Source organism: Rhipicephalus sanguineus, unplaced genomic scaffold, assembly GCF_013339695.2.
Source record: "Rhipicephalus sanguineus isolate Rsan-2018 unplaced genomic scaffold, BIME_Rsan_1.4 Seq1063, whole genome shotgun sequence".
Classification (NCBI taxonomy): domain Eukaryota; kingdom Metazoa; phylum Arthropoda; class Arachnida; order Ixodida; family Ixodidae; genus Rhipicephalus; species Rhipicephalus sanguineus.
This window is the reverse complement of record NW_023614257.1, coordinates 8543-80631: the sequence shown is the minus strand read 5'-3', so window position 1 is coordinate 80631 and position 72089 is coordinate 8543. Positions and strand designations below refer to the sequence as shown.

The 72089-nt window shown below is 47.8% G+C and overlaps 2 protein-coding genes across 2 annotated transcripts; both read left to right on the top strand.

Annotated features, from left to right (window-relative positions):
• The first annotated feature begins 5458 nt into the window (after positions 1-5458).
• On the top strand, positions 5459-8255 carry LOC119375998 (uncharacterized). The gene is made up of 2 exons (XM_037645995.2): positions 5459-5671; positions 7833-8255. Exons 1-2 carry the CDS (start codon positions 5459-5461, stop codon positions 8163-8165), a joined length of 546 nt encoding a protein of 181 aa, XP_037501923.1. The 3' UTR covers positions 8166-8255.
• Positions 8256-43687: 35432 nt separating this feature from the next.
• On the top strand, positions 43688-61987 carry LOC125756497 (uncharacterized). Its single transcript, XM_049411343.1, has 3 exons — positions 43688-43823; positions 45764-45916; positions 61703-61987. The coding sequence occupies exons 1-3, from the start codon at positions 43701-43703 to the stop codon at positions 61985-61987; spliced, it is 561 nt and encodes a 186-aa protein (XP_049267300.1). The 5' UTR covers positions 43688-43700.
• Positions 61988-72089: the final 10102 nt, after the last annotated feature.

Here is a 72089-nt window from a genome sequence, read left to right as displayed (position 1 = left end):
TGTGGCCTGGGTGAAACTTTCGCGGCGTGCGCCGCATACAGACTTCTCATCGACAAGCGACTGCGCGAGCTTGATCTGGAAGACAACCATTTCACAACTGACGCTTTGTCCGACATGATAAGTACCCTGAAGGTAAGGCGGACGTTCTTAGGTTTATTAAGGCCTTAGATGCCTCATCAAACGCGAAAATTGACCGTCACCGTCAACACGAGGGATGCAATAATAGCGGTATGACGTCACCATATGACGTCATCGTGAGGTTACAGGTCGCCAGAATTTGTGAAGTCATTGTGACGTCACTGTGGCGTCACACTGCATGGCGTCACGTGTTGACGTCAGCGCGAAATGCGTGTTCATGTCAGGGTACAATGTGTTTCACTGCCCTGTAATTGGCGCTCCACTGCATAATCTTCATGAACCCACTGGCACATCTAACAACCCTTGTACATTACATTTCTGCTACACCGGGCTCAATTTCATCTCTCATGGCGTAGTGGGCTGTCGGCTTCCCTGTCCTGCAGTTTGCGCTGTTATGGCGTAATATCGTTGTTCGTTCTATCGCGCCCGCCGTGGTTCTTGGTTTCTTGCCAAGATTAATTGTTATACTCCCACTTTCCGCCCCGCGAGTTAGAACTTGTAGAACGCACTGATTTTACACTTTTAGCTTCAGGCGCAATGCTTAAATACCTGCCATGATTTGGGAATGTCGGCCGTGTGCGCTTCAGCGCCTCCTTATCCTCTCGTCGACTTCCTTTTCATGAGTGCACTGCACTGTTAGTGCTTGGCTTAGATCTAAACATTCTCGATTCTGATTCTAAAGGAGGTTTGTTTATTGTTTGATACTTTCTCAGCTCTGGTTTTCAAAACTTTTTTTTCTATTTGTTGCCATCGTTGCTCAAAAGTGCGATGTCATCTACCGACCGTAAGTTCTTTACCGAATCTTATTTAATATTATTTGCTATTTTTCCCAATGAACTAGCTTTTGCACTTTAGCTGAGTATGTGGTGAACATTATGGAAGTTATTCGATCAACCGGCCTGAGCCCTTTCTTATTCGCCAATATTTTCCTTTCCTTGTGGACGAAGAGTGGAAGCTTCGCAGTCATTGTTGATGTTGACTACGGTGTTCACACAGCCTCGAGTGGTTCTAGGTGGTTCAATGCCCCAAAACTGCCAGTACCTCTGCTGAGACCAATGTATCTTCGCAGTCTATTGGAGCCATGTAAAGGGGTTTGGTTCTCTTAGCAGATTTCTCAACTACGTGATGGATAGCAAAGCTACGATGCATTGCAGAATATTCTTGTCATCTAGCAAGCTTGCTCTTTAGGTTAAGATGACCTGTTCCATTATTCTATTCAAAATTACCTAAGTGAATAGTTTGCACAGAACTGAGAGTAGCACCATGTGTTCATCTCTACGACAAATTTGGTATGTTATACTATGTTGCCTTTTTCTAGTTAAGAGTATGTACTACATCTCAATGTTGATGTGGGCACGGTTCCGCGTTAAGGGCAACGAAGTTTCACTGCCGCGGTCCACCCCCCCCCCCTTTCCCAACCCCGCTGGTCGAGTCCGACAGAAAACAAGCCTTGCATTTAATGGAAAAGAAAAAATAAAGGGATGAAGTGCTGCTTACAACAGCCTGCCTTTGGTCCCAGGCATTTCGTGGACACAGGCGGGAAGTCAGCCCTTCCAATGCAACATCCGCTGTCCTTGGCTGCCGTGATCGTGAAAAACTAGCATGGCTATAACACTCCACTTTAACCAGAAACGGGACAGGTCCCACTAAGGTGTGGGGCCGACTTAGAGCCCTTCTTAAATGATTATGGTTTGGCGAGGGCAGCCGCCCTCCTGTTCACATACCTATGCATCTGATGCACTGAGTCTTTCTGTGTAAAGTGTCGCGATTTTCTTAATTCTAAAGTGACCTCCTTATTATTGATCAGGTCGACTGTTGTATTTCACATCGCCAATAGTCCAACTGTCGTCATTATACGGGGCTTTTTTGGGCGTTGCGGATATAGAAGTTTTCGGGGTCCAATGTTTGCAGGTGAATAAGACGCTAGAGGCGCTGGTGGTCAACATGACAGACCAACACCCTGCGGAAGAGGTCGCCTCGTTGTTTCGTAAGATCAACAGATGGATGCCTCTCCCGCATCAAGTTCACTGGGTCAACCCTCGAGCGTCGGACTTATTACACAGCATCCAGCATCCCATACGCCCTCCGTTTGCCTGAACTGGCGAGCGCGAAGACGCGCCTGAATGCTTACGGGCCATCGCCGACCATCGAAATCTCGACATGGTCTACCTTGAATTCGCAGAGCTTCCGCAAGGAACCGCGGTCCAAAGGCTGACCCACACTTTGGCTACGTCGAAGTCGCTGAGGAAAGTATCGCTCAGTTCTTCTGTTTGGAGTAGCTTAGGGCATGCATGTTCTTAATTTAACTTCTTCAAGAAATGTGAAGTGTCGACTGGTTAACTAATTATCTAAGGGATCTCACCTTCCCTTGGAAGAGTCGAAGTTTTAAGCACTGATTGAGAATTGGAAGGCTCGGATGTTCAATAAAAAAAGAAGCATTGCAACCAACAGAAGAAAAGATAGAACGAAAAACAGTAGTCATTAGCTGGTTTCCTTTTAACTGAAGTGAACATGAGATCTACAACAAATTGAAAGTCCAGGATTGTCAACGAGCCGCAGCAGCCACTGCGGTCCTGAACTGAGGGTCCTACCCAGAATTTCCGTTAAATTAGCCGCTTAATAAAGTTTCTCCTACCTTCTTTCTTTCCTTGCAAGGAAACGCAGGTTAGCCCTCTCTATGATGCGTTAGAGCTTTTTAAGCTTGTATGTCATTCCAAATTGCGCAAACGGGTTTACCGAATACCGGGTTACAGGTAAGGTACCCCTAGTTGCAGTACGATAGTATCGACATCATGTGCGCTTCGTGCAACCAAAGTTACATACACGCGTCTGTGTTTAATCTAGTGTTCCTGAGGGAGAAAAAAGATCAAAAATATAACCTTACCCGAGAACTATAACGCTCTAGCTTTATGCAGCAAAAATTCTGTGCTTTCTTGGGTCATCTCGGCACCTCCAGATGGCGACACCAAAGCAACCTCCCACGTTTACGGCTACGGTAAACCGTTCTAGTACTAGCGTAAAGGAGTTTACAGGCAAGCTAAAACTCTCCATTGATACAACCAACCGCACCTGATTCTGAAACTGTTTATTGATACGTTTTCCGGAAATGCGGAAGGCGCTATTGCGGCACATTGTGGTCGCGACGACAGCGCGAGTTGTGGGTTGACTTGACCATAATGCGACAAATTATGATCGCGGCACACTCTGCCGCTTGGTACAGCATGAGCTACGCCTAATGCGAATTAATTGGCGAATTCATTGGGCTCTATGGAGGCTCCGTTGGGGATTCATCGGATTTTTTTAACCGTGGTAGGCTTAAGAAGACCGCGTATTCACGATGTTCTACTGTAAAAATAGGAATGTACAGCACTCGGTAAGCCATTATTCGAATATTCAAGAGGGCACGAGTTTGCTTATTTCCCCTTTTGGAAAGATATTTAGCGCTAAGCTTCAAACACAAGCACACAGGAATACATGACGGGATGGCATGTCTTTCTCAGTGGAACATGCAAGATCTTTAGATGATGATCAGCCACGTTCATGAATCTACCCACCCATTGTCGCTCTTGCAAGATATGCAGAAACTGTGAGCCACGACTTCAGGGAATGAAAATTCCAGCTAAAAGTAAGGACAGATTAGCTCGCGAGTTTCCTAAAGCTTTTTTTTTTATCAAGCAAAAGGCTGATAAGGGCGTCAGCACCATTTCTGTCTCCTTGCGCGCAAGCGAATACACATTACTCGATAGGCCATTATAAGCAGCGTACGTTTTTTTCTTTTTTTTCAATCTTTTGCCCGGAATGGGCATACGCCCAGGATCTTCCGCGTCGTGCGCAGCATATGTCTATTTTTGATAAACTCTGTTGGAGTACATACAGCACCCGTCCCGTCACATCTTTCTGTGTGTTTGCGTTTGAAGTTTATAGCGCTGGATATCTTTCAAAAAGACAAATACGCATCACCAACTAGCCCCACAAGGTGTTTTGTTAAGAGTATTTGGCCCTTCAGGCGCATATTCAGCCGTGGCAGGTTATCCGGGACAGATATTCATACGCGCTTTTCGAATCAAGTTTCCTTCTTATATAAAAATATTTCATTCCCATTCCAACTTTCAAATATTTGCACATCCCCAGTAAGAAACTTGAGGGTCCCGATGATACTCCGATACGCTGACATTTGTAGTCAGCCAAATATTTAGTCGGGAACAACTCATATTATTTCAAATTGTACGTAGCATTCGTTACGACGAAATACTTGTGCTTCGAAGGAAAACCAGCAAACAACTCTCTTGCATAGGTTGACAGAAGAGCCGCACTTAAGGGCGGAGCTCGTGTGTATTCATAGGTTATTACCGCCTATTCCGACATGTAAGGCATAAAAGGATATTATAGACGTATGTTATCAATACTAAAATATACTAGACGATCACAGATGAGTTAGCGTGAAGTTTCCCGCTTGAAGCCTACGGTGTTCACTCGCGTATTGCCCGTACTGCGAGTTAACGTTGGCTAGCCGCTGTTACACAAGGGGCGTTCAAATGAAAGGTACGAAACGACACTGTGGGTATAAATGAAGACTTTGTTTAAAGCATATACTATGTGCCTGATCACAACGATCCCATTGATGAAAGAGCCGAAGGATTCGTTGCTCCCAGAATTCCTGTGGCCGTGACGAGACCCAGATCTTCACAGCGTCCTTGAGTTCGTCGTCCTAACTGAAGCGCTTCCCTTTCAGGTGTTCTTTAGGGGAACAAACGTGGAAATCCCAGGCGATGAATGGTGCCCGGTTTAATACCTTCCGCTGTCCGAAATCGGATAACGCCCTGCTGTCTATCGTCGAATTTCGCAATGTGAACGCCATCTTATCTTCACACGCGCTGCCACGTCAGTTGGACGGCGTTTTGATAAAGGCTCTGCTCTCTACTGCGCATGCGGGCGCCCCAGCATGCTCCGATACCCGGCACTGACTCCAATCGCATCCCTAGATGTCTCGCTACATTTTCCCATAGCGGCATAGGCATCTATGTAACGGTCATGTTGTTACCACGTTTCGTGCCTTTTGATTTGAACACCCCTTGTATCACAGTAATAAACGTAAACGTGTCTGCCTCAACAAACAAACAGTTTCGCGCACGACGGCAGTTACTCTTAAGGAATGTGGACGCCTCTTTCTTTCTCCCGCAGGCATTTGTCGCTGAGCGTCAGATTACCCGATGCCGACGTGGTCCTACTGTTTCGAGCCCTCGAAAGAACCGCACCATCTCTGTCATTGAATTCCGTTCCATCACCTTCCAGAAGAGAAACGGCCAGAGCGCTAGGACAAATGGTCGAGCGCAACCGAAAGATCATCTTTCTCACCGTCGTTGTAGCAGATAATGACCCTGTGGTCGACTGCACGGTGCAGGTCCGCAGCATCTGCCGCGAACTCAAGGAGGCGATCCTTCGGAACCGCTTTCTGATGAACGTAGTCGTGAGGATTGGGCTTTCTGAGCGCTCCAATGACCCCGTCATCAGGGATGCTCTAAGGAGCAACACGGTGAGCTTTCCATTTTAAATGAGTCGGGCTCTGACACGTGCATAGATGAACAGATCGACCGATGGAGTATCTAACCATGAGTGACGTCACAAACATACTCGTATACGTGCGGGAGCATGACTGCCGCCCTATATTTGTTATTTACGTGACGTGCGCAAAGTAGTACATTACCTGCCCTCACCTACGCCCTCCTTGAAATCTCATGACATCCCTAGAAAATTTGTTTGTCTACACACAAACAATTCACTTGGCCACCAATATATAGATTCACTTGGCCCACTCACATATTGATGCGCTCGGCCCACACACAAAATATTCGCTCGGCCAACCTAGAAAGAAATTCACTTGTTCCATACAGAAATAAATTTTTGTATGGACCAAGTCGCCGACCACGGAAGGAGTATGGAGTCACCAAGGAGTAGGACCAAGTCGCCGGATATTGTACCCAAGCAAAATGCGTGATCAAATCATCGTCGAACCAGTTCCAAAAAACATGCACCCGCTCTACAACAAAAAATTACACATCTCCCGCTAAAGGGGACCATGAGGCGATGCGAAGCCGGAGCACTTGCACGATCGCGTTCCGTTGGCGTTCGTTGGGCATGCTACCGACCTCGCGTCGTGGAACGCGAAGAGGGACGCTACGCGCGTCGTATCTTCCATCTAGCCTGGCCGTTAATTCTCACAGGGCGAGCGGGGAACGCGGTCGACAGGCGGGCGAGAGGGGGGCAGCGTAGGAGAGGAGAGAGAAGGGGAGGGGACGCGCATGCGCTCGAGCTCATCGCGGCGTTGCGCAGGACAGAATTTCGGCATGTCTAGCCCGCGTTTCAGAGGAAGAGTGGAAAGGGGTATGGGAGAGGGGTATGGGAGAGGAAAGTGGAGAGAAAGGGAGAGGGAATGTGGAGAGGGAATCTGGAGAGGGAAAGTGGAGAGGGAAAGTGGGGAGGGGAAGGGGAGAGGGAAGGTGGAGAGGGGAATGGGAGAGGGGAGTGGAGAGGAAGTGTGTGGAGAGGGTATCGCATGCGCAGTAAGGGTGGTCACGCCGCACACCACCACCACCACCACCGCCGGATTGAGCTCGACCTTAAGATACTTCGCATCTAAAAGCGCCGTCAAGAGCGAGCCCGAAAGCTCTTGCAGAGAAGTAGCGATCCAGACGCCTACATTACCGACGCCAGTCTTTATCCCGCGCCGCCACAAGGCTCCAGAAAACAAGCATATGCATTGGCAGTGACTAACAAAAGCAAAGTCGTGGCCTGCGCGTCCCTAGCCACCCGATCAAGTGCCACCGCAGAGGCAGCAGCCATAGCCTTGGCAATTAGAGAAGCCGAAAGAAGGAGGCGCCCAGCGTATATTTTGACAGACTCACAAGCTGCGTGTCGCTTATACCTTAGAGGCACACTTCCAAGATGCGTGACTGATATTTTGGGGCCCACGTTGATGGAGGCACATGGCGTCACTTGGTGCCCAGGGCATGAAGGCCTGAGGGGGAACGAGGAGGCAAACTGCGTAGCTCGCGCACTTACTGGCCGAGACGCAGGACTCTCCTCCGGACATCTCACAGGGCACCATGAAGAACAAAGTGTAACAAGCAGGCAGATATTGGAAAACCAACGCCTTACAAGACGCCAGTACGCCCCTCCACATCCCAACTTGAGCAGCCAAGAAGCCCGGGATTGGCGCCGCCTCCAAACGAACACATATCCCCACATATCAAAACTACACGCAATTTTTCCACAGGTACACACAACAGGGGTATGTCCCTGGTGTAGTGACCACACAGCCACACTTACACACAACACTTACCAATGTACCGAGCGGGCAGCCAGTGCGTATCTAGGTTGGTGCGCTCACTACAAATACACACAACGTGGTCTTGGGAGGCACGGCTTTCCGAGCTGGCACTGGGGAGCCAACTGGTGACCCTAGACCAGGCCCGGCGAGCCGCCGTGGCCAGTGGGGCTCTACAAGAGGGCTCCACCCGGGATTAGCCACGTACTCTAATTCTTCAATAAAGTTTATTCTCTGTCTCTCTGAGCAAAACTGAGCTATCGCTCAACAAACGGGGCTTAATCGCGTTCATCCACAACATATTTCTGTGACTGAAATTGGCGTCACGGCATGCTTCGCGAATAAATGTACGCCCTCTTCTGAAGCGCAGGTGCTCCTCAACCGAGCAGTCCGCTTCGTCAACGGCTCCATGGAAAAGGTGGACGCACTTGCCTTCGACACCCTGCAGCACTGCGAATCGGTGCCACTAAGGCTGGTCATGGATCTGGATATCTGCCGCGAGTCTGCGCTCGAGAAGGTCGCTGAGGCGCGCCAGAGGCTCGTTTTCAACTACTTCGTCCTCACAGGTGTCGTTCAAGCCGCAGTCGTGTGCGAACGGAATCGCAAAGCCAAGAAGAAAAAGACGACGCTAGACATGATCGGCCGACGCATGCAGGCGCGCATCTGCTCCTACCTTAGCTTGGCTGACGTCGTGGACTTTTGAGCGTCGACAGTTTTTTCTTCGAGCCGCAGTCCTCCCCCTACTGACAACGGCGCTGTTCCACGTCTGCCCGCGCGTTGTGTCGGTGCACGTGACAATCCCACCGTTGCACCTTATTTTTAATTGGCGGCACTTAAATCAAGTGATGCGTCTTAACTTTGAAATTCAGAAAAGTTTAACTGCTGTCGTATTTTCTCAGCTGATTGGTCGTTGCACGTTAATTTACTTGTGCATGCTATGCCGAAACGTCACTTTTCATTTGCGCAAATTTTTGCATGCCACTACAGTTAATTTTTTATTCACACATTTATTTTAACACCATTATAGGTGTCTATATCTTTGCTGCGTAACAAAGGAAAGTGAAGCTACCTCAATCGACGTACAGGAATCAACGCTTAGCAGAATAGAGTGAGTGAAATAACTTTATTTAAGATCCGGCAAGTGGAAAGCCCCGGCCTGGGGCCGGGTAGCAGAATAGAATCCTAATTACTTTTCACAACGGTTCTCCTTGAAGACAACATTAAGTTGCTTCTCAAAATGCGGTCACTGAATTTGTTAGAATGATTGTACTGGCAGCAATACCTCGATATGTCGAAGGTGTTAAATTGTTTCTTCCATGTTATGACACATACATTTGTTTTTAGCCGCGCTAACGCCTTCGAAAATTTATTACGTATCTTAAGACACAGCCTAATCATCTTGCTGTCCCATGTTTTAGTATAGTTGACACAGTTAGCATGAATGATTTTTGATGTGTTGATCTTGTGCTCATGCTCCCTCCCTGTATTGTGTTGGAGTCTGCTGCAGTGGCATGCCGAAACCAAGATATTGACATTTTTTTCTCGAGGAATGTCGCACTGACTGAACAATAACATAGATTTGCTGCTGAGTAATTCTTACATTGATGACTGTATCAGTAAAGTACTGTACAAGAAGCATTGTGCATGTATGGCTCGCTTAATTTTTGAACTTGTGGTCGGCCGAGTTTCTGACGCTGAAACCTGCACGGCGACTCGCACTTCCATTCGGATTTCACAGAGGCGAAGCTTCCCTTCCCTGTCGGCCTTGACTGCGACTTGCAATCACGAAGACATACAATACAATAATAGCATTAACCATGGCATGCGACGTCTGCACCACCATAGGAAAGCCCTTTCATTTAGTCACATGGTCCTGTACTTGTGTAATAGAAACAAACATTTTCTAACGTGCTGCGATGACTAGATGATTGGCGACGTGCTTTCAACAGCAGAGCTGTTCTAAGCTTGAGCTCCAGCCGTGCCCGGCAGCCGCTCAAAACTCGGCGCAGCTGTGCAAAGCTAATTGGAAGCATAGCCATGTATAGTATTGTTTGTATAGCAAAGGGGGAGAATGGGAAGTGAAGGTTAGGGTGAGTGATGTGAGCGTGAAGAGTGGAGGTGCTAAAGCATAGCACAACCATGTACAGAATAAGAGGTGTGAAAGGGTACTGAGGGTGAGGGGAGCTAAATGTATAGCATTATAGCCATGTATAGTATAGCAAGGAGCGTGAAAGGAAAATTATGGCCAGGAGGAGTGATGTGAGGAGCAGGGGCGATGATACAGCATGGCATAGCCACCTTTAGTCGGCGCACGGCCTTCTTGTCGGTGGGTGGCGGGAAAGCGGCGATGGCAGCTGTTTTCTGCGGGTCTGGGAGCACTCCAGTCTTGCTGATCACGTGACCCAAAAACAAGAGCTGCTCGTACGCAAAGCGGCACTTTTCTGGCTTCAGGGTGAGCCCGGAGTTCTTGATTGCTTGAAGTACGGATTGAAGTCGCTGGAGGTGTTCGTCGAAGTTCGAGGAATACACACGACGTCGTCCAAGAATACAAGGCAAGTCTGCCACTTCAAGCCAGCTAATACAGTATCCATGACTCGTTCGAAAGTCGCAGGTGCCGAGCAAAGACGAAGGGCATGACCTTGAACTCGAACAGGCCGTCCGGTGTTAAGGCGGTCTTTTCTCGGTCTCTCTCGTCGACTTCAATTTGCCAGTAGCCGGTCTTGAGGTCCATCGATGAAAAGTAATTCGCGTTGTGGAGTCGATCCAGGGTGTCGTCTATCCGTGGGAGAGGGTACACGTCCTTCTTTGTGATTTTGTTCAGGCGATGATAATCGACGCAGAAACGTAGGGTCCCATCCTTCTTCTTCACTAGCACCACGGGAGACGCCCACGGGCTGTTGGACGGCTGGATGATGTCGTCGCGTAGCATTTCATCGACTTGTTTTTTAACGGCCTGGCTGAAGTTCGTTAGCATCACGCTTCTTTTCCTTCATGCAACCGAGCAATGCCCCTTGCGACGCAAATGTCACGGTCTAGCAGCAAACGCTGATCGCTCTCGATGACACCTTCGATGTCTTCAGCTTTTTCGGTTCTGACGGAAATTATGACGATGGAGCGAGGCGGGATGGTAACTTGATCCTCGAGCACGTTCAGGGCATTTGACATGGACTCGCATCCGGCGGTGTCGTTTTGTCCGACGATAGCGTTATCGATTTGGTTCTAAGTCGATGACGGCGCCGTGATGGTTTAAGAAGTCCATGCCAAGTATGACGTCCCTGGAGCAGTGTTGCAAGATTACGAAACTCGCAGGATACGTGCAATTATTGATTGTGACTCTTGCTGTGCAGACTCCAGACGGCGTTATTAGATGGCCTCCAGCGGTGCGGATTTCGGGGCCTTCCCAAGCGGTCTTAACTTTCTTCAACTTCGTGGGGAAGGGCCCACTGATGACGCAATAGTCGGCTCCAGTATCGACGAGAGCGGTGACGTTGTGGCCGTCGATGAGAATGTCGAGGTCGCTAACTTGCGTTGCGGTTCGGTCTGGCGTCGGGTCACGGCTGCGTCGGTTTGTTCCGCTGCTTCCATGTTGCGTCGTCGGGTCATCTTCGGTCCGCAAGATCTCGTCGTCAGGGGCCTGTCTGGTTCGCGTCGTGTTCTGAAGGTTTCGTCGCGACGTCGTCGTCGTCGGCGGAGGATCTTCGGTAGTTCGTCGTACAGCAACCGCACCTCCATCGGTTGCTGCCCTTAGTTTTCCGGTTACGGGCTAGGCGACCGGCCCCGGTTTGGGTCAGTGTACGGCCGGCGGTGCGGTGACATGTAGCGGCCGGGCGACGGCGAGCGTGAAGGTCGTCGTTCTTGCCACTGTGTTCCGGTTAGGTAGTCGTCGATGTCGCGAGGCCGTTCGCCTGGCTCCGGGCGCGGCGCGTTGATGGAGAATCCGCGTAGTCCCATCTGTCGGTACTGGCAGCGGCGGTAGTGTGGCTGGCCTCCCCGCAGTGGTAGCAGAGAGCGGGCGGTTGTCAGGGGCGCGCCAAATGTCGGTCTTCCTCGGCGCGGATCGCTGGCCGGCTGGCGGGCGGTATGAAGTCGGTGGTGGCGGCGGCGGTGCCTGGCGGCGGAACTGCTGCGGCGGCGCGGCGTCTTGACGCGGGCGAGGAGGAGCGTTGCGGCGGACTGCAGCGGTGTAGCTGATCCCTTGTGGCTCAGGCTGCACTAGTTGAGGTGCTCCCAGGGATTGCTGCATTTCCTGGCGCACGACGTCAGTAATCGAGTCTACTTCAGGCTGCGAAGACGGCAACAGTTTTCGCAGCTCCTGCCGCACGATAGCTCTGATCGTGTCTTGCAGGTCGTCGGATTGCAGCGCTTGAACCTCCCCGTAGGTCGTCGTGGGAATCCGGCGGTTGTACTGCCTCGTACGCATTTCAAGCGCCTTTTCGATCGTTGTGGCTTCCGAGGCGAATTCCGCGACCGTCTTAGGTGGGTTACGAACAAGGCCGGCAAAGAGTTCCTGCTTGACTCCTCGCATTAGGAAGCGGATCTTCTTCTTCTCGGACATAGCGGGGTCAGCATGGCGAAAAAGGCGGACCATTTCTTCAATGTACATGCCGATGTTCTCGTTCGGCAGCTGTACACGAGTCTCTAGCAGAGTTTCGGCTCTTTCCTTCCGGACGACGCTCGTGAAGGTGTCCAGGAAAGCGGCGCGAAAAAGGTCCCAGGTTGTGAGCGTGGCCTCTCGGTTCTTGAACCATGTTCGAGCGGTGTCTTCCAAGGCGAAGTACACGTCCCGTAGCTTGTCGTTATCAGTCCAGTTGTTTAAAAAGGCGACGTGGTCGTACCTTTCAAGCCAACTTTCCGGGTCTTCGAGCGGTGACCCACGGAAGGTAGGCGGCTCCTTCGGATGATGTAGCAGCACAGGTGCAGGCGCCATGGGTGCTGTCGCCGCCGCTGATGTAGTGGGCATGGTCGGGGTCTTCCTGGTCTTTCGGTAGAGGCCCGTACTCCAGTGGGAGACCTTGCTGCCTGCGGCTGGCCCGCTGGTCGGTGTCTTCTTGACGGTGTGGGCTCGGCTCACGGCTGGAGGGGGGCCTTCGGTATATGGACCGGGAAGCACCTCCACCAGATGTCACGTGGTCGTGACGTCGACGAAGGCAGCAGCGAACACGTCCGAGATGAAACTCTTTATTTGGCCGAACTTGTGGCCGAGAAACTAAAAGTCAAACCAGAGCATACACTGATAGCGGCGGACAGAACGTCGACCGTCGATCAACTGACAAGCGGTCAAGCGCGTCGGCTTTTATACAGGCGCTATCGAACTTTCCAGCAATATCGCTGGTGGCGGCGTTATCTCTAGACAAAGCTGGAACATTCGCGTGCGGGGCGCAATCTTAACAAACCGATCTACTACAATCGCGACGCTTCTAGAACACTACTTCGCGGACAGCGTCGAGCGTTGATAACCGTCCCTGCCGGTCAAACCCGAATACATCAAAACAAGACAAGAAGTGGGCGTGGCCGTATAGTACAGCAAGGGGCGGAAAGGGCATGGAGTGTGAGGAGGAGTGACGTCAGAGTGCGGAGTGAAAAAAGAGAGGGAAAGGTGGAGGGGAGAGGGTAAAGCATAGCATAGCCATGTGTGGTATAGTGTAGCAGGGGGTGAGAAAAGATAGTGAGGGTGAGGGGGAAGGTATAGCATAGTTTAGCGGAGGGAAGTGGAGGAGAAGGCGAGTTGGAGGTTGGAGACAAGCAGGTAGTCAGCGGAGAGGAGAGCTTGAGCGGAAAGGAGCAGCAGCAGCAGCAGCAGCTGCGCAGGTGTTAGGGCGGCGTCAGGCGTGGGAGAAAGCAATGCCCAGCCGCGCTGAGCATAAGTGGTGTGGTGTTAGAGATGATAGCTTTCCATTATTTTGCACTCTATCTCTGAGCCTTCCCCTCAGCCCCTCTGTGTCTCGGTGTTTACGACGTGAAGTCAGTTAACGCCACGCACATTTCTGTTGCTCCATTTGGCTGCCTTAATTGTTCAATAACTGCTCTGCATTCTTATATCCTACATTTCAAAACGAACACGCTTACAAAGTCAGCATATACAGTAAATATGTAAAGCGAATACACGGCACCATATGTTTTTTTTTTATTTGGCAGAGGTGGATATATGATCTTTATTAAAGCGAAACGAGGTCCCCAACAAGACTCCCGGCCGTACAGAAACATTCCAAACAAGATGCGGTCAAATGCTTATGTGCTTAACTTTGGCAATAAAAAACCGAACTGGAAGTACCAAAAAAAAAATACTGAGCCTTCAACTATCTCTTAATCATAGTAGGCAGTTTGTCTTGGGACGTGAAGGACTCCACAATGGGACTACAGTGTCCCTGATTGTACATAATAATAGGGATTAAGGCACGCATTCCTCTAAAGGTTTAGAAGTTTTATTTCCATGAGGGGACACCAGCCAGACGGATGTCGGACGGTGGAAAAGCGAAAATCTAATATTAGTTAAAATTAAATAAACTTGCTTCAATTAGGAGAGCGAAAATTTGGAAGAAAATTATTGCATTATAATATTTCATATCATTTTTAATCACTGACAAAGCGGTACCTCAGTGTGGCTTGAAACATGGGACGTATAGGGGCCCCGGCTTACATGTGCCTTTAAGCTAGCTGTAATTTGTGCGGCCTACGGATTTGTGCAGTGCGGTCTACGCCAAAGCTTTCACCATCATATATGGGTATGTGCTACAAAAATTGGGTAAATCACACTACTCATCACTGGTCCACAAAAAAAATAATAAAAATCTTTCATCATCAAAAAGGCATGTGCCACCGGTGAGGCCTATCAAAAACTATCATCATCATAAACCGGTATGTACAGAATTTGGGTAAATCCCACTACTCACCACTGGTCCCCTAAAAGTAAAGAAGGCAAAGTTAGCCCAACATATGGCTGCGAAGCGACGGCGGCGAGCCGAAGACCTCGAGTACGTATAACGGAGAATACTATACGGGAACGGTAACGGCGGCTCCAAGAAGACCCCGAAGCGATGGACGGCCTACGCCAACGACGACGTGCCCGTAGACTATTAGAGTTGGGAACGCTTGGTTTCAGCTCGAGGTTCTGTCTCTAGAGTTTGGACACCTGTGTCGTGTCTGTGACTGTCTGTGGTTTACGTCGAACATATTTGCACTTAGAGTCTACGTAGAAACAACCTGCATCCCCTAGCTAAGGCCTAGAAACGACCTAGAAGCAACCAGATTAGTTTTCAGAATCGTCCAGTTTCGCTGTTTCAAGCCTTGCGCGGCTTAGTGTAAGCTTCGCCTGAACGACCGTAATGCCACCAGACGCTGTGAGCAATATGAGTTAATAAAGGAAATATTTTTTTTCTTTTTTCAGTGTATGCGCTTTTTAGTGAAGGCAAGCGCGGCTAATAGACGTCAGACTCTGCCCAGGCGGCGCTGCGAAAAACACCGCCACCAGCGCCCTATCGTAGCCCTGGCCCTAACTGGGTAGTGCAATGAGAGCCGCCCGCAAGCGAATGTGCATAGGCCGCAATAACCCTCCTCTTTCGTTGGTGTCGAGGCGCGGTTTCCTGAAAATCAAGGACCTGGAAAGCTTCTTCCGCCAATCCACGCTTCAGAAACAAAGGAAGCTGATCAAAGCGAACTGCGAGTACAACAAAATAAGTTTTAGTTATTCCCGCGCGCTGCAACTCGCAAGTACAAGCGAGCATCACACGACACCGAGTTCGAGGCAAGCCCTCCGACATCCGTTCTCTAGAGCCTAAATGCGTTAAAATCGGGTATATACGTATGCCACAGCGATAAAGTACCTACATACACGATCAATTTACTTAGCTATGCATCTTACGATCAGTGGTACAAAACTCGGTTCATCAGGGGAATGGCCCCGGCAATTTTCGCCTTTTCAGTTGCATTCTCCCTTAATTCATCTCTCGCTTCCTGTGCATTGGAGTGTTTTATACGCATCTTCAAATGGTCTCTTGATGTTGTACTGTTTGTATGTACTGCAAATGGGGATACGTGCGTGTCCACTTTCGCGGGGTACAACCAAAGGCAAAACCGTGGCCTCCGAGATAGCTACGGCAACCGCGGAGGACACGGGCGAAACAAACCTGAAGGGGGTCACGACCAACATTCTGCGATTTACTTGTATGACGCACGTGGTGTTAGCTAGTTAGAACCAGAACTCTGAGCCTTCAAAATGTACATACGTCTGCGATGCTGTGTTGTGACGACCAACTCGTCGCGGTGTGCGTATCACGCGTCTCCAATCTGCCTCTAGCTGCTCACTTCGTGTTACACGACAAGCACCGCGGTCAGAGCCTCTGCTGAGCTTCATAGTCAAGGTTACCACGGTTTTGCATCAGGGCTACGCAAAACAACAGCAGAGCCACACATTCATGCCACCGGCTGTGGAGAACGCGGGTACTTCGCTTACCGAACACGCTCGCAACGGCCCGTATCCAGCGCTCTCGCCTTTCTTTCTTCGTACGACAACTATGGAAATCGGTAAAACTGAACGTTGTTTTTCAGTCTTTTACGTCCGTGGCAATTCACAACGCAACAGTGCGTCTTTTGCGGAGTTTCTTCGTAGCGTGCGGAGGGCTCTCGTCTGCTGCTGTTTTCGCCGTCGTTCAGGCGAATTATCCAGCAAGCACTTCACGACGGTTCGGTGGCGCGTCCGACTAGCGGAGAGCAATTCACAGCTCTCGTTCTGAGTGCTAAATGCGCAAACACACGCGACATTAAGCTCAATCGTTGTTTCGCACTCGCTAGTTGCACCTGGTCCCATAGCAAACTATGCGAGAGAGTCAGTCTACGCACTACTCAATACTTCTCCGACAGGTGGCGCCACACATCTTGGAAACTCCAGAGTCTGACGTCTATAAAGCGTTGCCCGTAGCTGCAGCTCGCGTCGCCGGACCAGGAACTAAAGAGGAATGAAAACATAAAAAAAACGAAAAATTCCAAAAATGAAAAAATAACGAGCTTAATTCGAACCATTTATACATAATAAAAGACAAAAAATTACACCATTCCCGCTAAAGGGGACCATGAGTAGATGCGAAGCCGGAGCACTTGCACGATCGCGTTCCGTTGGCGTTCGTTGGGCATGCTACCGAGCTCGCGTCGTGGAACGCGAAGAGCGACGCTACGCGCGTCGTATCTTCCATCTAGCCTGGCCGTTAATTCTCACAGGGCGAGCGGGAACGCGGTCGACAGGCGGGCGAGAAGGGGGCAGCATAGGAGAGGAGAGAGGAGGGGAGGGGACGCGCATGCGCTCGAGCTCATCGCGGCGTTGCGCAGGAGAGAATTTCGCATGTCTAGCCCGCGTTTCAGAGGAAGAGTGGAAAGGGGGAGGGGAGAGGGGAATGGGAGAAGGGATGGGGAGAGGAGAAGGGAGAGGGTGAGCGGAGATGGGAGAGGGGTAGAGGACAGGGGAATGGTGAGGGGGAGTGGAAGGAGGTGTGTGGAGAGGCTATGGGCATGCACAGTAAGGGTGGTCATGCCGTACACCACCACCGGATTGAGCTCCGCCTTAAGATACTTCGCATCTAAAAAAGAGTGCTCTGCAAATGTACATACATATATGCACCTCAAATACTTTGCCTCAGACATCAATAGATCAAATGGCAAGTACACCTGCGCTCACATTTCGCATTAACGAGTACGACAATCCTCGGTATTCTTTGGCAGCGGACTGTTTAAGCCAGGCGCAATGTGTCTGCTGAATCCGAAAACGATCATCATCGTCAACCGGCACGCGCGCTCTTCTTCCTCTTCTTCGGTGCATGTGTCCTCTCCTAGAACACACGCGCACCGATTCGTCCGGCCGGGAATGCAATAACTCTGATAGAATGATCACACAGAGACAAAGAGAGAGAAAGAAAAGGAAAAACAGAGGAAAAGATACAGACGGAAAGAGATACAAAAAAGCATGCACTAAAAGATGGAAAAAAGGCAGCAAGCATAGCCATGTTTAATATAGTATCGTTTAGTATGGTATAGTATGGTACGTTTAGCAAAGGGGGGAAAGGGGAGTGAGGATGACGAGGAGAGAAAAGAGAAGGTGAGAAGGTAAAGTATAGCACAGTCTTGTATACTTTAGAAAGGGGTGGGAAAGGGAAGTGAGTTTGAGGAAGATTGAAAGGCGAGAGGGTAAAGCATTGCGCAATCTTCTATACTATACTACAGCAAGGGGTCGGAAAGAGAAGTGAGGAGGAGGGAAAGAGGGAGGGCAGCGACACAGCTCCGCTGCTTTCTCAGTCTTTGCAACATTAGAGCGTAGGTGCCCCAATTTTTTTAAGCCCGAATCACTGCCTACTATCCTACATGTCGATCCGTCGATCTGAGCAGCGTCCTTTAAGGTGCAGGCGCGGCGTAAAAAAGCATTCGAGGGAAGGTAAGTCTTTAGCACCAAATATTGTGCTCTAACGTTCTGCATTTTCGTCGGTGCGACTCGCATATGCCGAAAACCATGCATGCTCTTTCGCATGTACACCCTCCACAACCCCACGAAGAAGGCGATGGGAGTGGTATTCCTATCGGAAAACCCAGCGGCGCTGTCCCAGCGCCATACATATTATTGGACCAGTGTGGCGATGGGTACTGGGACGCTGGCACGCTGCACGCTGGGACACTCGTTAGGGGCCGAAATTGGGCTTTAAAATTTTTTTTTTAATGTGGACATTCCCAGATCGTAATTAGGGCTGAAACACGAGCACTGCGACAAAAAAACAAGCAACGTGCGGGCAGGAGTCGAACCCACCACCTTGAGGCACCGTACATTCTGAGTCTGACACGTTACCACTACACCAGACTTGGAAAACGAACGTCGATCTTTTTTTTTTCATGTTATAACTAATTCCGGTAGCCAGTATTTTCATTTTCTTGCTTGTAAACGCAGACTTCAGTCTCTTCGTGCTCGCGGCAACCTAACGGAAGATAGTTAATTTTTTGTTATGTGCTGCCTAAGATCAGAACGTCTATCTGGCACGTTTTGCCGCGAGACATTTATAGCGTAACCGCAGATGTGCTGCTGCAGTCGCACTGACACGCTAAGCGGTTAGTCATACCTATGTAGAAAAAAACGTGCATCTGAACTGCACACAGAACACTTTAGTTTTCCTCACCCACCTGGATATATTTTCCGTCCTTGTTTACGTTCCGCGTACTATACAGCCGCAGTAGTTCCCTCGAGCGGAACCGACCATTAGTCTTAGAGCTGTACTCCGTGCGCCACAATCGCTGTGAAGAACGTGGATATTACTACGAAGAATCTAATAACCGTTCAAATGTACTTTCTATCATAACTGACTCAAGCAAGGTCATATTTGCATCTTCTACTACACAAATCAGAAGCTAAAAACGCCGACATTGAGCGTTACAGCGGCTAACTGCTGGCGGTGATGTGCGGCTTTCAGCGGTACGGGCTCATATGGAAGGACTGACTGCAAGAGTCGCTTTATGTTGATTATCAGACTAATAATAATATCATATTGTGTTGCGAATAATAAGTGCTATCGATGCATTTATATGAACTACATTCAGGACACTCGATCACATACTTCAGTGAAAGCGCACGCGCGCTCGCTCGACAGATTAGTGTGTTTAGCGTATACGTACTGTCGGCCGCAAAAGTTTCCGGGATGTGCAGCGCGTGGCCGAGCGACGGAAAACTGCATTGCTACGTCACCTTCCGTGATGCGGCGGGTGTCGAGGCTATCGGCCTCGGCGATTAACGACGGCGCGTTAGGCAACGTGCCGTTGCCGTACCTAATCGCGGAGGCTGCGGCCGATAGCCTCAACACCCGCCGCATCACGGAAGGTGACGTAGCAGTGCAGTTTTCCGTCGCTCGGCCACGCGATGCACATCCCGCAAAATTTTGCGGCCGACAGTAGGTCCGTCGGCTAACTAAAACTAATGCTAGGTATGTGTAGGGCACAGGATAGAATAATATTCTGCAAATATTCTATAAATAGTTCTTTCGAAATCTCGCGAGCCAATAACAAATCTTATATGAAGTCGACCAAGCGCGCCTAGATTTTTTCCAAAGTGCCACCAGTGTTCCCAGTGCGCGATCAGACACTGTACAGCGTGGCTAGTGCGTCTCGGTGTGCTGTAAGACACTGGGCCACAGTGTAGAATAATCCTAGCGTCTTTCAGCGCTCTGGGTGGTACTAGCCACGCTGTACAGTCTGTCATGGTGCCTCCCAGCGCGTTGTAGTACACTGGGATACACTGTACAGCGTTTCTCGTGCCACCCAGTGCGCTGAAAAGCACTGGGACGCACTGGAAACGCTCGCTGTTTTTTTTTTCTTTGATAGAGATGGCTTCAAGGTCACGTAAGCATTACTTAGGTGCCTAGCGATGTTGCCGGTAAGAGCGGCCAAATTTTGTGAGCACGCTGTCGTAGTAATGCTTCACATCAAGCACATATGGTCGTTTAAGAAGTATGAAACTAGCACGCATACGTTCCATAAAACGCAGCTTTGCGTCCTTCCTAGTGGCCTTTTCACAACCATTTGACTTTTCGGCGGTGGTCTTATGTTCCTTTTGTAACCACCGATGGTGTTAGAAAAGCCCCACAAGACATGTCGCGAGAAAAATGGTTAGATATGATGGTATAAATGTCGTTCTCATGACAGAGGGAGGCGATCTTATATTTACGACATTTGCGACGCTCTACACACAACGCGGGAAGATGTCGAATGTGCCAGTCAGTCGGAAAAATGCCAACATTAAATTATTACACTTGAAGGAATACATAAAAATTTCGAAGAAAAACAAACCATCGGCTCTGTTCAGAATTGGGAAAAATATACCCCAAAGTAACGCAGTATATGGTGAGAGCGTTAGTGAGGTCAGGGAGGAGGTTCTATGGCTTCACTAAGGGTACCCTACGAAGGTCGCAGTCACATGATTGAGGAATCTCCTGAGCGCAACAAATCGCCCAGTATTGCTTCCAAAGGCTATATTAATAAGGCATGCGACTTAGCAGACACCCCTTCTTGTGCTGCCGTCTTAGATGTGAACGCATATCTCGAAAGCGAGTCACGACAAACCGTCTTCTGAATACTTAGGGTTCCCGCGTACTCTCACACGTATGCGTCAAGAGTACCGCTCTTCTAAAGTGTCCTGTACTGTCAAGGAGTGCGTTAAGGTATGTTGGAATTCCCTGCGGCGCCAGAATCCATTCATTAAGCCTCCTGGCTTAGAACCAGTGGAAGGGCTCAGGAAGGTCATCGCTAACACGCTTTTAATGCATGTAGATAAGGATAAAAAATCGCCAGGCCTGCGCAGAACACTCAGCACAGCCACAGCAAAAGCTGGGAGAGCGGCCTTTCCCGAGCTCGTTGTAGACTCTTTTGGGGCAACTAATGAAATTATACGTGCAAGGTTTGTACGGCGAAATTTGCACGCAATTTCAAATGGATTTCAACGAGAAATTCGTAAAGGATATGACACCTATCAATGTTTTGGAGGTACCTGAAACAAATGTGTTTCTGTAGTCATGCAAGTTTTTCATTCTAGAAGACTAGCAATCAGCTGATGTCTTCTTCTCCTGAGGGCACTGTCACAAAGCCCTTTTTTTATTGTGCCCATGTGGGGCATTTCCCAATATAGACAGCTTACGTAGTTACTACGCGAAGTACGAAATTCTCAGTCGAAAGAGCGCTTCTTGAAATTCTGCTCAGCTGGTGAGATGCATTTGGGTCACAAGGTTACGATCTATCGTTCATTTTTACCTTCCGGCTTCTGTTACAGCATGGATTCATGGTTCAAAGCAATGAGCTGATGATACCTGTGATAGAGAGGTACAGGAATTCACGGTGTGCATTTGCATATCGAGACAGTCGGAAGTCAACTTTGCGACGTGAACCCCTTGAGAAGCAGTAGTATCAGAGGCGTATCAATTGCTTAAAGGAATAATGGCTTAGTCAGCGTGCCGAGCGTTTAGCGACTTCGCATTTCCTTGAATGAAACATTGCCGAATATGTACTACTGCGCCCTTCAAGCTGGTTGAACCATGCCACGTGTTCGTATCTTACCTGAAGCCTTATCTGAAGCCAGTCAAACACAAGGACTAGGGTTGTACACAGTGGTACTACTACTGCAAAATGTGCATGATTTCTGCGTCCACTACTGGGTGTTTGATAGGTTGGCAATCGAATTTACTAGTCGCACAATTGGAGCATCGCCGCGTAGTGATCGGCCCGTACTATGACACTGGCATCAAACAGTCTGGCAGCTGTAGACTTTCTGGAAAGCGAAGGCCAATTTGTGTCAGAAAAAGAAAATTCCAGACGCGACAGTGCACACATTTGCTACAGTCACTGCTAAGCCGATTCTTTGCTATGGACTCGTTCTTGTGGTTTTCCCTGTGTGAGTGCATGAAATTGAGCATGCCGCAATGACGCCATCATGACATATACCTGCCTATCGGTTCAGACTGAATATATTTGTACGATATTTTTACGTTTGACTGGATAGTGCAATAAAATAAAAAAGCATCTCAATATGGCAGCGTCAGCTGCGCATGGCATTTGGCTATGATGTAAGAACGTGGTGTTGTGGCTGGTCTTGTGGGTACTAGTCATTATCGTGGTGAAGGCACCAAGGGGAAGATAATTGGTGAAGCCAGAGCTGATTATGCCTACAGCACTCGCTACGCAACACGCAGCCACCTTCTACGCGTAGGATAAGCGACAGCAGCTTTCTGCTCTCGCTTTGTGTCGACAACGCTAGTGGCATACGTTAGCGGCAGCCACGTCCCAGCACGGCTACGCGAACGTGAACAACAACGGTAAGCCTTCGTGTTCATCAGGTCACTCAATTTTCAATTCTTTGCATTGAGAAGTAGTACATGACAGGCAATTTTAGATCAGGGGAGCCAGAGCTCCGCCCACGACGTCGCCATAAATTGCCACAGCTGCATATGCGTCATAGGCCAATCAGAATTTCGGTTAGCATTCCGGCTCCTATTTTTTGACAATTCTGTGCGTACACATGCTGTCCCAAAAAGCTCATTTGCGTTGATCTCTTCGAGATCCAAGAGTAGGTCGTGGATTCGATGCCAGCCGCGGCGGTCGCATGTCGATGGAGCCGGAATGATAGAGCCCCGTGTACTGGGCGATGCATGTTCACGTTAAAAAACACCAGATGGTCGACATTTCCGGAGTCCTCCGCTACGGCGTCTCTCATAATCATATAGTGGTTTCGGGACGTAAAATCTCAGATATTTTTATCAAGATCCAAGACCGATTAACTTGCGTTTTGGTTTACTGCGGACCAACGTTGTTCCTAAACGCTTAAGCAAGTCGAACTAACCCAAGGCCTGGGTACCGAACTCTAAAGCTGTCCATTCCATGGCAAAAAAACGCAAAAAACCCGTGAACGGCGAGTATGCCTGCTGTGTGCTCCAGGAAAGGCTTAAATGGCAAACCCGTATCGCAACCGTCCAAGCGTTTGAGGCCCATTTCCTGCGATAACAAAACACCCAGGCGAAAGTGCATACTAATACCGATGTTTCACGGGCACCCTAACCTGGTTACGAGGAACATCCGTTCCCTTAAACCGTAGTCACAACCAGTTACGCCAATATCACGCAGACTGAAGACCATGGAGACGATAGTAGGACATTACTTAGCCCTAAATTGACTCGTCTCAATCATTGAGCACATTACAGCCGACCGGAAAAGTCTAGGAACCACGTGAGCTCGTGCTAAACTTCCTATGCACGCCCGCTAGCGGTGCGCCACCTCATATTGATTGCATCGCTAGGGCAGAAATTGATCTGCTTATTTTCACCTGGCATTTTAATTCGCTACGTCCGCGCTGCGCATTGCTACATCGTTGTTTTCACGCAAGACGCTCATCTGCAGTAAGGCCTCACAAAATTCCACATTGATAGCATAATCACAGGAATCCCAGTGTGCATCGACCAATGCGCCATTTCGTGGTTTGCGTGAAGGGCTGCGTCTGATAAGTCATACTGACATACTTCTCTCGAAGTACTAGCTTGAAGCCATGGCTGGCGATGAGCATGTCGTGTTAAAAAGAGAAAGGAGGAAATATTTGTGGTTACTGAAATCAGACAGGCCATCGATTAAGGAAGGAATGTTTCTTAAGCGTAGCGCTGCTGTCCATTGTCGTAGACGCAGCGGAAATGTCGCGAAGAGGCTGTTTTCAATGAGATATATGCTCCGTAAACTTCTGCGATTGACTGTACGCCCTATACGGCAAAAAATGTGGTTGTTTCGCGGGCTTTCCAAATTTAGTTCAACCACATGACATCCTTACTTCCTTCTTTAAAATATCCGTGTGCTTCGATGTAGACGTGCTTTTAAAAAATTCCAGGTGGTCTACTTCCGTTTGCCGTCACCCACTGTGGCACTCTAGCCCTTCTCGGATTCTGTCCTAAGGCGGCACGGCATCATAAAAATTTTGTTGCAAATGGTCCACTCGTATTATACCGTGGAATTATTACTGCAGTAAGACATTTGGGGTTTACAATGGCGAAAACACACTGTTGTGCTTGAAACTGCTGTGGGTGGCAGGTTTTAAAGCTGCGTCGCTTATTTACGGACACAAAAAGTATTCATAAAGCGCTCCAACGAAACAGCTTTGCTCGAGATTGTGCGTGCTCTTATATTGCTGCAAAGCGACACGAGCTTGTTTTTTGCGTGTGTGCAAACTTCGACGAGCGCAATGATCGTCATACGAGAAATATTTCGGACGATAACACAGATTTAACAACAGTTTAGTCACCATCAGCTGCCTTTTGCGCAACGTGTCACAGCCGTTTATCGGTGGGAGCGAAGGCTTTCACCAGTTAGAGTAAGATAACGTGAGCTCCTTTCAACTGTCTCCTTTCCGCCTGCTGTTTCAGGCCTGATTCCTTGCTTGTCTTCTTCCGCAGGCATGGCGTCGACATCGACGAAATGCGCAGATGTCAGTGTCCTGACTCCGGACTACATGGCCCTCTTGCAGAGCCTGTGCGCAATGAGCAAGCCCAGCGTTAACGATGTCACCGCCATCTTCAACGAATTCCGCCGTTCATTGGATACCAAAAAGCCCAAGTCCTCCTCCAGGCCATCCAAGTCGTTGTCGGCTTCCTCACGAGCTTCCAAACAATGCAGTGGCAAGTCCGGTAAGCATAGCCTGCCTCGTAATTCACATAAGCAATGGCGTTGTCAGAGCAATGCTGGGAACATTAAACGCTCGGCGAGCCCAGGTAGCACAAGACGGATAATTGACGTTTTATAAACGTTTTTCGAGACGATAAAAACGTTTAGAAAACGTCACGGAATAGAAGCTAAAGGTCTAGAAAACGTTTATATCTCGTCTAATGTCCGGCTATAATCCGTTTTTAAGACCATCTAGAAAACTTTTTTAAGACGATCTAGAAAATGTTTTAAAAACGTTTTAAAAATGTCGCAAAAAATCCCATTTTTAAAACAGATAAAACTATCCCATTGCAGCGTCTTTGAAAAGACGTTTTCTAAACGTTTTTAAGGCGTCATGCAGGATCTCTTTTCTTTTAGCTGTTTTGTTTTTGCGCATGCATTATAATAGTGCACGTTTTAGGAAGCCATCTCTCTTATAGTAATTACAGTTACTTTATTCTGTAATTACTGTTACAGAGTGAGAGCTCAGTCAATTCACAGACAAAAGTGGTCATGTCATAATTTATTATGTAAAACAGCAACGATTCCTGTACAGCATAGAAACGTAAAAACCACGAAATGAGATATAGCATGCGACTGCATAACAGTATTCAGAAGCGGCAAAAGAACGCAAAATATCGCGGTAATTAAAGTGCAGCTATATAGTATCCAACCTTCAAGAACACTTTTTGTTCCACGACTCATCATTCGCAATATTGTTGTCAAACAACTAACAGTGCAATATGACAAAATTTAGGATCTGGCACAGCCATTCTGCAATATGTAATCGTCGTCTCATTAGCTTTACTTAATCAAACGCAAGGAGGAAGTGAAGAGAAATTGTCGAAAAGGGAATGTCGCTGAAGCCAACAACTCGACAAGGGGACTAGTTTCCGTCAGGCAGGGGCGTAGCCAGAAACATTTTCGACATTTTCGCACGAACATACTTTATGTATGTTCGTGCGTGCGTTTGTATGTGTGCGTGTATATAAACGCGAGCAAAATTGAAAATTTTCGGGCGGGGGGGGGGTTGTACCCCCCCCCCCTTGGCTACGCCCCTGCCGTCAGGGCCCTGACGGAGACAAGCATTCATGATGAAAAGTCTCCTCAACGCTTCATCTTCCACTGAACTTTTTTCTTGTAGGAAGGAGAGAGAGAGAAGGAACAGAGGATAGGCAGGACTAGCGTCCAGTTTGCTACCCTACTGATGGAGGAGAATGGGGAGTATAAATAGAAAGAAAGAGACACATTTCACAACACACACACAGAGGAGTGTATCACAGGTGGTCATTCAATTTTGTTGCCTTGAAGTACTGCAGGAGAGCTCGTGTGGTTTTCTGGGCTGATGTGCTATGAAGACAGACTCCTATGATCTTTCCTTCGGGAAAAGGCCGACCGTCAAGTCTCCTGAAGGCACACTGGAGAGTCCGACGATGTGTTTGAAATAGCATACAGCGGCACAAATGATGATCGATAGTCTCTATGCAGTTGCAGTTATCGCACATTGATGAATCTGCCCTACCTATCCGATAGGTGAATGAGTTAGAAGATGCTATACCGAGCCACAGCCAACACAGCAACACAACAAAAAGACGTGGACAGTAGAAGTGGACAGGACAGCGCTTACTCCTGTCCACTTCTACTGTCCACGTTTTTTTTCAGTGTGGCTCAACCTAATTTTCCAAACATGAACGTAAACCCAGGCCCAACTCGCCATCTTGCTCCAACACAGCATTCTAAGCAGGAAAGGAGGCATGCATCAAGCACCTGGTGTGTGTCTCCCTTCGTTTCGAAACAATCGTTCAGTAGCGCTACTTAAGACCACAGTTAGTGGAAATCGACTCCAATGTGTTGAAATCACTAATAACAAAACAAAACTGCAAAATAATATTTGGCCCACCCAGCCAAGAATGCGTAATGAAAAAAGAACGTAAATTCCTTGCAAAATGACTGTTGCTGAAGTGTATTGCTCACAAAATGAAACTTTTAGGAACGTTCTTACAACGTGCCTCTGTTGGAACATTTCTCACTGAAAAAATGTTGGCGAAAAGCTCTGGCATCATTACAGAAGTAAGACTGGACGTTGGGAACAAAAGGCGCCATTTTAGACATTAGCTAAAAAATTTGTGTATGCAGCATCCGTGTTTCAAACGGCGCGCACTAAAGAAGTAACGGTTTCAGCCTTTGAAATGCAGCGTACAAAACTTATCACAGAAATCATGGTCTGAATTCCCTAGAGAGCACACAGTTAAGCATAAATGTGCCGTGGCTAGCAGAAAATGAACACTGTAAATTACAGCGACATATAACGAAAAGTACAACTAAACCACCTGTAACGCGAGAACAAAATGTATGAACAAGAAAACTAAACGAAACGACCACAAAAATTACAATGAATGAGCACTTACTAAAATGAATAAATAAAAATTAGGAATATGAAAATACCAGCCTGATAAAAAACATCTTTCTTTTATGATGCCCAGCATTAGAAAATGTCAGGCTAAAAGAACAAATATAATGATAAGACACATCAGCTAAAGAAATTGGGACTCTTCTCTATTTTTTCTCAAAAAGCACACAGCTGTAAACTCAGGATTGTCAGAGGCAGATCAGGGTATTGCACTTAATACATCACATTGCTCAGTGTCAAAATATCACAATGTGTGGCAAGTCAGTCCGAACACATGGCTTCATGACAGGTACTTGATGGAACTCACTAGGCACATCCGGAAGTCTGCAAAGAACACTACAAATAGCATACACACGAAAGTTGTTGTGTCATTAGCAGCATGGGGCAGCGTTACACATCAAAGATATTTTAGCACAATAGCCCTAGTGCGGCTTCTTGAATATGCCGACAAACACGCTCAAAAAGGTTAACTGCTTTACAAACTGTCACCTTTTGTTTTGAAAGTTTCCAAGGAAAGGTGAAAATGTCAATCTCTTGACATCCATCTTTTTTCGTACTAAAACCTGTCAGTCAGCCCATCAAAAAGAAGAAAGTAATAATTTAGTTGGTGTAGCCTTTGTTTCTAAACATCTAGGGCAGCTACCATCTGCAATATATAGGAGAAAAGATCATTTCAGTATTTGTTATTATACCTATAGGACGGTGTCAAAAGATAACCCGATAACACCATACGGCGACAGAGAGCGAGCCTGCTATATTTAACCAGGCACAAGAGACGCGCAAGAGAACCGCTTGGTTCTACTAAAAGCTGCAGGCTTTACCGAGAATGGAGAAGGTTAACGAGTAGGAGAAACAAATCACAAGTCCGAAAGCGCATCGAGATTGTCAAGGCAGCACTGAGAAAAAATGGCGAACTCCTCCCCGTGAAACGCGTCTTTGACTCTCATGCCCTCAGAAATTCGCAACAGAAAAGCGTGCCCAGCCTCTCGTTACATGCAGCTACTACTGTGGAAGAAACCATGAACCAGTACGCTGTCGCTGCAAAGATTCTCTCATCCACCAAACTTCAGTGACACAATCAAACAGATGATACATGCAGTAACTTCCAACAATGCAGTTTTAAAACTGGGTGCGCGAAGCTCTGCGTTCGTTCATCGCCATTGCACATGCATTATGCGCTACGTACGCAACTAACGCTATCTGCGTATCCCATTGTATAACTGGCTACTCCGCATGCGTCGTACGCCATCCTCTTGCGTACTCACGTTAAGTGGCGGAAATAGCATATGCGCCCAAGGAACGTTAGCTGCGTACCCTATTCTAAAATTGCTTCTTACGCGGCACACGTAGCTTAAGCTACTGTGTATCTTGAAACTGCCTCATCAAGCGGAGAAGAAAAGACAGTCATTTTACTGAAATTAGGTTAACAAATATAAATGCTTTTCCCTCATGTTCGTTCGAGCATGAACGGAAACCATGACGTGCATTTACGTTTAGACAGCTTTATCATGTATGCTGAATAAATTCCGCAGTGACGTACTGCTGAAACATGTCGCACATGCAGCCCGTGATGCAATGGAACACGCTTTTTCATTTGCCATAGTTCTCAAAAACTGAGCGCAAATGCAGTAAAAATGAACTTACCTTCAGAAATGACATGAGCCCGTGGTTTACAGTATCGGCAAATCCACAGAAAACTAATCGCACATCAAAGTAACCACGCCCGTCCCTCGAGCATAGAAGAAAGGAGGTTTCGAGAGCGTCCCGCGCGCAAGCTGATGATTGAAGTTTTCCGCAGAGAATCTTACGGGACTCTAACCGTCAGTTAGCGTAACAGTCGCTCGACAAAGACATACTTGCGTTCGGGTCTACAAGTTTAACACGCAGCGAAGTAGTTTCTTCACAGCTGCGTTTATGGGAGACCAGCGCTGGATAGGTGGCGCGCCGAAAAAGGGCGCCTGGCGGGGAGTCGCGACATAACTCAGCCGCTCGCATGGCCTCCGCGCCGCCGGCTAATCTCGGAGGCCATGCCGCTCGTGCTCAGACGACCGGCCGCACTGTACCGCGGTGAGCGCACGCGCGTGCTCTGTTCCCGTGCTTCATTTTGGCGCGAACAGCTCGAGCAAGCCATGCGCCAGATACTGCTCTAAGGTTAGAAAAAAAACAAGTTTGTCTAAAGGCTACTTTCCGGGGAAAGCACTGGAAAACGGAGGAGAGAGAGCCCGCGAAGCAGACTACGTCTGTGCACACGGCGTCGAAGAGACAGTGCTGTGCCGCGCCGTGGCGACTCAGTCGTCACCATTGGTCATTGTGTCTGGGCTTGTGGTCAAGCTAGTGCAGGCTCACAAGCCCCATGATAGTACGTGCTGCGTCGATACCAGCTGCACAATATTGCAGTAAAAAATAAATAAGAGGCAAGGGGTAGCTACGTCAACGTTTTTCTGCCGGGTATGTGCACAGCCCGCGCGTATGTATGCACGCGGACGTTGATCAAGCCAAACCCCCGGCTAGCATAGAATGTATGGTTGTCGCGCTGTAGCTTGAGGTCACGGGATAGATTCCGGACCACGGTGGCCGCATTTCAATGGGGTTGAAATACAAAGAAGACAGCGGTAGGAGATTATGGCACATTAAAGAAGAAACCCAAGCGGTCAAAATTAATCCTGATTCCACATACGGCGTTCCCATAATCATACCTTGTTTGGCCGTAAACGCCAGCATTGTCGATGTGATCAAACACGTTCATTCTAAGCAGACACAGGCAAGCGAAAAAACTAACACAGTGACGTTAGGCGAATTAAACGGCGAGGTAAAATCCAAGACATTTGACCCTTTCTAGCGAGGCATAAATTGCGATGTCACTTCGCCGCGGCAGCCAATGCGCAAAAGAAGCTTACCGCACGGCTGACTCCAGAAAGCTACGATTAGAGTAGTCCACTGCGTTGTTCGTGACAACTCTGTCTGTAGCACAAGTGAAGTTCAACGGAGGCATCCATCGCGTGCGTATTCCTCAAAACATTTCAGCGGCTTCGGCGAACGTGCCCCCCGTACGCACTCGTAGACAGACAGCTTTCTTTGCTAACTGTTTGCAATAATGTAGACTACCGCCTATCGTATCAATTTCACTGCACGCGGGGCATCAGAAGGATCTTGGTTGTGGTCGGATGAAAAGATTATTACATATGCCGCATGCTACAATATGTACGTTTTATTTACGACAAAAGACCGATTAAATTTGCTCTTTGGCCCGGTTTCCACTGGTGACCCTCACTGTCGAATAAAATCTAGCAGACACGCGCAATTCCGTTTAGGGAACCAGCCCGACGCCACTAAACAGGAGAGCAAGAGCAGAACATACTGTGCTCGCCTGACTGCTGAAATGCAACGCTACATCCGTTCCTATTATTAGTTTTAAAAGGAAAAATCATAGAAGGATAGCCCTCCTCACTAAGTATTGTGGTACTTGAATGCGCAACAGTACCACAGCATCCTTTAGTTTTGTTTCGGCGATACGCGCCCGCATCGCCTCAACCAGTCGCCACTCTCGTCCGCGGGAGCGGCTGGAGTATGCCCGCTTTGACCACCAGGGCGGCGCTGCCCACAACGCGGAAACTCCAGCACGGTTCCCTATAGCCTCCACGAACCACGACACAAGCACGAAATATAGCAAAAGAGTGCATGACCGGCCATGCGAAATCGGCGAGCTTAACTGACATTGCAGAAGGAACGACCGCGCTGATGGATACAGTCAGCGCTAAGGCCTTCGTGCGGAAGTTAGACTGCTATTGCTGCGAGTAAATTACAGTAAATTACGTAATGTTACTGGTTAACGAACTTTGAAGTCTTCATTATGCTGATGCAATGTGCACACCATACGCCTTATCCTTTTGCGCGTTATTTTTTATCGCATTGAGAGATGGCGTGCGCAGGCTCAAGTTCAAATTTCAATTCGCGGTGGTTCATGCATGCCCATGCATGCATGGGCCAAGTGGCGCGCGGTCCGCTGCTGGGAGACAAAACGTCTATCAAGTGCGTCTTCTAGACGTCACGAACAAGGCGTTTTTAAAATGTCGAAATTGGTTTAGGATCGAACAAACTTCTTGAAATATACGTTCTAGACCAAAATGGTCTTAAAAATACGTTTTGTGGACGTTATGAAAAACGGATATAATATGGATTTTCTGTGAGGTTTTTAAAACGTCGAAATTGGTTTAGAATCGAACAAACGTCTTCAAATAACGTTGCAGACCAAAATGGTCTTAACAAATGCGTTTTCTAGACGTTATCAAAAACGGATATAATACGGATTTCGTGGAGTTTTTAAAACGTCGAACTTGGTTTAGAATCGAACAAACATCTTCAAATATACGTTCCAGACCAAAATGGTCTCAAAAAATGCGTTTTCTAGACGTTATCAAAACTGATAATACGAATTTTCTATGATGTTTTTAAAACGTCGAAATTGGTTTAGAAACTGTTTTATCCGTTTCATGCCTAAAAAATCACAGCATATCCACGGAGTGAACGATGATGAGTGGCGAAGCTGCGGAGGTTCATCGGTAAACCGTGAATCTTCCGTGAAATCTGCCCAGTACATCATCATCGACGTGAGATCGGGCGCGTTTATACTAAAGGTTCGATGAGAGTTATGACAACTTGCAGCTCACTTTAATTTTACATGTACGCTGTGAATTTTCATTGTTTAGAAAACCATTGCTTTAGAAAACATCTGGCGTCTTTCGTTAAGCAGCTGGCGTCTTTTCGTTTTGCTTTAGAAACATCTGGCGTCTTTTTGTTTTCCTTTTAGAAAACATCTGGCGTCTTTCGTTGGTTTATTTCATCAATCAACGGCGTTTTGAACAAAATTTTTATTGTTTAATCACGCACAGGAGAAATCTCACCAGGCACTACCTTGGAGGTAAACAATGGCTGCTAATGGGAATGAGAGACAGAAGAAGTCGGCTTTTAGCTAACACTTACACTTCTACTTCTACTAACGTTCCTACTGAACATGCCAATGGCTGCTAATGGGAATGAGAAACAAGAATTCGGCTTTTAGTTAACGCGCACGCTGCGAATTTTTATTGTTCAACAACGCACAGGAGAAATCTCCCACCGGCACCACCTTGGAGGTCAAGATCTGGTACTAGCGTTAAGACTGGTTACGCACTACGACGGACGAACGGGTGTCGCTTTAAGGAGCTTCGCCCCTAAAAAACGTTTTCTAGACCATGCGTGCTACCTGGGAGGTGGTAGGATTGCAAGGCGACGTCAAGGAACACCCGAGTCATCTTTTCTCCTGAATGTCCTTCGCACTCATGTTGTCACGTTGTTGTGGTGGGGAAGTACGCATAGCACAAGCTGGTATAGGGCACAAGTTGGTATAACTTGTGCCCTATGTACAACCAATACAATACCAGTACAACGATGCCAGTACAAACCAGTACAATGATCGCGGCGGCCCCGCCACGGTGGTCTAGTGGTTATGGCGCTCGACTGCTGACCCGAAGGTCGCGGGAACTAATCCTGGCCGCGGCGGCTGCATTTTCAATGGAGGAGGAAATGTTTGAGGCCCGTGATTTTAGCTTTAGGTGCACGTTGAAGAACCAAAGGTGGTCGAAATTTCCGGAGCCCTCCACTACGGCATCCCTCTTAATCATATCGTGGTTTTGGGGCGTATTATTATTATCATAGCGGCGAGCACAGACGTTGGGCGTCGATCAATGATCGTTTGTGAAACGCGTCGGCGTTTATGCACGTCATTCGAAGGTTTCAGCGTTGCTTTGGTGACTACGTGAGTCCTAGAATAAGTAGCGTCGTGCGAGCAATCTTATCATAAAATTGTCAATCAATCTGGAAGGTTCCGGTGCCGCTTGCGCCTATGGTGGTTACACGTGTAACAAGAAAGAAGCCGGCGCGGCAATATTATTGCGACAGAGATCATATGGCCACCCTAGGCGGGTTTTGCCGTCGGCGCCGCCGTGTCGTTCCGTGTATCCATAACGCCCACAAGGAACGATAGTGCCCAGGAAAATTTTTCAGAAGCGCCAGACCGGGGATTCGAACCTGAGACCCTCTCTAGCGGTGCGTTAAGCAACTCTGCCACGAACGCATAATCATCCAACATACAAACGGCGAGCTGTTTATATGCACCATTTACCTGTGGTGGTTAGCACAGACCCCCGAGCTGCTTCAGCGTGGCAGAGGCTTGTTCACTTAGCAGCTGCGAGGTGGCTAAAGCGCAAAAAGAACGCCCTTCGAAGAGCGTCGGCCCACTCATCCTTTGCCAAGGTTGGACTGCACGCCTCCGGCTCTGTACTTTAAAACCTACAAAGCGTGGTCACCCGTTCTGGCGTGCTTATCTCTTAAGAAGGGTTCAACAGATGGCTCATAGCTTCGCATGTGTTGTGCTTTCATCGCACGAAGGTCACTTCGCTCGCTGCAGCATCGGTGTTTGCAGAAGGAGTGAGCTGATAGTCTTTCTACGCATTACATTCCAATTTGTTTCTATCGCATTCGTTGCTTCACCCTCGCGGCGTAACTGTGACTTAATATGTTCCAGTATAGTTGTACTATAGGGTAAACGTAAGCTGAACACCTGGCATGACAGGTTTATCTATAACACAACGATCATGATGACCTTTATTGGCAAACTCGGAGGAAACTGCGGCAGGCCTTTGCGTTGAATCGCAGCGATGGAGCAAATGCAATTCTAGCCTACGATAAGTTCAATAGCATCAGTTAATTGTTTGTCTGGAATAAAATGGCACATATAATTAGCTGCGAAACACGCTCGAACCCACGGCCTTGGCAAGGCAACCTCTTTTAAGGTGTGACTGTAAACAAAAAGCCAATTGAATTACTATGGGTTAATGCAAATAAATATTGTAAACAATGTACAGAAGTCTGAAAACTGTTGCCCTTGTACGGGATTGATGTCGTAGTGATTACAGAAACATGGCTTAACCCAAATAACCACGACTCGGAGACAGTGCCATCAGTTACTTCCTGTCAGTTTTTACTCGTCCGCAGCTTTCATATCCACCAATAACAGACAACGCAGACGTCAGACGTAAGGTTTGAAAATCCCCTGCCTTTAATCTGCATCTGTAACTCGAAGTTAAAAAGTAACATTACCCAGACAAAATTTAAAAGGTTTCATAAGCGCCATGCTGCTGTTGTGTCCTTTTTTTCTAAAGAAGATATGCGCTTTGTCGTTGGAAACACCAGTACTGAATTTTTTTCCTGCGGAGAGAAACAGCTCATACATTCAGACATCAGTATCATTACCATACACACAATGTAAGGTAATGGAGCGTAGCTGGGGAAACACAGCGCAAAAGAGGACGAGGACGAAGGAACACAGTAAAATGGCTCTTTCCCAAAAGCATGCGGGGATTACGCCAGCTCGTACGACTCGGCACGCAACAACCTTCGCCGGGAGCTGGTGCGCGAGCATCCTGACGCACGGGTCGCCTCCGGACACACCCCTCCTCCCATCCCAGCCACTGGTTTCACTCGCCGCGAGCGCGCGCTTCTTCTTGCCCTGAGGACCGGTTCTGTGTGGCCCGCAGAACGCAGGCATCGTCTTCGCGGCGCCGCTGCACCGAACTGCACCGATTGCGGCGAGATCGAAACCCTGTGCCACCTATTGTTTGACTGTCCTTCTCTCAACACTGCGCGGAAGCGGCTCGCCATGAAGTACCGCCTCGCCGGACTGCCGTGTGCGACCCGTACAGGACTTGCTCCATCCCACCGGCCACGTGCACCGTCGCCGATCAGCCCTTGCGGCCCTACTCGCTTTTCTCGAGGATGCCGGCCTAGTCGAACGAATTTTCTAGCCGCTCACCACGGTGACTCGGACGCCCGTTCTCCTGCCCCCCCCCCCCTCCTGTTTTCCACTCATACCTTTCTTTTTTCTTACCATACTCTTTTCACTCTCACTGTTCCTTTAATCCCCAATCCCCCGTGAGTGTATCGGTGAGGTGTCCTCACTTGAGAGACAGTTATCGTGAACTCCACACCCAATTTCCATTTTCATTTCCTTCTTCCTTTAAGCTCACCCCCCCCCCCCCCCGTGAGGAAAAGCCACCTTCTTGTGAGCGAAAGCGAACATTTTGGGGCGTACCACACTGTTTAATATTCGATATATAAAGCGTTCCGGCTGTTTTCATTGAAAGTAGCCGTAGATTATCCTATTCACTGACATTAAAGTATTGTCGCGTTCAAAAATAGTTCGATATAAAGGAAAATTTGATTTACCCGAGCTCGATATAGTCGGCTTTGACTGTACCGGCTATCTGTAATAAAGTGTTATAGGCCAAAGTGGCCGATGCATGAACTATCGGCTGAGAGAACGCTGCTATGGTTACTACAGATCAGTTTAGGGTCATCTTGGTGTGCACGGTCGCTACTGTAGATGCAAACCTTTTTTCGATTGATGCCAGATTTTATCTCGATGTAAGTCAACTCTACAAGGGAAATCATCGAGGCAGCCGCCACATCACGTCGGGTCAGAATTTCGTTAGCTTCCTACCGATAGCTTTGTGTGAAAAAGAGCTGACCCTCTAAGGCCCGTACTCACAAACCATCCTTATCCGCGTTTTACTTAACGGTGTTGTGCCTTTAATGCATTTGATCAACGATGTGGGATGTCTGCCGTGGCGGTGTAGCGTTTGCGGTGTTCGGCTGCTCACCCGAAGGTCGGGGGTACGATCCCAGCCGCGGTGGTCGCATTTTGATGGAGGCGAAATGCTAGAGGCCCGTGTACTGTGCGACGTCAGGGCACGTTAGATAACACCAGATGGTCGAAATTTCCGGAGCCCTCCACTACGGCGTCCCTCATAATCATGTAGCGGTCGTGGGACGTTAAACACCAGATATTATTATTATTGAACGTAGTGGGACGGCGTTCACAAACCAATCTTGTAGTTATCGTTTACCCTGTTACGCTTTTGTGCCCTGATTGCGCGTGCAGAGTGTACGGAAAGTTGAGGAAACCATGAGATAAGGATAAGATTGGTTTGTGAATACGGGCATTAGACAAGAATGCCAGGGCGATAGCGACATGACTACAAACGATGCGCAAATGCGATCTTCGTTCATTTTGTTAAGCCTTCAATATAAATAACCGTACACAGTCAAAATGAATGCTTTGTTGAAAGTCTGCGCTGCGTTTTTCTACTGCGAGTGCCTCTCTTTCTCCGCGTTTGTATCGGCACTGTCAGCTTTACGTTTTAGGAGTACAGTAAAAATGTGCTAGTAGGTACTTGTTACTTAAGTTACAGCGCAACAAGAGCTCTGTTCCGTTGTTTGTGTGACCTAGCTTTTTCATCGTTCTTTCATGCTGTAACATAATGAACGCTTTACTTGAACCAGCATGCTCTACTCAACTTATTCAACTATATCAACTTGTTTTCGTCACTCCGCTCCACTATGTGGCACCATCGATGGCAATTCCCATCCCGTGGCATCCATTGCGTTGTCTTAAGTGACCAGTGGTTCACTGTCCTAGGCATTACGTAAGCTGGCCAGGTCCGTTGTTTTTTTTTATTTTCTTAATGGCCAATATAATAACAGCTATGCCTGTGTGTTATCCCGCCAACTTGCTGCGCTTCTGCCTCGTCATGTTGCTCATCAGTTTCCTTTCAATAGAACACTGCTTGGATCTTCCATTATTTCCAGTTTTTTTTTTATTCTCGCAGTTTCCACTCTAAATGGTAGTACCGGCAAAATTCAATTATTAATTTTTATATTTAGTGACATCAGTGTACTGCCGGTGAATATTTGCGAATTACTGCTGTATGCGCTCTACCAGTTCTTATTCTTCGGCAAATTTTCTTTGCTTAAGTAGCCTCCCCTGTTACTTGTTAACCTTTAAGACAGTAGCGCTATGATTGGGGCGAGTTGGTTCATGATGGCTTGACGATGAGCTTGTGGTAGGGTAACACACACTATAAAAAAAAACTCGCAGGACAAAGTTTAACAGGACCAGTGCTCGTCCTGTTAAACTGTGTTCTGTCAGTTTTTCTGTAGTATGTTACCCTACAAGCGCATCGCTAAATGACATTTATGACAATTTTCTAACAGCAATTCGTGTGCAGTCTAAAGGTTACTTTCGGCTTGTGCTGTTGAAAGTACCTCCTTTTTTTATATACCAGCTTATTGACTGACGTATATTGTTTTTGCCTTTATACATTTTCGATGCTTGACGCTTCTATATTACCTTTAGCAGACCGGTATGCATAACCTCATCACTAGTCATCCCATCTGCAACTACACGGGCTGGATTCAGCAGTATTCAGAATTTTGATCGTCAATGAAATTATATCTGACTCTCTCGTGGCGCTTACGATAACAAAAAAAAACTTTCACTTATTGGCATCATCCCAGAATGCTCGTAGGTTTACTGCTTGCTTAGCTAGTTTCCTGAGAAACTTTATGCGTTATGTGCAAAGCCCAACTTGGCCTACTTTTTTAAATCCGCCGCGCTTGTCTAGCGGTAATGGTACTCGACTACTGATTCGAAGGCTGCGGGATCGAATCCCGACCGCGGCGGTCGCCTTTCGATGGAGGCAAAATGCTAGACCCGTGTGCTTAGCTTTAGGCGCACGATAAAGAAGCGCAGGTGGTTGAAATATCCAGAGCCGTTCATTACGGCGTTCCTCATAATCAGATCGTGATTTTGGGACGTGAAGCCCAAACAGCTGTTATATGAACACTTCCAGGTGCCCGCGCCAGTGCAGTGAGCAACGGTGTGGACGTCGACGGCTGTGAAAGTGCTGACAACAATTTGGGTTTCGAACGCTCCTGCACGTGGGAGCCCGGCGAGAAGCGATGCTGGATTGTTTCCGACTTCGACCTGTGGAACCGCATCCTTGCCCGAAACAACGTCAAAATTCGGAGTACCAGTGGGGCGAGATTTCGTCGAGAGCTACCAGTGGCCCGCAGGCAAACCTGATGTGCTGGACATGCTTCGTGCTTCTCTGCTCATCCATCTGCTGCTTCGACAACACAGGTATTTGTTGACTGTTCATGCGGTATATAGTTCTGCGAGATATAGCCAAAACCACCATTCGTCTTACTCTAGTTGTCACTACGTTTTACAGCGTTTTGTAGCTGCGTACGTAGGAAGAGGGAGAAAAAGAAACGACAGCAGATGTAACGTACAGCGAAATTTCATTCTGCAGGAAATTGTAGTATTTCTTGCTTGTTTTCCTTTTCATTTGACGGGTTTCGTAAAAGTCACGTTTTCGTAAAGGCTTTTAATGTGCGCTTGAACGCAACCAGTCTTCAGATATCGTTTCTTAAACAAGGCGAATTCACGAGTGCGCGGATTTTGCCGCCACTGAAAAAAAATCACATGGTCCCTTTGCATGTGCCTGAGACCACTCAAAGGCAAATAGCAATCATCCTGTTTTTCGTAAATCCTATGTATTGACCCTTCTGAAACCTTTCTGCAACTAACGTGCTTTTGAACTGCCTCCACGTTCGGAGGCATTGCCAGCTCTTTGCACCTCACGTGGTTTTGCGCTGCCTCACAGCATCGGTCCACCTCTGACCAAGCGACGATGACATGTGATGACAACATCATGTGATGTCACGTTATGACATCGTCACAACGTCATATAATGACGTGATTTTTTGCGTTCTTGTCAATGGCGCGGAAGGTTACTTGTCAGGGCATCTAGGCTTCTGTCTTTAAAACAGGCGACCCTTTTCGCCGCTACGGTCAGCTGAGCGTTGCCAACATGTTGGGATTTTTCGCTCCGTTCAGAGCAATCGCAGCTAATTTTGTTCGGACCCGTGGGAATAGCACCAAGCCGTCGAGATTACGCGGGTCGTGCTAGCGATGACAGTGGAAGATATTCCGTATCCGATACGTGCGATCAGTTGCGACGCGTCAATGGAGGAAATAAAAGCTTGTGCTTGAGGTTATATTCCCCCATTTGTATGTGTTTTTACAATTTGTGCCAAACGAAATACATCTTTATCGTGCACAACAGCTACAACACGCGAGCGTATTTAGATCATGAGCGAGACTACGCAAGACTATTGCGTGATGTTTATTAAACCTCACGGCAAGTCGTCAAATACTAGGATACACATAAATACAGTTTGGCACGCGTAAACCACAAAGAGGGCTGTAGCCACTGAACAACTGGAGCGAGTTTGTTTGTGATTTATGTGTGCCTCACTGCGTCCTTGTTTTTCAAGCGCGCCAAAAATACAGCGTGCTGTTCCGACTAGCCCAAGAAACAGCACTCCTAAAACTTACTTGCCTTCTCTTATCTCGCAAGTCCCTCCACCCCCACTCTCTGACGGGGTTTGATGTCCGTTACAAAGTTTCGTCGTCTGTCGTTGTGGACAGTCGTGGTCAGGCGTGCGTTGGCCGTAGTCGGCAGTTTCTGGGTGCTCGCTCACTATGTGCTTCTGCGCCGCGATATTTTACGACTCACGCCGTCCGCACATCATGCTTTGTTGCTCGAATATTTCAAGATTATTTCCAGCGCCGCGCGGCTTCTGTACCTCTTGCGGTCACGACGTACACCGTGTGCGCCGCCATCTTGAATTCCGCCCATCCGCAAGGACCGTAACAGAAGCGGCGCTTCGCGCTGGCGTCTGAATAAAGGCATCCAATGGCAGCCATGCAAAAGCAACACCCCTGCTGCTAAGTCCCGCCATAGATGGCGTACCGGTTGGGCCGCCTGTGCGTGCGCTTCCGCACAAGCGCCAGGCTGAGTCCAGTCATGCATTAGATATAGCTGAATGGCAGGCTGCAAAAACATGCAATGGAAAAGTTTCCTGCTGAGACACCATACCAAAGGGAGGCCAGATTAACACGTTATAGAGAAGCTTACCGAGAGCGGAAGTGTGAAAATATCAAATCTGCTGCAGCCGCCACCGGTGGGCACAGTCGTTGGAAAACCAAGCCAAACGTACCTTTCACACGTGATAAGTACGTTTAGAACAGTTAAACCTCTGCCAGTCTTTTAGCAGCGGAGCTGTCAAGGCTTGGAGTAACTGCACGTAGCCTAACACAAGAACTCGGGCGAGTATGCACCACGGAATTGGGCAAGCCCCGTTATCGAGTACAGCAGGTGCTAGGAAAAAGCGAAGATGCTGGAGCGAGGGAGCAGAGCGAAGGAAGTGAGGTATAGCGGTGGGGAAGGAGGTTGGAGCCTGAAGTGGGAGAGAGTAAAGTCTAGTAAAACGAGGAGTACATGCAGAGGCAAAGAGCAGGGAAGGGAGAGGGACGCGAGCGTTAAGTGAAAACCGCGAAGTGGAGAGGAGGCGGAGAAGATATTGAAACAAAATAAATATCTTGGCAAGGCGGGATTCGAACCGGGTACCCGCGGTCCGAAGGCGAGCGTCTTAACAACTCGGCTATCCAGGCACGGCAGCGGAGCAAGTATTTATGGGAACATATGATGATCTCACTGCAAGCGAGAGAGAGGTAGACAGAAAGAGAAAGACAAAGAAAGAGAAACAGAGACATGACATGAAAAAAGAGAGGGAGCACAAGAAAGAACCAGACATAAAGAAATATAGAAAGAAGAAAAATCATAGCGTATATATTCAGGTATAGTATAGTATAGTATATTGTGTATAGTATAGTATATTCATGTATGTATAGTATAGTAAAGGGAGGCGAGGTTGAGGAGGTGTGATGTGAGGGTGAAGCTGAAGGAAAGGAGGAGGAGAAGGCCACTAGCTCCGCTGTTTCCACAGTCATCACACCATTAGTGCGTAGCTGTCCAAAGTCCTTTGTTTTTTTCATGGCAATTGGGGAGCTCGGTCGATTCCTATTTCTTCCTTTATTTCGTACAGTTTGTAATTAGGGACGCTCATCTTGATCACGCGCAGGTGCGTGGTGTACATTTACTTCGATATTACAACATATATGGAGAAGCTCGTCGTTTGGCACGCCCTCAAGACTGGCGCCGTGGGTGTCAATCGACTGGAATGCAAGCTCTGGCTCCTCGATATTCCCGGCTCGGTGAGTATACTGGCAGAAGCCGCACTGTTTGTTGTCAATACTTTAATAGGATCTTTCTTGACGCTGGCTGGTACACACATGATGTATTTGCATTCATGTTAAAGTTCATCGACTATGCATTCATTTTGTCTTTGTTGTGTTATTTGTGTTTTTATTACTTTTTGCGCTGATTCAATGTATTCTGTGGAGTCTTCTTTCGAACTTTTCGCTTCCAACCAATGGCGTTTGTCATTTTTATCTACTTTGTGCATTTCAATACTTTCTTGTACTTTTTACGTGTAACTTTTATGTTTTTGTGTCTGTGCCTTCTCTGAAAACTGGTTTTGTGCATCACACCTGCTATGCTATTTTGGACACTGGAGTATCTAGAAATAAATATATAGTGATCGTAGGTAGCGCGTAAGTTTTTCCGAGTACAGCAAAACACTAAGATGACGAGCAGTTATTGTACTCGGTCTAGTCAAGCTCCATCTTTTCGTTTGCAGTGTAGCCGTACAGAAAACCTAATGGGCAACAAGCGGTTCCGTAGTGTAGACGAAAAATGGAGATATTGTCTGTAATTACTTTGCTTGCAGTGCCTTAAGCAGAGCTTAATAACTGTTGGGCTTTAACGTCCCAAAAGCACGATATGATTATGGGACCTGGGGTTTTTTAACGTGCACCTAAATCGAAGTACGTGGGCTCAAGCAATTTCGCTGCCTCATCGAAAATACGGCCGCCGGGGCCGTACGCAGAGCTGTAGTAAACTTTTTCCAGCAAACGCAGGAAAAAAAAGCATGCGACTGTAAATGCTTTTCCATTTTCCACCGCACGTTTCGCGAAACATTCGCGAAACTTATATCTATCTCCCTCATTTCTTATGTGAAATAATTGATGGCACTTTGAATAAATTGGAAATACAGTAAAAGCACGTTAATTCGCGCTCGGTTAATTTGAACTTACAGTTAAGTCAACAGACGCCCTGGGCCCGGCCCTGAGTATTTGAGGAAAGCTCCCGATAATTCGAACGCGTGGGTATCCCCAATAGTTAGTTCGAACTGGGAGCGCCTGGTTTTCATCGCTCCTCGCAGATATCGGCTCAGAGTGATCACAGTGTGTTGCAAAACCAAACCAAAACATATTTACTAGATATTTAAAACAAGGAAACCGCAGCATTTCTCAGCAGATGAGAATTCGGACGCTGCGCTGGAGCTCATGGGCAAGCTGCAGACAATGCTCATGGAGTGGTGACAGAAGAAACACAAGCAAGTGAACCCTTGACTGCGTTAATTCTGTCATGTAAATAAACGTGCTTTGCAGCATAACTATCGACATTATGGCTCTCTGCTCACATGAATGCATGTCGGTGCTTGTTTGTGGCGTATCACTGACATACCAAATAATTCTGTTCGCTGCTCCATGAACTCAATTTACGAAATCTCCTGCCACAAACTTGTAGTAGTGCTTAAATTGCGATAACGAGTCCAGAGGTGGCTTCTTTGGGTTCTACCCATGCAGTGTGGCGCGATTTACGTTCATTCTAGCGCCCTTCCGCGAATTCGAACTCCACTTAATTCTAACAATTTTGTAGTCCCCTTCGAGTTCGAATTAACAAGTTTTTACTGTATTTGTACAACAAATGTCGTTCACCATTTGTTGTTCGTGCACAGCATCATCCGTGTAACAAGCAACCACAGCAAATTGTTGATTGCCGTACTGAGTTATCATTTAGAGCTTTACAATTTATTGTATAGAGGCATGATCATTTCCTTGGAACTTTCCTGCACTTGTGATAATTTTGTTTGCCAAGTTGTCTATCTAGCCGGCGGTATGCAAACTTTGTGTGTCCTCCTTCCAATAATGGCTTCTGGTGCTGCAGGCACGTCACTGTTGCGAGTGTTTATGACTGGCTAGCGAAATACGTTAATCCTCTGCTAGATGTGAAGTAGGCGCGCCTACACTAGATTTAGTAAACCGAGATGAAGTGACATGTGGGCGCAGTCAATGGCGTTTCTGCGAATGCCTCTTGTAAGGTTATTTACAGCCGGCGCAGCCGGAATCTGCCATGTGCACTCTCCTTGTTATCTACATGACCCGCTTATGCGCACGGCTACCTTGCCTTATTTTATCACAATTATTGGGTCCATAATTAATATGATTTCACTATAATGAGATTCGCGTTAATGTGATTAATGTGAATTGCTGATTTCTCTGCCTAGCTTCGGTTTGTGACGAGAACTGCAAGTCTCTCATTAACATCATTAAGGAAAGTTCGAAAGTGCAGCAGAACAAAGTTAGTTTGAAAATGAAGCCTACGTTTCCATTCATTTGAAGAAGAATGTGCTCATCCACAGCGTCCGGTAAATTCTAACACAAATTGACAACCACAATTTGAAGTGTGGTGGGGAGTTCTCTTTCGATATTCATTTTCCTCTTTATGCCACCTGCCGAGTTTTGAGGCTCGCGCGAACAAAATATTCCTTCGTTACGGATGAAGCCGCGGCTCTTCTTTGACTCCGTGTTTTCGCGAAAATATTGTCAAGACGAATCTATTTCAACTAGGCCGATTCGCCGTAACACTTTTGCTCCTTTTTTTGCGTCCTTTTTGCTTTTTATCGCTTCAGATGATCGAGACCGAGAGGTCCGGTTTTTCCGACGCTCTCGCAACCATGAAGAACCTGACTTGGCTGACTCTTACGAACATCCTCTTTAACTATGATGTGGCGAGCAAGATCGGCGGCTACGTGGAGGAAACCACTGCTCTAACTATCCTGCAGTTCGATCAGGTCGTGGTGAGTATTGCGCAAACTCAGAAGCGTGTTTACTAATCACTGCTAGGCTGACTTTCAAGAAAAGTTCTTATATGGAAAGTAACGCATGGTTACAACAGAACCACTACCGGAACGCTCAGTGAGAGCGTCAAACTACAGCCCGTTCCATGACACCTTTTTGTCCGAATCGAGCACTCGATTAATGCACCAATTGACCAGGGCGCTTTCTGTCAAGGATATGGCGAGCCTCAGACTTCCTTTCTAACATAAGCTGCCTCAGGTTCGCAGATAATATCTCCGTACTATCAAGTCTACGAAGCGAATCAAGAGCCACCAAGGCTCGCAGCGCTTTGTCATTGCCGCGCTCTTGCGGTGGCTGCCCTTAATGCATCAGCCCTATGAATAGGCTTTTCCTCTGCAGTTAAATATGTTAGCTGTATATTTTCATAATCATTAAAAGAGCCACGCTAATCAAAGCATTAACATGTCAATCTCGTCGAATCTATCCAGACGTCTTTCTGCGCTGTTTTTTGTCATAGCTGCAAGCACATAAGGTAGTAGTGACAGTTCGGAGCTGCTTACTAGATAATCTCTTAGTTTCATGGTCCGTTAGGCTTAGTGAAAACAACGCTAGTGGCTGCAAACGGCCGCGGAGAACAGCGTAAGTGCTACTGCTTGAGCTATAACAGATTATGCAATGCCATGGTTGAGTTGTAAGACAGTTACCGTTTTTAGATAACCTGATGGACGATTTCTTACATTATTTCTATTACTACGCTTTAAAATGGAACAAGATTTGCGAGCGGACCAGGTGGTACTTCATAGTTGGTGTTCCAAGCTGCACCGGGCAGACGGACAGATGTTTTTATGTGCGTTTGCTTGAACACAGCCAAAATGTGCAAAAAGGCAGTGATGGTTCTGGGCACCTCACTGCTCGGGATACCGATTCGTGCCTTTGACAGAGCAGCAGTTATGGCCACTCAGCTTGAAGATAACGTAAGGATCATCTCTGAGGCTGCAGCAATCGCGAATGGAACCTTCGCCAGTAAGCCGTCCATCGCACACAGATATAGTGAGCTATCATACTTGAATTCAGATGCGCACGGTGTTGTTTTCGTAGTTTGGCTACAACTTCGGATGAGTTTGTTTTATCGCTCATTTGCTTGGACAGATGCAGATGTGATGTGTGCAGATATATATTTGTTTGTTGCTTTAGTAAGCAAGAAATGGAAGTCCGTGCTCATCCTTATCGCTTCTTTGCCTGCTGTGTACGTTTTGCGTGGAACCTCTTTAACATCTACACGATGTTTTTTTCTTTCTTGATATCTGCGATGTGCCGTAGAGGTTCTGACTTTTTTCGTTTGGACGCCTCTGGTACCAGGCAACAACTTGGCCCATGTCACTTAACGCGTTCTTTGCGCTTTTGTCCCCCCCCCCCCATGTTTGACCGCCTTTAACGATTGTGTTCCATCAAGGGCACTTATTTTACGTACGTCGGTGCATCTAATGCAATCCGCCTTTTTCATTTTCTTGTGCTGCCCTCTGCCGTCTTAGTAGGGTTTGGGCAGGGGCTGTGACTATAGGCGTGCGCAGGGTTCCACATCAGGGGGGGGGCAAAGGTTCATCGCAGCGCCCCCTCCACCCTACTAAGTCAATGCATGAGGCAGATTTTGCGCCCCCCCTCTCTTAGGTGACTAGAAGGGTCAATGTACGGAGCAAATTTTGCGCCCCCCTCTTAGGCGATTAGAGGGGGGTGGCCGCCCCCCCCCCCTCCGGCACCCCCTGTGCGCACGCCTATGGCTGGGACAACCGCTATCGACAGAAAGAAAGCCTCCGAGACCAAGGGGTGTTTCGCGACTCTTCCGCTAAGGTAAGGGCTCATGCGCTTAGGCATCGTGAAGGAAGTGGATTCTAACTGCCTAAGTCTCGACTTACATACTCTGTAAACTGGGGGGTTGCAGGCTGATGACACAAACGCAGGAGTGTTCCTGGACCACTTGGCTCGCAACCGGAGTGTGAAGAAACTGTGCGTAAACGAGCACCTAGTCGTCGCGCGCCATGGTCAGGCTCTCGCAGACGCCGTCCGAAACCACGTGACCCTGCAAGAAATTGAAGTAAGACGTGTCGTTTTATCCTGTTGCTAATCTCGAAAGCTGTACTAACCCTCACTTTCTTAGGATAATTCCAGAAGAAACTTTGGCGTTACTGAAAGAGGGCGATTTGGGCGAGTTGGTTTGTGCCAACAAGATCTGAGTGTGTGGCGCGAAACCAGAATAGGAATTACAGCTCACACATTTCTTTTCCTAAACTTCGATCCAGCGGCTTCATAAGGCTTGGTTGACATTAAACGCGTGTAATTTACGACAAAATATCGCGCGATAAGCGTGACAATCTGGATTTTTCACGGCCTACGCAAACGTACTGATTCTGAATGTACTGACTGCCGTCAAATGATACTATTTGCCTCAAAATATACTATTCGTCGGAGATATGGCAACGCTATCTTGCATCTACTACTTGTACCTGGTGTTAGCCACAGTTTCAAAGCCAGCAGAGCCATAGCGTCGCTCGTCTAAAATCACTTGGGAACGAAAGTGGCGGCATAGCCGAAATAAGGAGTCGTAGCCATGGCAGAGGCCCCCATGAATATGATTCGTGCGCTCCTAACTAGCATCCACACTCCGGTAGCTAAGAGTCCTCCTCAAATATTGGATACACTGAAACGATTCTGTCAAGTCTGGAGAAGCACCATGGCTCCTCCTCAGCAAACCTGCTGTAACGAAGTCAAAGAAGCATCAAATTTACAATGAAATGTTCTTGGCCTCAAACGCGCATTTCGGATGTTCAACCGTTTGTGTTCAAGAAGAAATGTCCCATTATCATTATTTGCGATCCACGCCTTCACAATGCAATATGGTTATCTGGTGCGAAGCCTTCAAGTCTGCTACCTGCAACGAGCAGACTACCGTCATCGTTTATATGAGATGCGAGCTTACCTATTTCGAGCACTCAGTCCTACCTGATGATAACGAGTACCTCTGTCTTATAGTAAAACGCAGGAACTTCACTTTCACGCTAGGAGCATATATTTAACCTTCAAGCCATTTTGACACTGCAAGACTAAGCGCACTACTACAGGCGCACTTTTACACGACGCTGTAGGCGCACTAAATTCCTTTACAACTTGAGGGGGGCAGAACGTCTGCAGAAGAATATTCAGCGTCGAATGAACTCACTCCAGTCTTTTAGGTGAAATTCTTTAATCGAGTAGCTTGATCCACAAAAGCCTCTATCGCAAATATGGAGGATTTTTCGCGGCCTACGAGCATCGCCACACCTAGAGTCACTGTATATGATATCTATAGGTAAGGTAGCATATACAGGAACTCTAGCCACACAGACATCGCCCCTTTAAATGCCTAGCTCTCTACCAAGTTCAGCACGAAATTGAAATAGCAGACGATATCTGCGTGAAGGTTGCCGGTTAGGGGTCCGCGTCCACCATGCGTTACCTAGGAAACGCGCCAGTTTCAAAAGATTCGACAACGGACAATCTGCTCTCTCTAGGGGAACTTCAGGCAGCCTTTACAGCATGCAAGCGATCTTCATCACCTGGACCTGATGGGGCCGCCTGCACGGCACTTTGCAACCGCTGTCAAGCAGCTCGGCGTGCCCTTCTAGCCGTTTGCAAAGACTCATGGTGCAGCGGATTTTTACCTTCTTCGTGGAAATGCAGCCGCCTCGTCCCTATGCTTAAGCCAGGTAAAACTTCTCTAGGCTTGACCTTTATCGCCCGGTCGCACTTGCCAGCTGTTTTGGAAAAGTGATTCAGAGGATGGTATTGACTCGCCTAGAGTGGTACCCTCAGGCTATGACCAGCATTCGACGTGGAAGGTCCTCCATAGATAACGTCATTGACCTCGTTTCATCTGTGCAACAGCGAAACAGCCGAAAAAGATTATCTGCGGCGATGTCCTTGGACGTGAAAGGCGTGCACGACAACGGCATGAAGCCGTTGTGGATTTTCGGAAACGTTCGACTTGGGGGCCATGTTTACCAATATTGGGAGCTGTTTGAAGGGCAGGACCTTCTTTGTATAGACCTAAGATGCCCCAACAACGCGCCACTACCTCTCGCGGTATGCCTCAAGATGTAGTTCTGTACCCCCACTTTTAACCTAGCACTCCTCGGCCTGGTTGAAGCACTTGCACGGTCTGTTCATCTATCAATATATGCAGATGACATCTGCATCTGGGCTCAGGGTGACGTGTCTCTCCGTACCTGCCAGGCTTCACAGAGCTGCTACACTGATGTCAAACACAATCAAGGATGGGACTTGAGCTGTCATCAGAGAATGCTCGCTTCTTCCCTTCACGCGCAAGGCGATGGGCCCGTATGTGAATAAAATCAACGGATACAATATCAGTTATGAGACAATTCTCCGCTTTCTGATCGTCATAATTGATCACGACTTGTCCTGGAGCCCTCGCATCGCCAGCATAAGAATCGCGCCATGTCCACGGAAAAGAGATGATGAGGTGGGCGAAGCTCGAGAGGGGAGATCATCGGTAAACCGTAACTCCTCCCGTGAAAGTTAGCCCATTACCATTAGAAAGACTTAAGACTGTGCGTATATTATGCAAAATCAACTTTTATTTTGTTCTTGTTCGTTTGTTGTTTCGTTTCATCGTTTGTTCTTTTCATTTCGTCGTTGTCATGGCGGCTGGATTGCGAGGTCCCTTCATTGTGACGGCTTTATGGTCCGTGAAATGAAGTGAGAGAGGTCCTTGTACTGGTTGCAGTGGGAAGTTTGCAAACACAAAGTCTATGCACGTCCGATCGTGTAGTCTGCTATGGATACATCTGAGTGCGTGTTTGGAAGCATGTGCTGCACGATCCAGTCATTGGCATGAGGTCCCACGTTGAAGTCCCCAACCAGCACAAACAGACGGTTCTTGTACTTGTTGTCGTAGTCACGTAACGCAGCGTCTCTAAACGACTTGACGTCCCCGATAGACAGCTTGGGTGCGAGGTACACGGTCCTGACGGCGACTAGCAGACGGCGACTGAATCGTGGACCGGTGTTTCGACGTGTGGTGGCGATCCCGGGCTCGATTGTCGGCTCCGCGATGGAGTACCAAGCATGAAGCTTACCCGCAATTCACCAGTGTAACGACGTGGATCGACGAGGCACAGAGCACGACACAACGCGCCTCATCGATCAGGAAAGAACTGCAACGTCTTCTTCATCCCTGCACTGGGAGAAGAACTTGTTTGTTTGTTTGTTTTGCCTTCTGTTCTATGGCACGTACCCACTCTGGGGGATCGGCCAAGAATATGTAGTTGAAGCTTAAAATCTTATTCGAAGAATGTAAAATGGTTAAAAAAAATTAAGAGTAGAATGGTAATAATAAATAAGACATCAAATTAATACTTCAAAAATTATGCTATTGCGCTCGTATTTCAGACAGCCGTATTAACCTGATCAGAGCAATTTGGTGAGATTAGATATATGAACCGCATTTTAATTAAGAGCGTTTTTTGAAGGAAGATTAAAATGGTACACGTTTAGTGGTTTGCATGAAATTACACACGGCATTGAAGGCATCCCTATGGCAGTATCCCAACCCTGAGGCTCCGAAGCTTAGTATAATTTCTTCAGTTAAGTTTAAGCCTATTTTTAACAGCGGAGTAATGAGCAGTCGTGATCTAATAATTGAATATCTTCGGCATGACAAAAAGAAATGTGCAATATTTTCTAGTTCTCCGCAGAATTGACATAGGGGCGATATCGTCAGACCAGCTCTGTGCAAGTATAGATTTAATGGGGGGACACGGCATCGAAATCTGGTGATCGTAACTTCAGATTGTCTAGATTGGCTCCAGTGAGACTTCCATGGGAATTGAGATGTTTGTATTCCGTCCACATTGTTATGTTTCCATCCTATCGGTGTGAATTGCCAATTTCTGTATCTGATTGCGGTGAAATATTCTACCACTGGAAGAACCTGGATTATTGGGAGATCTAGCGATGCGCGCGCTAAAGCATCAGCCATTTCATTTAATTTTAAGCCACAGTGACCTGGGACCCATACTAGTTTTAGGTGCTTCAGCTGAGACGGAACTAAAGATCGAAATGTCTTGAGGGCACGAGAGGTATGTGGAGCTGTAAGTGCTGTGCATACTGAGAGCGAATCAGTTATTATTATCGCCCTGATCTCGTCTGTCGGGAGTTTTCGCAGTGCCATGATGACGGCCATGAGTTCAGCTTCGAAAACCGGAGTAAAATCGGGTAACCTCACAGCGAATGACACTCGCGCTGCTTCGTTGCCATCACCACTGGCACATACGCGCGGCATAGACGGTCACGTACGAGCTAGGAGGCACAGAGCCATGGCTTTAGGAGCTTCGCCCCTAAAAGAAACTGACCATGATCACCCACGCTCTAAGGTTTCTTGGTGAAAAATCGCGGGGTGCATCTGTACGAGCGATGCTTCAACTTTACACCACTCTGCTCCTAGGTTTCATTCGCTACAGCTTACCTGTGATTTGCAAAACCCGAAGAACAAATGTATGTGTCCTCCAGTCGCTTCACGCTCAAGCACTGAGAATATGTCTTGCACTTCCGAGATGCGCATCTACAGCAGCGGCAGTCGTCATCGCGCGTGACCATCCAGTAACTGCATACATCCGCGTTGATGCTTTGAGAATGTCCATCAGGCATTTCGCTCGGATTCCATTACACTAGCTAGCCTCACTTCCTATTTCAAGGCCATACTCTGCGTTCAGCAGTACTAAAGAATCGCATTGCGTAGTGCTTACTTCAAACTGCACGCATCCAGCAAGACCGCCGTTACCATTGTGGCGCCTGCACCCACTCTAAGCCCTTCTAACCATTCCTAGAATCCAAAAGAAACACAGTCGTCCTATTCAGCCCTACAACAGGCCACTGCACCTGCATAAGAAAGACAGCCGACGGCTTCACATTCACACGGATGATTCGGTTACTTCTGCAAGCTCAGCAGGGGCAGTGCTTGTTCACGCAAAGTCCGTCGCCATAAAATTGAAGACATCGCAGTTAACATCATCGACAGCTGCAGAACTCGCCGCCAGCCGTGCAGCGCTAGAGTTTGTAGTTGAAGAACCTTCGCAAGCTTGCTCCATCTTCTGTGACTCCAAGGCAGCTTTTCAATGTCGCCATTTCGTTATGGACCTAATGAGCAGTTAGTTGCGGATATAAGGTTCCTTCATCATGATGCAATAGAGAAACAACGCAGCATAGCGTATCAGTAGATACCGCGTCGTAGTGGTATATTTGGTAACGACCGTGCAGGTGAGGCCGCCCGATCTGCACATGACAGTGCCCACTCAGCTTATACCGTTTTCTAGAACCAACGCAGCTACAAGGTTTAGTTCGCTGGCACGTGAACTCCCACTTGCACATTCGAACTCGGCGGAATTCAACAACGCTCGTCTACACAGCATGCATCCTGGTCTCCAGCTCCGTGTACCGTCAGGAATATCTCGAGCTGAGGAGACGTTTCTGTGCGTATGGCTTGGCGTGGCCTTTACGACTGCTTTGTCCTTTCTGATTGGAATCTCCGACAACTCTGCGGGCAATAACTGCAACTGGGAAGAAACGATCGCCCATCTTCTGTGTGAGTGTTCCCGTTTCAGTGCGCCAAGGAAAGAAATTTACGATGAGTTAGACTTTATAATCGCCCTTTGTCTGAACAATGGGTTCTGGGACACTGACTGTGTCTGTCCTCAGCAACAAAGGCTTTGAAAGCATTATTGCGTTTCTTGCGGACAACTGGTCTTAGAGACAGACTTTAAGCAGTGTCGTATTCTCCTTTTCTTTTTTCCTTTTCTTGCTGCTTTTTTCCATATTGTTTGGAAAAAAGCAGCAAACAATAAACAATATGGATAGAATAGTTGAGGTAGCGGAAGAGTTCTACAGAGATCTGTACAGCAGCCGAGACATTCAGGATGATAACGTAAGAAGGAGTAATAGCGCAGAGGAATCTGACATCCCACCAGTATTGACAGAAGTAAAGAAAGCCCTAAAGGGAATGCAAAGAGGCAAAGCAGCTGGTGAGGATCAAGTAACATCAGACCTGTTGAAAGACGGTGGAGAGATTATGTTAGAGAAACTGGCCACCCTGTATACGAAGTGCCTCTCGACGGGGAGGATACCAGAATCTTGGAAGAATGCCAACATCATCTTGATCCATAAGAAAGGGGACGTCAAGGACCTGAAAAATTACAGGCCCATAAGCTTACTGTCCGTTGTCTACAAGCTATTTACAAAAGTAATTGCTAACAGAATTAATACGACATTAGAGTACAATCAACCAAGGGACCAGGCAGGATTCGTACAGGCTTCTCAACAATAGACCATATTCATACTACCAATCAGGTGATACAGAAATGCGCGGAATACAACAAACCCCTATACATAGCCTTCATAGATTACGAGAAGGCATTTGATTCGGCGGAGACATCAGCAGTCATGCAGGCACTGCGGGATCAGGGCGTCGACGAAGCCTATATAAACATAATGGAAGAAATCTACAGCGGATCCACAGCCACTATAGTCCTCCATAAAGAAAGCGACAGAATCCCAATAAAGAAGGGCGTACGGCAGGGAGACCCGATCTCTCCAATGTTATTCACCGCATGTTTACAGGAAGTTTTCAGGGCCCTAGATTGGGAAGAGTTAGGGATAAGAGTTAATGGAGAGTATCTCAGTAACCTACGATTCGCTGATGACATTGCATTGAGAGTAACGCGGGAGACGAATTACAGCTCATGATTACTGAAATGGATACGGAAAGTGGAAGAGTAGGTCTGAAAATTAATATGCATAAAACTAAAGTAATGTGGAACAATCTTGGCAGAGAACAGCGCTTTGCGATAGGTGGCGAAACACTGGAAGTTTGTAAAGGAGTACGTTACTTAGGACAGGTAGTAACCGCGGAGCCGAACCATGAGAGTGAAATAACTAGAAGAATAAGGATAGGTTGGGGCTCATTCGGCAAGCATTATCAAATCATGAATGGAATCTACCACTATCCCTCAAGAGGAAGGATATAACAGCTGCATCTTACCGGTACTTACCTACGGAGCAGAAACATGGAGACTTACAAGAGGGTTCAACTTAAATTGAGGACGACGCAGCGAGCGATGGAAAGGAAACTGATAGGTGTAACCTTAAGAGACAGGAAGAGAGCAGAGGGTCAGGGAACAAACGGGGGTTAAGGACATCATAGTTGAAATCAAGAAGAAGAAATGGATATGGGCCGGGCACGTAGCACGTCGGCAGAAAACCGGTGGTCATTAAGGGTAACTGACTGGATTCCAAGAGATGGCAAACGCGTGAGGGGGAGACAGAAAATTAGGTGGGTAGATGAGATTAAGAAGTTTGCGGTATAATGTGGCAGCAGAAAGCACAGGACCGGGTTGATTGGCGGAACATGGGAGAGGCCTTTGCCCTGCAGTGGGCGTAGACAGGCTGATGATGATGCTGCTGATTTTTTTGTAACATCTCTTTTCTATCATCTTTTATCGCCCTTACCCCTTCCGCTACCACAGGGTAGCCAGCCGGTCTAAGAACTGGCTAACCTCCCTGTGCTTCCGCTTGTTTCTTTTTTCCTTCCTTCCTTTCTTCCATATTCTAAGAAATTGTGCTTCAGTATAAAAACCACTACTTTCGTCCCTAGTGGTGACATATAAGTGCGTCCAGGTACATATACTAGTGGATGACCTGTCTAGACATCCGATTGATTAGTGCAGTACCTGTAGTGCAGTACACGCGCTTCCCTGCCATTTGAAAACTAGGGCAGAGAGCAGTGCTCAAATTAAATCACAGGGGGAAAAGTCAGTTTTTCTCAGCGTTTAGCAGTTCGGCTCGCTTAAAAAATGCATGTTTAAAGGCAACCCGGTGGTGTCCTGACTAAGCTGTAAACTGCGTTTGAAGACTTTTCTACTGTATCTGCTTGTTGTCCAGTGGGCGCCTGCAAGCGGCCGTAACTGTGTGCCCAAAAGGCGCGTTATCTCTGCAGTGAGGGCAAAAGATAGCTGATAAAATAGCTCGAGAGAATTACTCTTGAATCTGGGCTGTATTGGTCCTTAAGAACGTCCTTATTAAACCGCATGAAAATTAGCCGCGGAATCGGGCTCACGGTTCTTGTTGCGCTCAATGTAAACACAACAGGTACAACTAGAGGCAATGGAAGCGCGCCGCTGAGCTTTGCCAAAACATACAATATGCGATCAGCCCCAACAACACGATTGTGTCGCAAAAAAAAACATAGTATGAGGTCCTAGTTGGACAGACAGGCCCGAGGACCGAGCAGCCAACAGGCACGGTTAGCCCACACTGATGATGATGATACACGAAGATGAGGATGCATAACCAAACTCATTATGATGATGATAATGTACAGATAAAGAAGATATATACAATGAATACCCACAATATATGCGCTTGACCGAAACAAACGGCCCAACACGTCGGGTTTCCTAACGGTGACAACAAAAGCGAGAGGCCGATACTGTGAATAACGGTTGAGCCGCTGCCTTCGTCAAGAACAAAAAAGTTCAGTAATCTCTGTTGCGTCACTGGAGCCACAAAACAGTAATGAACACTCCCACAGGAACGTCTAAAGCCGCATGCACGACAAGGCCCCCTCGCAACCCCACCACCGCGATTACCTCCACGTCGTCACTCTGTCTTGGACGTCCTATCTCCTACGCAGTGCTCGGCCAGCAGCATGCATTTGCGCTGTCATCCCACGCAAGCTGTAGGCCCAGATGGCGGCCACCATCAAAAATTCTGGTACTTCCTCATGGCCGCAGTCACGCTGCAGGCGACCTCGTTCAGCGAATGCGCGCTTGAGAGCAGCACCATAGCAGTACGCAAGCGCTCCATCGCAAGGCTTTTCGGAGCACTTTCGGGGCCCGGTCTGCCGTATACTGTCATAGTATGCTGTCCTTTCATGTGGTCCCCTGGCGTCGCGCAGGCATAACCACGTATAGCCATGTATAGCATACCCATATATACTATAGTATAGCAAGGAGCTGCGACAGAGAAGTTATGTGAGGAGGACGGTAAAGAGGAGGGTAGAGAATAAAGCACATCACAGCCATGTACATCACAGCTATATATATCATAGCCATGTTTAGTATAGTATAGCAAGGGGTGTGAAGAGGAAGTGAGGGTGCGGAGTGGTGTGAGGATGAACAGGAGGGAAAGAACGAGAGGAGGATAGCGCGTAGCATAGCCGTGTATAGCACTCTATAGCAACGGGGGAGTGAGGGTGAAGTGGAAAGGAAAGAGGGTGGGGAGGATAATTCATAGCATAGCCGTGTATAGTATATTATAGCAAGGTGGAAAGGGAAGTGCGGTTAAGAGGAGAGATGTGAGTGTGAGAACGCGGGAGGAAGGGTATGGCATAGCATAGCCATGCGTAGTACGATATAGCAAGAAGTGGTACAAGGAAGTGTGGGTTGAGGAAAACAGAAGGGAAGAGAGGCGGGTAAAGCATAACAAAGCTATCTGTGCTACAGTACAGCAAGGGGTAGAAAGCAGACGTGAGGGTGAGGAGGAAAGAAGAGAGGAAGGGGAGGCTAGAGCATACCATAGCCGTGTATAGTATTACTGCAAGGGGTGGAAAAGGGAAAAGGGGTGAGGGGAGATGTGAGGATGAGGAGAGGGAAAGGAGGAGGCAAGATTGCGCCACTTCTTCACAAAGGGAGGTTCCTTTCCAGCCATGGACGCCGAGCGGGCTGCACATTTCGAGCGCTAGCGCGCGCTTGCCCCTGAACGCGAGCGTCGCTGTAGCGCACGCGAATCACTGCTTTGCACAGCCTACAGCTTTCACGTTGAGTGCAACTGCATACTAACTTTTTTTTTTCATATGTCGTGGGCTTTCTTTGAAAAGTTGAAAAAAGCACGGCGTGAAATCTGTCTTACAGGAAGTAATTCATTCGCTGGTTTCTGAAGCAGTTCTACAACTCTTAGTCTTCAGCGTTGAGTCTTCATCCACTAATTAAAAAGTACGTTAATCACCCATAACTAAATAGTTCATAAAGGGAGCATAAAAGGTAGCCGGAGTATATATACATACTTTATGCAAATAGCATGTGATCTTCGATTTCCTTCCGACACGTCTTTCATATTGAGTCTTGACTGAAGATACGTGGGGCAGCATCTCTACCAAAATTTGCACTGGATTTCTTAATATTTATGGGGAACGTGACTGGTAATTCAAGACAAAAACACTATTAAATGCATGCTATCTGAATTAAAGTCTAGCCTTCTTCGTTTTTCTGCTGTCGTACTCGTTTCGATGATATTATTTACACCAATATTTGCAAGGTATGGTACGAATGCGACAAAAGTTAGCGCAGATTATGAAAAAAAATGCCCCCACCTCCCCGAAGGGAATCGCGAGGAAATGCGAATGCATTTCTTCCGCCGAGAGTACACGGCGTAGTAATTTTAATGGCGTAAAGCTGGACACATCGACGCGCTCAAGTGTCTCCCTTTTGGGCGCCTCTTTCAACGAACGCTTCCTACGTGCGTTCGTAATCATCTCAGGGATGTTGCCACCGCCTTCAATGCAGCGAAAACGCGTTTATAACGCGCTGTTTTCAGGCTGTGCCAAGGCAGCACAAACGCCACAAACGCGTTTCAAACGCACTGCGTTGAGGCGGTGGCGCAGGGAGGAGAGAGAGCGAACGGCGAGAGAAGCAGCGGCGAAGCACTGCACCTACCCTCTCCTACGCTCTCTCCCCACACGCGGGAGCTCCGCCGGGCTTCTGCGATGCGAGCGCCCTCACAAGCCAGAGCGCGCTCCTCCTCTCCACTCACTCTCAGCTACTCCGCCCGCACCACCTGCTCCGGTTGCTAGGGGCGACGATAAGCGGCGCGCCCGCAGCTGTTGCTATGGGAGAGGGAGTGAGAGCGGAGAGGCGCGCGGACAACGCCGGATGCCTGATAGCCGACTAAGAAATGCATTCATTTAAAATATCGCAGATGCATGTCCTGCAAAATATAATCTATCCGGCAACGTCTCTGTCCGCTTCGTTAATTCATAGATACCGAATGCTCCGTGACATGACGGAAGTGTATAAGGAACATTAGTTGTTGGTCATGACAAAAGTGTCGCGCGCATATTGCTCACGTAATCTGCACGTGACATTACGACATAACTGCCCAAAAACCATTGTGCTAAAGTAATGTTATTTTTATCTTGTTGTATACCGGTACGGGCATCACATGATTTGCACGCATGATAAACATGAACCGAAGGTGACGACATTACTGCCATGACATGCATGCAATCTAATATATCGCGATATCCTTTTCCAAACTCCTGCGCCGTTCCAGTACCCCTAGCATGATACCAGCGATATTTTTGGTACTGGATCGCAGTGGGAGCATTGGTACACGCTCGGATTCACCGGCACTTCCGTGAACGCACTGGGACGAGCTGGGTTGCACTGGTATGGAACTGGCTTCGCCGCTGTGACGCTGGCGCTCACTGCGAAGGGCTGGAAACGCTGCAATGTTCAGTGGAGGACGCTAGCGTATGCTGGAGCGCGTACTGTATCTGCCAGTGCTACGCGCTGCTTTCAATATTGAGGGCGGCGGAATGTTTCGGTATCGTTTAATATCGAATGTTTGATTCGAGTCCGATAGGTGCTATCCTAACAGGCTCTAAACATGCATCAATTTCTGTTTGGCAGAGTAACAGGATTTGCATAATGTACGTGGTGTGAAACCACTGTCACATTTAATGTTTCCCTTTGAATATCGAGAACAATATAGTAATAAACCAAAGCAGCAACGCTGATCATTTTACTTTCTAGCACTTTTGTTTTCACTCATGCAGTGTCAATAACGGCGTTACTTGCGGACCACAAAGCAGCAATGAATGCACATTTTGCGCATGGCTCGCACATATATCAGTTTCGCATCTGCGATGTGCTACTGTAATGTTTCCATATTGCAGTGCTTGTAAGTCTGAAGGCGTTGGTCTGAACAGACAAAGCGAATCGCTAGATCACCATGCAGTTGGAGAGAAATATGTGAGCTCCGACTTGACAACCTTTCCTAACGGAAGCCGGAAAAATAGTGTTGTCGGTCGATATCGCCAGATCGGAAACGCATCCCAGGCAATTCCTGCGCTTCCACTTACTTCAGCTGCACTTTAGGTAACAGTAAGACAGGTTGCGAAGCTAAAATGCAGAAACTTCAACCATCGAAACTCACCTGCGCCGAGATCAGTCCTACCCAGTGTGATTCCCAGCGACCGTTAAGCCTAGCGTGCTGGCCGAGTCTGTATGCATGCCACCGGCGCTTCTTGGTTTAAGTATGCGCAATTTCGACGTGTAAGAATGACTGTAGAGTACACTTGCGACATCGGTTAACCCAGACGAACCAGTTGTCCTTGTCTATGGTGTCCGCACAAGGAGCGATGACCACCGATGCGACGTGCTTTCGGCAGCGCACACAGGCTATCACTGAAAGCTGCTAGCGGCCCTCGCCGGTACTTCTCTGACTAGTTTGTCAGAACAAGTACTTGTGAATTGTTATGCATTAGTGAACTAACACTGGTATATTTTTTCAGGGCATTGTATTTGCTTTTGCCGAACAGTTTTAGTTGTAGTCAACGACGGAACGAAAAAAATCAGTACATTGGCACGCCCGCAGCACTGGCATATCGTCGCTTGCGTGAGAAAACTACTCAACATTAATTCACGTACGCGCGTATTTATCGAACGAGTCATCATAAAGTTTCTGCACATGTTTAGCACTGGCAATAGTGAGAAACAGCTAATAAAAATCAACAGTAACAAACCGCAAACTATACCCTGCTCCTCGGTCCATTTGATGTTTTTTTTTTTAATTAGTATGTGAATTCCTAAAGAAACTTAGCGCTCTAGCCATTTTCGGCATGTCATTCGATGCCGGCAGCCATTTATTTGTGTCTAATAAAGAAGCAAGCTTTACTTGGAAAGGAAGGTCGCGACTTTCTTGAGTATGCGACATGAAATGTGAAACCAAATGATGTCTTACTCTGTTGATTAGGACATTTACGGTTACGTCAACATGTTTCGGCGTGGCGCAGTGGTAGAGTACTCGGTTGGGACGAAAAGGTTCAATAAGGGCTCGACAGGAAATAGTTAGTATGGCATCGTTTTTTTTTTTTTTTCTGCGCTGTAATGAAACACCAGGACAAAAAGCTTGAAGACGGGACGCATATGTGCGCAAACTTGCAACAGTTTATTGCTAACAACGCACGACATATCTACATACACATGGAATGATGAGAGACAGAAAAAACATATAAAAGGAACATCTAAAAATAAACGAGTCCACTGTGAGAAGCTAGGATTCATGAAGACACGCGTGGATTGATATAATGGGCGTGTATGCAGTTAAAAGCTGGGTTTCCCAGCGCCACGGAAGAAGAGCTTACGTGGTTTGGCGTATCATTTTTTTTTAGCATGAAGTAGGCCTTCATGATTTATCGTTCCTTTTTTTTTTACTTACAACGACCCAAAACCTTCGTACCGCTAAACATAGTTTTACACCCACATCTTGCGCAGTGCGCCGCTAAATGTCCTGGACAATGTACCATTTCACTCGCGTATCTGTGTTCTCTTACTATGATTTTTAAACATCGTCCTGTGCGCCCTATATAAGATTTTGCGCACGGGATGGGAGTTTTGCAAATTACATTGTCTTCACAGTCCAAATGCCCGCTAGAATGCTTTATTCCACGGTTGTTGCTGCACAGTTTTTCTTTATCGGAATTAACTTTTTTCCAGAGCCCTATCATTTTAAAAGGGCTGAGAACATAACTTTCGTGCCACGCTTTTCAGAGAGCTGTCTTAGGCCATGCAAAATTTTGTGCGTGTACAGAGCAGTCGCCCTCTTCCGATCATCAGCGTTTTTGGCTGCAAACATTCTTTCGCTCAGGCTTCAGAATTCTTTCAGCCATAGACGCTATCATAGAAAGGCGGTAAGCACTGTGTCTGAGCTTATGATGCGTCAAGTTTCTAAGCTCAGAAATTTCGGTCAGTTCGACCGAATGGAGGGGAAGTAGTTAAGGTGGTACTATACACATTTATTATCGCAATATTAAGCAAAAGATAGCAATTCTTTTAGGGGCGAAGCACCTTAGGGTCGGCTTGTCGGCGTGTCTCGTGTCATGTCGTCGTCACGGTCTATCATAAACGAATATGCTCCACAAAATTCGATAAGTCCCACTACTTGCCGCCGGTTCATACTCTGCATATTATGAGTTAAAGGTTCGTCCCTACTACCTAAAACATTATGCGTGGCTTAGCAGCGGTTTGAGAATGCCCGATGAAATTTACCAAGGCGCTCAAGTTATCTAAAACCAGTGACACAAACGTGGATCTGTACGGTAAAGTCACCTACTTGAAACACCACTTCTTGAAACATATCTGCAAAGTAATGGTACTTTACTCGCCACCGGTCCACTAAAATCAAGAAGGCAACAGTTCGCCCAACAAATAGCCGACGACGTTTGTGGTGCGGAAAAACCCTTTTTTAAATGACGTAGGGAATTGAAACCGGGCATGTAGGGAAGAAGCACCTTAGGGTAAGTTGCATTCCGACGTAGTTTTCCGACGACTTTAGTGGAGCTGAAAACCCATCCCTACATTCCCGGTTTCACGCTTGGCACCAGTAGTGCCTCATCAAAAAAAAACTCTCTTAAAACAATATAGCGAATTATCTTGCCCAGGCCCTTCTTCTGTCTCTCATTGACAATTACCAGCGATTTTGCTGTGGGAAACACCGGCGCACACTGCATGCTTCGCCCCTCCCAGCTTTCACGTTAATGCACTTGAAACACCCTTTCCTACATGCTTCGCCCCTCCACAGTATTCTTCTACTACGGGTAATGTGCTAACCAGCTTAGCTCTGCGAACTCAACGCGGTGTTTTAGTTTGGCGAAGGCGGGTTGGCGCGGGATTGAGTTTTGAAATGGATGACATCTCTTCTCAGAGTGGTTCTGCTGACTGGCCTTCATATGGCTTGCAACGAGGCGCTGTGCTTTCTCAGGTATTCTTGTACCTGGCCTCAAGTTCAGTTTGTCTTTTGCAGGTTTGGTCCTCGATTTGACGCGAAAGCGGTGGTGGGAGGGGGCATGTTAGTTCACTGTGCTTCATCTTTCCATCCGTGTTATTTGCAGTCATACAGAAACCCAACATCTCTAATTCGTTCCATGATAACGGCTATAGCACCTTCTAGTGGTGCCAAGATGTTCCACTGGCGCTGTGCTTAAGAAACTAATGCATAATTGATAAACTGATTAATGAACTCATTCATCGCGGATCGAATAAATGGTTTACTTATCATAAAATTCGATGAGCGTGTCAAACAAGGACATCGGAGAACAGGTCGACACAACACAAACATCGAAACTTATCTAACCCAGGTCACGAATGGAACTTTAGGTAGTGTCTTGATGTCCTGCCTCCTCCCCCTTTTTGAATCCATAGGTTGAGTATGGGTGTTGACGATCCATATTCAGCTTTAGGTGTCACGCTACCCCTAAGCTGACCCCCTCAGAAAAATTCTGTATCCGCACCTGATCAAGTTCCTAGTCTGCGTTAGAATTGTCTCATTCTCTTTATCTGTGTCCATTTTCGCACACCTGCTCCTTTTATAATAATTTTCATCTACGGATGTAATTGTGGCGTCTGTTTTCTTTAAAAAGTCAAATTCAGAAAGCGAAACAAGGCTAATTTTCACGGCCGCGTAAAGCGCACCAAGTATGTTTCATTTGAGTGGCATCCCCTCCACCTCCCAGCAAGTGAATACTCATAGCGCCATGTCACATGATTTGCTGCAGGTGTACGGCAACATGGAATTCAGCCCATCTGCCTTACTAGCAGCGGCGGTACAGAGCCAGTCGTTGCGGTCACTCACTGTACACGAGTGCCATGTTCAAGCCGAGGACATCGAAGCTATGGCCTCCGCACTTAAGCGGCGGGAGCCGCCTCCCGCATTCGAGCCTCCTCCGCCAACGAGCCAGTATTGCAGTGCTAACGCTGAAGACATCTCAGCTGTGGCCGCCAAACATACGCCGACAGAGCCGCCTCCGGTTTTAATCTTCCCCCACCAACGAGCCCCATGATTGTGATCACGCCGAAGACGTCAGGCAATTGCTTCCGGCCTTACGTGTGCCGAGCCACCTCCCGGATTTCAGCCTCCTCCACCAACGAGCCCACGTTGTAGTGCTAACGCCGAAGGCATCGAAGCTGTGGCCCCCACACATACGCTGACCAAGGTGCCTCGCGGATTTCAGCCTCCTCCGCCAACGAGCCCGCATGATCGTGATCACGCCGAAGACATCAAGGCAATTGCTTCCGTCCTTAGGCGTGCCGAGCTACCTTCCGGATTTGAGCCTCCTCCACCGACGAGCCCGCATTGTAGCGCTAACGCCGAAGACATCGATGCTGTGGCCCCCGCAAATACGCTGACGAAGGAGCCTCCTCCTGCGCCAACGAGCCCGCATGATCGTGATCACGCCGAAGACATCAAGGCAATTGCTTCCGTCCTTACGCGTGCCAATCCACCTCCCGGATTTCAGCCTCCTCCTCCGACGAGCCCGCATTGTAGCGCTAACGCCGAAGACATCGATGCTGTGGCCCCCACAAATACGCTGACGAAGGAGCCTCCTCCTGCGCCAACGAGCCCGCATGATCGTGATCACGCCGAAGACATCAAGGCAATTGCTTCCGTCCTTACGCGTGCCGATCCATCTCCCGGATTTCAGCCTCCTCCTCCGACGAGCCCGCATTGTAGCGCTAACGCCGAAGACATCGATGCTGTGGCCCCCACAAATACGCTGACGAAGGAGCCTCCTCCTGCGCCAACGAGCCCGCATGATCGTGATCACGCCGAAGACATCAAGGCAATTGCTTCCGTCCTTAGGCGTGCCGATCCACCTCCCGGATTTGAGCCTCCTCCACCGACGAGCCCGCATTGTACGCTAACGCCGAAGACATCGATGCTGTGGCCCCCCAAATACGCTGACGAAGGAGCCTCCTCCTGCGCCAACGAGCCCGCATGATCGTGATCACGCCGAAGACACCAAGGCAATTCTTCCGTCCTTACGCGTGCCGATCCACCTCCCGGATTTCAGCCTCTCCTCCGACGAGCCCGCATTGTAGCGCTAACGCCGAAGACATCGATGCTGTGGCCCCCACAAATACGCTGACGAAGGAGCCTCCTCCTGCGCCAACGAGCCCGCATGATCGTGATCACGCCGAAGACATCAAGGCAATTGCTTCCGTCCTTACGCGTGCCGATCCATCTCCCGGATTTCAGCCTCCTCCACCGACGAGCCCGCATTGTACGCTAACGCCGAAGACATCGATCTGTGGCCCCCGACAATACGCTGACGAAGAGCCTCCTCCTGCGCCAACGAGCCCGCATGATCGTGATCACGCCGAAACATCAAGGCAATGCTTCCGTCCTAGGCGTGTCGACCCACCTCCCGGATTTGAGCCTCCTCCACCGACGAGCCCGCATTGTAGCACTAACGCCGAAGACATCGATGCTGTGGCCCCCCCAAATACGCTGACGAAGGAGCCTCTTCCTGCGCCAACGAGCCCGCATTATCGTGATCACGCGAAGACATCAAGGCAATTGCTTCCGTCCTTAGGCGTGCCGATCCCCTCCCGGATTTCAGCCTCCTCCACCAACGAGCCCGCATTGAGTGCTACGCCGAAGACATCGATGCTGTGGCCCCCACAAATAACGGTGACCAAGGTGCCTCCCGAAGTGAGCATCCTCCGCCAACGAGCCAGCATGGCCGTGGACCGCGCTGAAGACCCCGCAGCTGTGGCCTTCGCACTTGCGTGGGACGAGACGTTTCCCGATTTCTGCGTCCTCTGCCGACGAGCCCGCATGACCGTGCGATGCCGAAGACATCGAAGCTATGAGCTCCACACTTAGGCGGATCGAGCCAACTCCCGATTTGAGAACTCCCGCCAACGAGCCCGAATTGGCGTGATCGTGCCGAAGACATCGGATCTATGGCCTCCGCACTTGTGCGGACCGAGTACCTCCCGATCTGAGCCTCCTCCGCCAAAGAACCCGCATCACAGTGATCATGCCGATGACGAAGATACGGACTCCGCACTTACTCGGCACGATCCACCTCCCGGATTTGCGCCTCTTTCGCCAGCGATCCCGCACTGTAGTTCTAGCGCCGAAGACATCGAAGCTGTGGCCCAACACATACGCCGACCGAGCCGCTTCCCGGATTTCAGCCTTCTCTGCGAACGAACTCGCATGACCGTGGTGACGCCGAAGACATCGTAGCTACTGACTCTGCACCTATGCGGACCAAGGCGTTTCCCGTATTTGAGCCTCCTCCACCAACGAGCCCGCATCACAGTGATCATGCGATGCCGAAGCTATGACGCGCTTAAAATGTTCTTGTGGAATAGCTGGTTGAACGCTAGGGAACTGGCAGTGTATACCGGGTGAAACGGCGAAGACGAAAACAAAAGGGGCAAAAGAAGCGCTACGAACTCCGCACTTAAGCAGTGCGATTCGCCTGCCGTATTAGCGCCTCTTCCGACAACGAGCCCGCACTGCCGTGATCGTGCCAAACACTTCGAAGCTGTGGCCTCCGCGCTTACGCAGACCGAGCCACTCTCCAAGTTTGAGCTTCCTCCGCCAACGAGCCGACTTCAAACTCTCACGTTTATGAATTGTGGCCGTGTGATGTACCCCTGGAGTTGGCATACGCGAAACTTATTGGAGGCAAGTAGCGGCGTTCCTCTGACGGTGTCACTATTTTAGATGGATATTTCCAGCAATTATATCGCTAAATTAGGAGTAAAGCCTCACGTGTTACATAAGAAGGATCACGTTTCGAAAAGCCGTAATTCCATTGGCATAGCCGAAAACCCCAAAATTTTAAATTTTGCATGTATATTTTACGGGTACGGTTGAATTATGTTTATTTACAGGGCGAGGTTTATGGTCAGGTAATGATGGCGCCGGTAGGCTCAACCAGTTCACGTCCTCCTCCTCTTCCCCTCGCTCGGCTCATACCCGTTGCATTCCCCGGTTCCCGACGAAGCCCGCTGGGCAGTCCGAATCACTTAGAATGTGTAGGGTGAAACCGCTTAACACGGGCAACATGTACAGCTGGGTCCGGCTTGACCGACGGCCAGCTGACGTCAAGCGTGCCACCACGTACGTCAAATCGCTCAAACGATCAACGATGACGAAAGGCCCGTGTACTGGGTAAAAACTTTTCGCATAAGCCACGTTTACGTTGCGCGGTCCACAACCACACGAAGTCTCCTTTGCAGTACGAGACAGTCTGATGGTGGCTGTCATAGCGTTCTTTCGATCGCTGCTGCGATGCCACAGTACGAAGGCGAGCAATCCGCCGGGCTTCTTCGGCAAGACACAGCGTTCTGGCGACAGAGTAGTCGCTATGAAATTCAAACGGTAGTATCGTGTCGATGCAGCTTAGCGGTGGACGTGCGTAAAGGAGGTAAAAGGACTGTAATCGGTCGTCTCATGCTTTGCAGCAGGGCTGGGCAAAGATACATTGAAATTGTATCGCGATACGATACAAGATACTCAGGCAAGAAATATTTGAGATACAGATACAAGATACCACAACACTGATTGTATCCGATACGATACATTGCAATTGTATCTTAAGATACTTCGATACATTCGCAAATTTGCTATTATACGTCTATATAATGTAGCACTAAACGCCTATGCACAGAAATTTTCACTCGAAAATTTATTAACTGCGACCAGATTTGTTTCATTTGAATGAAATGTCTGTCGGTATCTCCAAAGTTTTCTATTTCTTCATCAAGGTATATTAGTTTCATTCCGAAACAACTCCCTGGCGTTGATGTAGCTGTTTAACATGACAGCTTTTCATACACTTCGCTGATCCTTTCACAAAAACTTTCACACGCCTCAGCACGATGGTGCAAATATCCTTCTGGAGTTCTACATCTGCCGTAAACGTATTACGGTTTTCGCAGTACCGGATCACCGGGCAGGTGTGCATCAGCAAGAACGCTTGTAGGGACATTCATCGCGACGCATCGTGTTTATGTAGAGGGCATAAAACTGAAATGACCTTTCTATTCGCTTATCTGCTGGCGTAAAGCGTTCGTTAGCGATGTACTCAGTAATGCACAATCTTTTAACATTTTCTTCTTCTAATAGAGTATGTGCAGCCAGAAACGTGTCAGACTTACTGTATAGTTGTACAAAGTGCCCCAGGACACCACCGCTACTCACACTATTTTGCCACTTATATATCCGAATACCTGGTGATTAGTTAGAGTAAAAGCATTTAGGAAAGCCTAAAAAAGGAAATTCAATATATCTAAGTAAAAAAGATAAGCGCTTCCGCATCAAACACAGGGAATAAGAATAAAAACACGATGCAGGCGGTACCCCCAAGAGTTAATAATTGTGGCCTAACGGCGCACATTTAACACAAATATACATAACAAATGTTATGCCTTAAGGGCAAGTCTATGTCGCAAATAAAAAAATGCTGCGTTTTACGCCCCAAAACCGCGATATAATTACAAGAGACGCCGTAGTGGGGGGCCCCGGAAATTTCGACCACCTGGGGTTGCAAAACCTATGCACAAGGGCCTCTACTATTTGGTCTCCATCGAAATGCGTCGGCCCTTACCTTCAGGTCAGCAGTCAGGCACCATAACCACTAGCCCACCGTCGCGGGTAACCGCCAATAGCTATAACAATTAACCATTTAAGGTAAGACCACAGAAAGTTCAGTGCCTATGGAAAATAGCGCAAATGGCTCGTCGGAATACTCGTGAGAAAAACGGAGCATATGGTATAACAATCTTTCCCGAATTCCTTTGCTGACATCTTTAAGATGCTCAGCATAATTTGCGTTATTATATAGCAAACTGAATTTCGCTATTTTACTAAGTAGTAAGCAGAATTTGTGTTACTGTACACTCCAGGCACGAGCAGATTATTTATATTTGTTCTCAACAATCGCCTTGCATAGAAGTAAGCTCAAATGGACTATAAGTTGTAATCTGTAGCAGAAACGACGCAGACAGTTAAAAAGTAAGATGATGCAGAGAGCTTACCTTGGCAGCTCGTTAAGACATATTGCAGCAGCGGACCAAAAGAAAAAAACAATACAGAGACAATGGTAATGTCTAGATGGAAAAGACGAACAGCTGAGAAAGAACTGTGCTTACAAAAAAATCTGTTTTAAAAACTCATTGAATAAATGAAAAAAGACGTACGCCAAGATAGCTTCTGTTAGGTGAATGCTTGTTCTATGATCTAGCATCGGTACCGGTGGTGCTATAGATATGATAACCTTATTTGCATATATCACTACATACATGTAAGTCAAACTTAAATCAACGAGGCCCTTCAAATCGCCTATGTGTGAAAGCCTCAAGACGCAAAGCAACCTCATTCTTGTATTCTTCAGACTTCGTGACGAAACACAACTCAAGAGAAACTTTGATGACACTACAGCTCTCAGAATTCGTGCGAAAGACGCCGCACGCATTGGAGCACGCGGCACAGGATAATGGCTAAGAGCCATGTCATGACAATGATACAACTAAGAAAACATAAAACCCCGAAAAAGCAAAAGGTCGGCTGGGCTGATTTCGCGCACTCGTCTTTCGATACAATGCGAGCACCACCACGTGACTGCTCCATCAATATGGACGCTCAGAGCTCATCACCCCCTGCCCTCGCTGGAAACTCTGGGTGAGAGAAAAAATATGTAACTGACTTTAGTTTTATTTAGTGGCAGCAGTATCAACATGAGAAGCGGAGTTCAGCCAACGTTTATTTTCGCACGGTGGTGTTGCAGTATCTTGTATCTTAAAATACACGATACATTCTTCAATGTATCGGAAATACAGATACTGATACATGTCTTGCGAGACGTATCGCGATACAGATACAAGATACCCAAAGAGTATCTAAGATAGTATCTAGATACATGTATCTTCGATACTGCCCAGCACTGCTTGTCAGTATTGTACGCATATTGATGAAGGGAGAACATCGTCCCAGTCTTTGTGGTCGGAAGATACGTACATGGCCAATATGTTAGTCAGAGTTCTGTTCGTACGCTCTACAAGCCCATTCGTCTGAGGTGATAAGGCGATGAATGACGGAACTGCGAATTGCACAGACGAACCAGTTCTCTACGGCGTCCGCGACGAACTGACGACCACGATCACTAATGATCACACGGGAGGACCATGCCGAAGAATGATAAATCGAAGCAAAAACATTGCAACGCACGCAGCTGTAGAAGATGGTATGGCCGCCGTTTCGCGTACGGGTCAGATGGTCGACACATACTATCACCCATCGATTGTCGTTAGATGATCGTGGAATGGGACTAAAACAGATCAATACCCACTTGTTCAAATGGTAGACGAGGCGGTGACAGCGGCTGGAGAAGACCTGGCGGAGAAGTCGAAGGGCGCTTGTAGCGTTGACACTGTTCGCAACTTGAGACATAGTGCTTGACGGTGTCTCGCATTCTGGGCCAGTAAAAGCGCTCCTGTATCCGGTTCAAAGTTCTGACGAACCCCAAATGACCAGCGGTCGCATCGTCGTGCATGGCTCTAAGTATTTCCAATCGCAAACTCTGTGGCACGACCAGAAGGAAGCGTGCGCCTTTAGCCGAATAATTCGTCCTGTAAAGTAGGTCGTCACGGACACAAAAGCGACCGGTGGCTCCAGGACGCGTTGCCGCGACGAATAGTGGTTCCAAACCAATATCATTTTTTTGTTCTGTCTTGAAAGCCGTCGAATCTGGGAATGTGGAAGAAATGGGGGCAAAGCAGTCATCAAAACTGTCTTCGTCACACTCGGTCGTCGTCAGAGGAAGGCGGGAGAGACAGTCTGCATCTGCGTGGTGACGACCAGACTTGTACGAGATGACGAAGTCGTACTCCTGTAGTCGAAGAGCCCAACGTGCAAGTCGTCCACTTGGGTCACGGAGATTCACCAGCCAGCATAAAGCGTGGTGGTCGGTGACGATTGTGAACGGGCGTCCGTAGATATAAGGTTGAAATTTGTGTACCGCGAAAACAGCTGCCAAGCATTCTTGTTCCGTCACGGTATAGTTGCGCTCAGCCTTACTGAAAGAGCGGCTAGCATAAGCCACTACGTGTTCAGCCCCGTGATGACGCTGCACTATACGGCACCGATGCCGATGCCACTAGCATCGGCGTGCACTTCTGTCGGCGAGGACGCATCGAGTGACGCAATATAGGCCCCGACGTTTAGCAGAATCTTTAGCTGGCGAACGCCTCGTCGCAAGCCGAAGTCCAGTTGAAAGGCACGTCTTTTTGGAGAAGGCACGTTAGGGATGACCACGTCTGCGAACTTTGGAACGAAGCGACGAAAATATGAGCATAAGCCCAAGAAGCTCCTCAGCTCCCGCACGGACTTAGGTGGTTCGAAGGAGCTGACAGCCTCAATCTTTCGTGGGTCTGGCCTCACACCGTGTTTGTTTACGATGCCCGAGTACTAACGTCTCCGTTTCGCCGAAACGACATTTCTTTGAGTTTAGGATCAAGCCGGCCTTTTCTACGCAATCCAGAACGAGACTGAGGCGTCTGTTATGCTCGTTCAGTGTGCTGCCAAAAATCGCCACATCATCGAGGTAGCACAACAAATTTCCCATTTAAGTCCACGAAGTATAGTGTCCATAAATCGTTCGAATGTTGCTGGCGCATTACAAAGGCCGAACGGCATAACATTAAATTCATAAAGGCCGTCGGGCGTCACGAAGGCCGTTTTCTCCTTGTCGTTTGGGTGCATGGGTATCTGCCAATACCCTGATCGCAAATCCAGCGACGAAAAGTAGGCAGCGGAATGTAGACAATCGATTACATCATCAATTCTAGGAAGCGGATACACATCCTTCTATGTGACCGAGTTTAGTTTTCTGTAATCAACACAGAACCGCCACGATCCATCCTTCTTCTTTACTATATAAGATCACTGGTGCTGCCCACGGACTAGATGACTCTTTCACAACACCCTTCCGTAACATGTCGGTCACCTGTTCAGCTATAACTGTCCTTTCTGTCGAAGACACGCGGTATGGCTTTTGACGAATGGTGTGTGCAGATCCGGTGTCAATTCTGTGGTGAGCTTCGAGAACGTGGTAGTGAAGCCTCCGTGTCACCTTTTGTGAAATCGAACACAGAAAGATGTGACAGAAGGACTCGTGCAAGAGCGTGACGTTCATGTGAGGGCAGCGACTTGCTGATCATCCGTAAGACCTGTTCTTCGGAACTGCTTCGTTGGGGGTCGCTTCTTTGAAACTTCTCCTCCTCGCTTAAAACTGTGATAGAGCTGTAAGTGACTTCGTCAAATTTAGCGAGCTTCATATCGCGCGGGAGAATAGCAGGTACCGAAGAACAATTGAAAGCCCACAAATTTGAGGCGCCATTCACAACTGTCACGAGAGAACGCGGCACAAGTACATCTTTCTTCACGCAACCCGTCACAAGTGGTTGGGTTTGCGCGTCGAACGATGAAAGGTCGGACGCGGCAACATTAACAGGAACACGCGAGAGACCACGGCGCTATAAGCGAATCGTTCGATACGACAAAATAGTTTTCCTCTGGTAAGGATGTGTCGGCAAGAGTAGAGAGAAGCGCGCTATTCAACGTAATTTCGCCTGTGCGACTGTTAACGGAAGCACCACAGTCCTGAAGAAAGTCGATCCCGAGAATCACATGTGTGCACCGTGGTAGAACAAGAAATTCCGTGATGAGATCTTCTTCGCCGAATAAAACACTTGCAACACAAATGCCAAGGGGAGCAAGACACTCTCCGCTGACACCACGAAATGTCACACCACCATTCCACGAGAACATAACTTTCCGACCAAGCCGTTCTTTGAATGTCACACTCATGACAGAAACTGTAGCACCAGTATCGACTAACGCAGTGGCAGGTACAATATGTGCACAAGCCCTTATACGTAGTCACGCGCGAACAAATTAGGCAGATCCCACTCCTTCTGAACATCGATGTCATGTGAAGCATCAGGCGAGTAGTGGCCTCTACCACATTTTTTTATTGATTTGTGTCGAGCACTGAGAGTTTGACCGACTTCATGCAGTTTGAGTAGTTACCGGTTTATCGTGGGAAGGCCCGCAGCAAGGTATTTGGGAGGGGGTGTGTGATTGATTATATGGGGAAAGCACCTGTTGTGCCAAAAATATCTATTGGAAGAAGCAGCAATATGAGGGCGGGAATGCGTTGTCCCAAGACCCGAAAATCAAGAACTAGCATGGCTCGCCAGCGAAACGACGCGAACGAAGCGTGAGCAATCACGCAGCATGGCCCACGTCTCTCATAATTTTATTGCCGTCACGTGCAGCGTCCCGTGCGTTTCAACCAATGCCACCTGGATGTGATCCAACTGTCAAACGCTGCTGTTCATCCGAACACAAGAGCGGCCTACCCAACGTAGCTGCTAACGAGGCGATGGCCTTTTAAAGCACGCCCTTCGCGCCATCTCGCGGGTGCTAGCAAACACGCTGACGCACCTCTGAGCTCTGCGTACCGCCAGCGTAAAAGGTGTATATAAATAGCTCGCCATTAAGAAGCTTGGAGATGTATACTGCGTGGCGGAATGGTCTAATGCAGCGCGCTGCGGAGTGAGGGGCCGCAGGTTCGGCGCACGTCCAAAACTATTTCTTCCTAATTTTATTTGGGGCTTTTCTACATATATATATACTATACAGGACATGACGGCGACGGCAAAAACCCGGCGATAGTCTGTATATTTGCTATTGCAATAAAAGTAAATAAAAAAACATTCGCGTGCCCCTCACTCCGTCCCTGCAGAAGCGTGAAACCTAGGCCATCAAAAGATAAAGACCATGGTGTCCTGCCGCAGCAACCGTCATGGAAAGCTTTTGCGGAGCGGCGCCGTTCGCTTGAGAGCATAAGAAAGGCGGCATTCCCGTTAATCGGCTTAACCACGTCTAGAGGAGCGAAAGTTATACAAAAGTGACTGATAGCTTGACTGTGCAGATATATGATATGATGATAAAAGCCAATAAAGTAATTTTTCAGTAAATTAAAAAGTTGATAGTGAAAGGTAATTTCATTATGCTTAATCAATTTAAGCGAGCAGTGAGTTCAAAAATTGGAGTTCAGGCGTACTAAAAGAAGAATA

Coding starts and splice junctions, on each gene's coding strand:
- LOC119375998 (XM_037645995.2), top strand. CDS start 5,459: ATGGTCGAGCGCAACCGAAAGATCATCTTTCTCACCGTCGTTGTAGCA. Junction 5,672..7,832: donor ATGCTCTAAGGAGCAACACG/GTGAGCTTTCCA, acceptor TCTGAAGCGCAG/GTGCTCCTCAACCGAGCAGT.
- LOC125756497 (XM_049411343.1), top strand. CDS start 43,701: ATGAAGAACCTGACTTGGCTGACTCTTACGAACATCCTCTTTAACTAT. Junction 43,824..45,763: donor TGCAGTTCGATCAGGTCGTG/GTGAGTATTGCG, acceptor GGGGGGTTGCAG/GCTGATGACACAAACGCAGG. Junction 45,917..61,702: donor TGACCCTGCAAGAAATTGAA/GTAAGACGTGTC, acceptor GATTTGCTGCAG/GTGTACGGCAACATGGAATT.